At 32.3% G+C, this 72,089-nt stretch overlaps 7 protein-coding genes and 1 pseudogene across 8 annotated transcripts; 5 read left to right on the top strand and 3 right to left on the bottom strand.

Moving 5' to 3' along the window:
• Positions 1–4,220: 4,220 nt before the first annotated feature.
• LOC129304819 (ent-kaurenoic acid oxidase 1-like) lies at positions 4,221–7,714 on the top strand. Its single transcript, XM_054944628.1, has 7 exons — positions 4,221–4,432; positions 4,719–5,196; positions 5,745–6,008; positions 6,778–6,867; positions 6,969–7,047; positions 7,236–7,342; positions 7,589–7,714. Exons 1-7 carry the CDS (start codon positions 4,221–4,223, stop codon positions 7,712–7,714), a joined length of 1,356 nt encoding a protein of 451 aa, XP_054800603.1.
• Positions 7,715–11,145: 3,431 nt separating this feature from the next.
• LOC129304878 (probable folate-biopterin transporter 7) lies at positions 11,146–17,691 on the top strand. Its single transcript, XM_054944707.1, is given in 3 exon segments — positions 11,146–11,605; positions 16,479–16,538; positions 16,541–17,691. Coding segments are annotated over 3 exon segments (1,314 nt in total). The 5' UTR covers positions 11,146–11,325; the 3' UTR covers positions 17,515–17,691.
• A 4,059-nt stretch (positions 17,692–21,750) lies between these two features.
• On the bottom strand, positions 21,751–24,504 carry LOC129304576 (polygalacturonase-like). The gene is made up of 4 exons (XM_054944284.1): positions 23,989–24,504; positions 22,481–22,770; positions 22,163–22,391; positions 21,751–22,074 (listed from the first exon to the last, which is right to left on the bottom strand). The coding sequence occupies exons 1-4, from the start codon at positions 24,460–24,462 to the stop codon at positions 21,856–21,858; spliced, it is 1,212 nt and encodes a 403-aa protein (XP_054800259.1). The 5' UTR covers positions 24,463–24,504; the 3' UTR covers positions 21,751–21,855.
• A 9,108-nt stretch (positions 24,505–33,612) lies between these two features.
• On the bottom strand, positions 33,613–42,754 carry LOC129306685 (cysteine desulfurase 1, chloroplastic-like). Its single transcript, XM_054947390.1, is given in 12 exon segments — positions 33,613–34,159; positions 35,158–35,168; positions 35,171–35,315; positions 36,864–36,963; positions 37,713–37,776; positions 37,932–38,004; positions 38,082–38,227; positions 39,065–39,251; positions 39,596–39,755; positions 39,950–40,083; positions 40,524–40,832; positions 42,553–42,754. Coding segments are annotated over 11 exon segments (1,416 nt in total). The 5' UTR covers positions 40,749–40,832; positions 42,553–42,754; the 3' UTR covers positions 33,613–33,988.
• Positions 42,755–47,937: 5,183 nt separating this feature from the next.
• LOC129307118 (zinc finger BED domain-containing protein RICESLEEPER 2-like) lies at positions 47,938–50,200 on the top strand. The gene is made up of 4 exons (XM_054947986.1): positions 47,938–49,057; positions 49,232–49,413; positions 49,689–50,055; positions 50,163–50,200. The coding sequence occupies exons 1-4, from the start codon at positions 47,938–47,940 to the stop codon at positions 50,198–50,200; spliced, it is 1,707 nt and encodes a 568-aa protein (XP_054803961.1).
• A 1,811-nt stretch (positions 50,201–52,011) lies between these two features.
• LOC129306002 (pentatricopeptide repeat-containing protein At5g46460, mitochondrial-like) lies at positions 52,012–58,967 on the top strand. 2 transcript variants are annotated; one of them, XR_008592093.1, is made up of 4 exons: positions 52,012–52,152; positions 58,117–58,195; positions 58,747–58,816; positions 58,928–58,967. XR_008592093.1 is itself a non-coding variant. In XM_054946284.1 (2 exons), exon 2 carries the CDS (start codon positions 54,415–54,417, stop codon positions 56,563–56,565), a length of 2,151 nt encoding a protein of 716 aa, XP_054802259.1. In that variant the 5' UTR covers positions 52,015–52,152; positions 54,062–54,414; the 3' UTR covers positions 56,566–56,972. The 2 variants fall into 2 exon arrangements, 1 of the variants encoding a protein (XP_054802259.1); XM_054946284.1 differs by lacking the exons at positions 58,117–58,195; positions 58,747–58,816; positions 58,928–58,967 and adding an exon at positions 54,062–56,972 and having other exon boundaries at positions 52,015–52,152.
• Positions 58,968–65,104: 6,137 nt separating this feature from the next.
• Positions 65,105–65,923, bottom strand: LOC129304593 (miraculin-like). The gene has a single exon (XM_054944304.1). The coding sequence runs from the start codon at positions 65,901–65,903 to the stop codon at positions 65,256–65,258; it is 648 nt and encodes a 215-aa protein (XP_054800279.1). The 5' UTR covers positions 65,904–65,923; the 3' UTR covers positions 65,105–65,255.
• Positions 65,924–67,017: 1,094 nt separating this feature from the next.
• On the top strand, positions 67,018–67,813 carry LOC129304758 (miraculin-like; annotated as a pseudogene).
• Positions 67,814–72,089: the final 4,276 nt, after the last annotated feature.

The raw sequence follows: 72,089 nt of genomic DNA, 5'->3' as shown, positions 1-72,089 counted from the left end.
TATTATTAGATATATATATATATATATATATATGACTATTGATAATTATATACTCCCTTCGTTAAAAAAATAAAGCATTTTTAACCGAATCTCACCCCCAATAAAGTGGTTACCTACTTTCAAACTAATCCTATCTTTTCATATTTACCCCTATTAAACACCTTATAATAAATATAAAGTCATTATTAATAAGGACACTTTTGAAAAAAAGATAATGATTACACATCAAAAAACTTAAAATACCTTATATTTTTTAACATTCAATTCCTCAAAGAATACCTAATATTTTTAAACAGAGGGAGTAGTATATACATATAATTATATATTAAAATATTCATAACTATATTTTGTTAGGAAAAAACAATTTTTATTTATATAAGGGTAAAGTTGTCTATATATATTTATTTTTCCTCCCCTCCCTTGTTGAACCAAATAAGGTATAATCCTCCCTTTCATTAAAACCCCTTCCTTCTCCTTCATTAAAATGCCTCCCCTCCTTTCCTTTCAAACCTAACAGACCTTATAAAACGTCAATTAAAAATAAAAAAAATTAATCATTTGATCATTATAATTTTGACTCAGTTGTAACTTAGTTTTTAAACTTTAACTAATTATAATTTAATCCTTAAAATTTTGACTCAATTGTAACTTAATCCCTAAACTTTAACTTTTTCAATTTAGTTCCTATAGTTCCAATCACTTAAATATTGATTCATATATCTTAAAAAATAAAATTATAAAATTATTTTAAAATTTAGTAATAATCTTTTATTTACTAAACCCTTTTAATATTTATAAATATTAAAATATTAAAAATTTTGAAATTATTTTAAAAATTTTATAAAGATTAAAAGGGTTTCGTAAATGAAATATTATTAGTAAATTTTAAAATAATTTTATAATTTTATTTTTTAAAATATAAAAATTAATATTTATATGATTGAAACTATAAGGATTGAATTATAAGAGGCAAAATTCAGGGATTGAGTTTTGATTCAAAATTTAGAGATTAAATTATAACTAAGTTAAAAATACAGAGATTAAATAATTAATTTTTCTTAAAAATATTGAGCAATAATGAAAACTAAAGAGCTCTTAAAATGGTTAATACCAAATTAAGATGTTTTTAAAGATCTGCAGTGTTGAAATATAAGAAAATACGTATTTATTGGGTTTCGAAATTTCAGTTGTGGTGAGATCCTGGCTTAGTATTAACCTTCTCATATGATCTTTATAAATATTAAAAGTGAGGGAATAAAGTTACAAAAATTTATATACTTTATTTATAATTTTTCTTAAAGTGAGAAAGTGCATGTACTTATCCTCACCGTAATATGGCTCAGCCGCTGGGTTCAAGAGTTGATTAGATCTAGATCATATACCTAGGCTAAACAAACATTAATAGATAAGTATTTACAATTTGTCCAAGAACAAAATTTCACGTGAGTTCTTATACAGATCCTACTCTCTCCAACTCTATATATAAAAATATTTTTTAAAAATTTATTTTGTCTCTAAATATAAAAAGTAATAATGATAGTTTTAAATAATTAAATAATTTTATCAATCTTAAAAAAATAAAATAAATTATTAATTATATGTTTTTCATACTAACATCATGATATTAATTATGATATTATTAAGAGTAAAATCAAAAAATTATTGTGTTTTTATGTAAGTTTAATTAAATAATAAATTTTTATTAATATATAAAATTTAGTTAAAAATATTTTATATATACCAACGGAGGGAGTTCATTGCATCCATTCGTGTGGGAACCTCATATTCTAACCGGTTACTGTGTCAGTCTTCCAGCCTCGATCCGGTCTTGTTCACCCCACCATCCATTCATCGTTGCGAAGAGGGTCAAGTATACGTGGAGCTTTGGAAAGTCATGCTATGGACACGTGTCGGTGTTTGAATTGAAGATGGCTTTATCATGGCTCTGCGTGACACTGTATGGAGCTAGAGCTCACGCTCATGAACCGAACCCATTTAACTTTTCAAGAAGAGGTCATTTTCCGTCTTTGGGATTTGAATTACATAGGCACCGTAAAGGAAAAGCAGTCTACTGTTTTGTTCAATAGCTGATTCTGCTTTGGAACCATGAACCCAATTCATGGCGGGTTTTGCATGCCGTTTTGTTCGCTTCTATATGCGTTCGAACCTCGAAAATCACACTGCACAGATTACACCGGTCATCACTAGCATGGGGGAGCATCATATGCACGACAAAACCTAAGCTGCCTATATTCTGCGGAGGCTAGCAATTTTTTTTTATTAGGTCAAAACTCAAAATTAACTTTATCTTAAAAAAAATTTTAGCTAAGGGTGAGGCATAATTATTAGTGAATTTAAAAAAATATCTGAAACTCTAATTCAAGTTAGAATGATTGAAGGGAAAATAATTTTAACAATAAAAAAATTAAAATATTCTTTAATTATTAATTTTGTTTAAAATGCAGAATCATTGGTTATTATTTTTTTTACTTCACTTATTAATTTTTAATATGAGTGAATGGTAAATTGTATGAATTAACCTGTCAATAATTATATAAATTTAATATCATTTGTTCAATCACAAGCAGCTATATCAGTTATTAAATTATTAACTTTACTTGTTAATTTACTAACATCAGTTATAAATTACTACCAGGTCATGTAATTTACAATTGATGTTAGTGAATTAATAAGTAAAGTTAGCAAATTAATAATTGATGTTGCTAGTTATCTGACGAACTGATATAATTTACAAATCGTATTGATAAATTAACAAGAAAAATAAAAAAATTAACAATTAATGATTTCGCAATTTAAACAAAATTAACAAGTTATCGGCATTTTTGTCTTTTCATGTTGAAATTATTTTCACTTCAACCCTCTTGAAATGAAGTGAAGTTTTATATTTTTTATGACCCTCTAGTAATTAAATCATATTCTTGGTCCTTAGTAAAAATGCTCCCTTTATCTTTTACATATACTCTCTCCATCCTTGTATAATTGAATTCTACATACCAATAAAAATTTATTATTTGATAGAAAAAGAAAACTAATTTTAGTTATATTTGTAAGGAACTTCACTATTTTCTACAATCATTTTTATTTTTATATTTTTATTAAATGATAGAAAAAATTATTAAAGATACTCCCTCCGTTTTTATATTTGTTAGAGAAACAGTCACTTTTAATTTTTTAGTATGAAAAATTATATATCTCAATAATCATTTATTATAGATTTTCTAAATTATTTTCATAATTTACATTAATGAAAAACAATTAATATATTCTTATATTGATTAGTACATGGTATTTTAGTTGTTGTGTATGAGATTGAGAATGCCTCGATTCAAGCTTGTGGCTAGACTTGTGAAAATGAAACACTTTCTCAGAGCTCCTAATCTAAGTTTGAGAGTGCATGTTTTTTTTTTTTTTGCAATAAGGGTCATTATTGTCTTTTGACAATTTCTTATTGACTATAAAATAAAAGTATTGCAAGTATTCGTTTCAAATATTATTCTTCACCAAACATACTTTTAAAACTTCAATCCCAACTCTAATTTCAATACTAATTTTAGTTTTAATTTCAATCTCAATCCCTTTAAATTGAGGTTTGCGTATCAAATAGGGCCAAAATCCCTCCCAAGCTATCTCTGTATACACAAAACATATGCTAGAATATGAAACTTTAAAGTGACCTAGGTAAAATGAAGAGAGACAAAGACATTATAATGCCTCCTACATATTTTTGATACATCAGTATGAATATGAAGATGAAGAATATAAGGGTATTTATTGTCTCTTCACATTTTTGGCTTCCTTTTCCCTGCTGAATTTGTTTATACCAAGATTTCATTCATTTTTCATCATACCAAACATACTTTTTTTTAAACATTTTTCAATTCCTTCAGTTTCAATTTTATTTATTCTTTCAATGATCTTGGAGGCCAAAACCAAAAAAACGAAAAAAAAAAAAAAAAGTATGCATGGCTTTCTCAGGGATATTCTGAAACTACTGACCACTCTCTCTCCTATTTCTTTTCTGTTCAGGTACCGTTTGAACCTGGAAATTAAAAGTGATCATGGCTCTGTCAGACTTTTTATTTTTGAAACCAGAAATTAACAAGAAGTTAAAACTTGTAATATAAATGGAGATGTTGGGGCATATAGCTAGACTAGATGAGACAGTGAAAGAAAGAAAGAAAGAGGAAGAAAGAGTAGGTATGGAGATGTGGGTGATGCTGGGGGCCTTATGTGTTGGAATTTCGGTCTTAAGATGGATTCTGAAAAATGTGAATCGCTGGATGTACGAGCCAAAGCATTGTCGCTTGCCTCCTGGAGATCTTGGTTGGCCTTTCCTTGGTAACATGTTCTCCTTCCTCTCTGCCTTCAAATCCACCGATCCTGATTCATTTGTTGATTCTCTTCTCTCCAGGTCATCCTCTCTCTCTGCCCCCGTCTCCCCACTAATATTACATGATAAAGCAAGTTTTTAGGTTAAGATATACTTTTAGTTAATTACTTACCACCAATCACTTAAGAAGCTATATATATGCCTTGTCTGTGTGGAATGAGTTTTCAAAGTGAGTTGATGAAATTAATGCATTTTGAGAAAGTGGATCATATATATATGTATATATATATAAAATCATTCATGCATGCATATTCATGGTGTTGATCTCTGTCTGCATGCATTAAATGGACAGAAATTACTATTGCAGATATGGAGATACGGGAATGTATAAGGCCATGATGTTTGGGGATCCAAGCGTGATCGTGACAACACCGGAAGGATGCCGCAAAGTATTAACCGACGACGAAAACTTCATCAATGGTTGGCCTCTTTCCACCGTGGAGCTCGTGGGAAGGAAGTCCTTCGTCATCATGCCTTATGAAGAACATAAGCGTCTCCGGCGCCTCACGGCGGCTTCGGTCAATGGCTTGGAAGCACTGAGCTTGTACTTGACATACATTGAAGAGAATGTGATAAGCTCATTGGAGAAGTGGACAACAATGGGAGAAATTGAGTTTCTAACTCAGGTCCGTAAGCTTACTTTTAGAGTCATTACTCATATTTTCCTTGGCGCAGCAAGTAACTCTGTTGTGGAAGCTTTGGAGAAAGAGTACACAACGCTTAATCATGGAATTAGATGCATGGCTATCAATATTCCTGGATTTGCATATCATTCATCCCTCAAGGTATGAGAGTGTGCGTGTGTGCACATGCATGAATTGAAATAATAGGCTGTTGCGTGTTAAATTCTTTATATTAAGTATGTTTAAGTACATTTTATTTCACTTAAAATAACTTAAGCTATTTGGTTAAACACATCTCAATAAACTTTATATTTATTAATGATCTATCTTTTAATTTTTTAATTTTTAAATGTGAGATTTCTTTTATTTTTAATAATGTCCCTGCATGTTTGTGTCTTTCTCTCTCTCACACAGTGTAGACGCATATACTTCTTCTAAATCTAAACAAGGCAAGGTAGCTGGAAACTTTGTGGGGGATTTTTTTTCCCCCATATGTATGTCCAATATGTATTTGCCTTCTTTTGATTTACTCATTGAGAAAAGAAGAAAAATTGGGATTCGATCAAACCGAGGAAAATTCAGGAAAATCTTAAAAACAATTATGTCTTGCGACTATAATTTAATTAATTTATACTAAATTTAAATAATTGTATAGGTGTATTTAAAATTAATGGTAGAGTCTGTTGTGAATTTATTATTGAAATTTTCAGGCCAGAAAAAAGCTAGTTGGAGTATTTCAAGCTGTGGTGGATGAGAGAAGAAAGCAAGAGAAGGAAGAGGGATTTAGAAAAACAAAAGACATGATGGATGCTCTGATGAATGTGGAAGATGGAAATGGAGGAAAATTAAGTGATGAGGAAATAATTGATATTATGTTGATGTACTTGAATGCTGGTCACGAATCCTCAGGACATATTTCCATGTGGGCCACAATTTTCTTACAAAATCACCCTGAATTTTTCCAAATGGCCAAGGTAAATCTATGAACTACATATGAAGCATATCTAGCATATCTATCAACTTACTTCCTTATATATATATATATATATATATATATCCATGCTTACACTAAATCAATACATCGACGAATATTAAATATATATATATATATATATATATGAGCTAAATATACAAAACTCTCATTAACTTGGAGATAGTTGGACAGAAATTTTCCGTATTTAAAAGCTTAAAATTAAGCTTTCTATCCTTTTAATTTTGTTATCGTAGACTCATCTATTATTATTTTTTAATTATCTTAATAATAAAAGTTGTCATGTCATATTAAAAAAGATGAGTAGTAGATTATGTGGCATTCAATGCTAATAATAACAAAAAATATGTATAAAATATTTATAAAGTTATGATTAGTTAGCTTGCACTAGATATATGCCACGTAAGCTACTACTAGTCTTTTTTAGTATGACATAATAACTCTTGTAAATAAGATAGCTAAAAAATAATCATAAGGGAGTTTCTAATGAAAAAAAAAAAAAGTCAAGAAAGTTAATTTTAAACTTTTAAAGATGAAAGATGTTTTGTACAACTGTTTTAAAATTTAAAAGAGTTTTGTATAATTTAACGTATATAATATATATATATATATATAATATTAAAATCTATTAGCTAGCATGACCATGAAAAATGCGGCTAACTCAAACTCTATACAATATGCACAGGATAGGTAAATAGATTATTACTACGCATAATCTCAGTAAAATTTGGAACATGTGTAACATTGAGCAGGCTGAACATGAAGAAATCGTCAAGAAAAGGCCACCAACACAGACGAGGTTGTCCATGAAGGAGGTTCGACAGATGGATTTTACTTCAAAGGTACACGTGTACGAGTCTGTCTGTTTTGATGATCTCTATTATTCAATAACTAAACTGCATTAATAAGACCATCTTCTCGTGTTTTGTGTAAGCATATATAGGTTATTGATGAAACATTGCGTTTAATTACATTCTCTTTCACGGTGTTTCGAGAGGCAAAACGCGACGTCAATCTCAACGGTCAGTGTTACTACGTACTATATATTTTCTTAGCTTTCTTTTAATTAATTGCTTGCTCTCGTTTTCTAATGATGTTCTTCATAAGTATATTTGTGTTGGAAATTTCTGAAACACCACACACACACTGTTATGAGGGTACTTGAAGTTTAACTTAACAATATCTTAATGGTTTGATTTGGTTGGTATAGGTTATACCATTCCTAAAGGTTGGAAAGTTCTCACCTGGTTCAGGAGTGTTCATTTTGATCCTGCAATATACCCTAATCCAATGGAATTTTATCCTCTACGCTGGAATGTAAGTTTCGTAACTTTTCATTATTGTTCTTCTTTGTAAATTACAAGCATATGTTTACAATCTCTATGTTAAAAAATATCAAAATATTCTCACTTTCACAGAAAGAAAAATCAAAATATTATATATATTTAGGTCGACGATCTTTTCACTTTGAAAGTGTACTCTCAAATATTTTACCAGATATATCCAGAATTGAATGCATATAAATAGAAGATCTAATTAGTGAAATGATTTTTGCTGATGTAGAATTTCACACCCAAGGCTGGAGAGTTCCTTCCATTTGGAGCAGGAAGCAGAATGTGTCCTGGAAATGATCTCGCCAAATTGGAAATCACAGTCTTTCTTCACCACTTTCTTTTAAATTATCAGTGAGTCCTCCTTCACAAGTTTTCCACTTTTCATCTTTAACCTTCTTTTGTTTTTTTAATCTATCCATTGAAATTATTTCCTTCCGCTGGTGTTTGTTTCTTTAACTATTTTTCTATATTTAGAAGTGCATGGCATTTAGGACTTGGTTTCATTGTGTTTTTTTTAAATGTTATTAAGACAATTTCGTAGAATAATTTTTTTAGAAAATGTTCTGGAAAAAATGAAAAAAAAAATCTCTTTGATTAATTATTTCACAAGTCATATGTAAAGTGATGAAATAAGTAGTGAAAAAAATATTTATTTTTTAAATATAATTCTCATTAATGAAAATGAATTTGATGTTTCTGCCTTTGCTCTTGTTTTACGTAACAAAATATCAAAAAGATGTTTTGGCTTTTCAGTTTTCAGAATAACTTCTAACTTTTTTTGTTTGTTTTTCATAATAGATAACAATACACGTATATTAAAATAGGTTTTCTTTTTTTCTTTTTATGTTTCAGAATAAAAAACTATTCTGGAAATAGGTAAATCAAACATGATATTTAATTTTCCCATCTCAGCTTTGCTTCTAGCTAGATAGAGGCTACAGTCATTGTACAAAAGAAACTAAAATTAGTGCTAAACTTGAAGCATTCGATGTAACAAGGTTTTTTTTTTTTTTTTTTGGCCACAGACTTGAACAGCGTAATCCTAAATGTCCGGTGAGATTCTTGCCACACACGAGGCCTATGGACAATTGCCTGGCAAGAGTCAAGAAAGTTTCAACCTAGCTTGTAATTAATTAAACTTGGTCTTTAATTTGTGGGGTTAATTACGTTGCTTCTCGTGCTAAAGTGTCGAGTGTGCTTTTCTTTAATTTTTAATAAAAATGTATGGTCTTCATGTACTCTCAAACAGGTCATCTATATGTTCTGAGACACCAATATCTCATATATCCTTCTTGAAGGAAATTATAAACAAATAATAATCTGAAAAATAGAGTTGGGCGAGAGTCGTCTTACTAGATCCAAGTATCTGTTATAAAATCAACCTGACTACTCATGCTAGATGAAACTACTTAAATTCTTTCTTAAATACACAACAGAAGCATTGAAGAGAGAGAGAAGAATGAATGTTGAGATGTGATAATCACTCTTAGGTATGTTTTCTCTTTAGCCACCCACAACTATTCATAACGTAGGAAGGTGCCATATAAAACAAGAAATTCCAATTATCATAATTCGTCTTATAATGGAGAGAATTAATGCGGTGAAATACTGGACAATAAAGTGTTTTTTTCATGTATTCTCAAATGGTCATCATATGTTCTTTTAAACACAACACGAACCTAAGCCATAATTTCATCCTTGAGAAAATCGCAAATTGGTTGCTCGAGCTCATGTAGTGTCTCCCTAATCTTAGCAATCAGCTCATCATGAACCTCAGCTCTATATATCATGCGTGCTGGTGGAGTTGCATGTGAAGATGGTTCGAAGTATTATACGAGACCAACCCCTTTTTCTACCCCTCAAACACGCCTGGGGTGATCTTGCCTTTCAATAGCTGCGGTCAAAATGCCTATCCTTCCAATTAGAGTGAAACCACCTTGGGAAGTTTGCTTCTGTAATAAATCTTGTAACATACAAGTAATAAGTAATTAACAATTTATTTCTTAGAAGGCATCATATATATAATCATGATTAAATATAATGAGTTTCAATGCTTACAATCCTTTCAACAACAGCAACAACCTCTGTAGCTTTCTCCATTTGCTTCATTTATGCATTCATAATTTTCTGTATAATTTTTTATATCCCCCATGAAACAACAAATGGGGATATAGAATTTAATTTCTGTATTCCAACGATATGTGTTTTACGAACAGCAAAAATGAGGGAGCCAACAGGCACGAATTTGAAAAGGGCAACGTGTCTACATCAGTTTGATATAAAACCTACGTAGATTCAGTGACATTTGAACTCTATGTTAGTTTCTGCTTAAACTAACTTAGAACTATTCATTAAAGTATTTATGTGTCTGCAACTACCTATTTGGTGTACGTACGTCAATTTTGGATCAACTAGCATGGATGGCGACATAGATACTATAATTTGTAGTAGTGTAGCTTTGAAATGTCTCAGTCTATGAGGTACCGTTGATTAGAATAGGAGCAAACCCTCTGTTGTTTGATTTTCAAATTCCCTAAACTCGCAAGGATCTCCAAAATGTTTAAAAGATAAGTTTTTGATCCATAAGAAGAGGCTACAAACATAGAAAGCCAAGAAGTGATGTCGAGAGATAGCTTTAGATATGTAGAGAAGCAATTTGATCCATCCCTCATGGTTGAGTAATAAAGATACACCACAATAAGTTCTCTTTCTTTTCTTAAAGATAATAAACTGACTTTCCCAACTTAAAAAATGAAAATGAAAGTGAAGGTTGTCAAAAGAAAGTGAAGATCATTCGTCTACGACCCTCTAGTCTATGGCTTTCATTATATTACATCCCGTTATTTCATTTGCATACACCTTTTAGAGTGATATTGCTCATTATAGTATCAAATAACTTATATAGTTGAGGTTATCTTCTCTATATGGAAAGCTTGGTTTCTGTTATATCAAATCAAATAAAAAAGAAGGTAGATGTATTTTAAAGTTTGAACCTTTTAATTCTGAAAAAAATATTTAAATCTCTGTAAGATTTAAGAGAAAAGACCATATGTAGCGATTAGATGTCTGAGGACAGATGGATGATGAGCCACACCATATAGCTCTTGTGTAGTAACAATTGCAAAAAATGTGATATAAAGTCTCTAGTGAATCACAATTAAATGCACACCAAAGTGAAGAATTAAGATGATGCTTACGTAATACATCCCTGTAGGTATTGCCACATGAACTGATTTCCAAATGGAACGGAGGGTTTTGTAGGGCAAATCAAGTTTCCAAAAAAAAAAATACAAATTTCCTCTTTGGCAAGGGAATTATATCAATCAAGAGAGAATGTAGAAAAACTATATCTAACATAATAGGAACCAAAGCCCCGAATAAAACAATCAGCTTAATTGATAAAAGAAATAGAGGTATTTAAAATAGAGTTAGCCACCTCACTGCCATAGAAATTGTTTACGAGGAATACATTTCACTTGATAGCCATCCAAGATATTGGATTAATTCATACCAAAAAGAAAGATATTGGGTTAATGATATTTAAATGCGAGACCTTAGAAGTATTAAAATAGAAGTTTCTAGTTTTGATTAAAAAAATAAAATTCCCCCGACCTTTTATACCTTTGTCGTGGGGCATGATTCATTAAGATAACAATTTATATAAAAAATAAAAATAAAAAAGGCATCAGCGCCCTGTAGGAAGCACGTGTCATCCAATAATAGTTCCCTTATTTACTATTGCGTGTTAACGAACGCACAAGTGTCGCTCTTTAACGTCGTCTTTTTTGGAAGAAAGGAACAGGAGAAGCGGCAATACCTTTACTCCTTGACACAGAGAGGCCTTTGATTTTGTTTATTGACTCCACATTATCTATCTCTCTCGTTAAATTCAAATTTTCCTCTCACGTCAGATTCAAAACTTTTCTTTCTTCTCTTCAATTATTATTGCTCAGAAAACGGAGCATAATGGTCTCTTCGGATACTGGTGGTGTTGCCAGTAGAAATGGTGATGGAAATCCGATTGGGAAGCTTCTGGGTTTGGGATATTGGGTTCAGGGATTCAGGTGCTTCCCATGGCTAATAGTGAACTTCTTCCTCAAGGATGGGTTAAATGTGGATCCTTCCACTCTTCAGGTCCTTCAGAATTCTGCAAATCTTCCCATGGTTGGAAAACCCATCTATGGCCTCGTTTCCGATGCCGTTTATATCTCAGGCCAGCATCGAGTTCCCTATATCGCCCTTGGAGGTAATTCATTTCTGATTTCACCGATAAGTTTTTTTCCGGGTAATTTTTCTTTCGGGAGTTGGGTTCGATGCTTCATGATTCGTTACAGCTAAATGCGAAGTGGCGATGATAGTTTTATTTATCTATTTTTTTTTTTACGCATAAATGTAAATGCTTAGATAGATACCTTTTTGGATGATGGACTGAGACACCTTCTTTATACGTTGGTTTTGGGTTGCTTTGAAGAAGCGTAAAGAAAAATAATATAAAGCAGATGTGAGATTCCGGTATCAATACCTATCTTCTGTGCTTTTGCTGATTCTTATATGATCTCTGGTGTTAAAGTTTGCAACTTTTCTGCTAATAACTTCCGTGGTGCTCTATATGCTTTGTAATACCATCAAGTTAAATCTTATACCATGCAGATTTGAAAAGTTTTGAGTGAATGGTGGGTTAGATATTTTGTATATGCATGATGCCTATGATTTAAGTCCCAACACACAATCCCCCGTTTGGTGCTTCATAGCTCTGGACCAAACTTTAAACATTCCTTCGCAGAGGTCATGATATTGCCGGTATGTGGGCTTAAAGGACATGGGCGCGAGCAGAAGAAAATATGGTGTTGACAACAAAAGCAGATTCTACCCATTAAATAAATAAATAGATAAATAAAATCAATTCCATTTTTGTGTTGTGTAAATATAGAGCCCAACATGGCTTTACTCTGATTTGCATGTTCAGATTAAATTCCTGTATTTCCACTGTGACTTATATAATTTTCTTCTTCTTCTGAGATTCTATAACTGTCATTTATATAATTTTCTTCTTCTTATGAGATTCTATTTGTGTCAAGTTCAACTTCAACATGGATAAAATTTCATTCTATTGTCATTTCTGTCCTCCTTAAAATTTTTAAGCTATTTCATCCCCTCTCTAATTTTGCATTTACGAGCATTATATTCTGTATTGACTCCCCAGTCTTCATGCTACATCTCACTGAGAAAGAGCAACTTTGATGACATTTTCTAATTCAAAACCCGCTGCGATTTTGATAGTCTTTTTTAAGAAGCATTTAGTATTTGGAAAAGTCTTGTAGGTGAAGAAATCAGATTAATTTTTAGGGCGAATTTCAAATAAGGACCTAGGATGTGACTTCATTACTAGTGGATTCTAAAAAATTCTGAAATTTTAGTTCAGTCCAAGAAGATAAAAGTGAAAATAATTTTAAATGTGAAAAGATCAAAGTATCCTTTATTTGTGATGCAGAATCACTAGTTATTGATTTTTTTTTTTTTACTTCACTTGCTAATTTACCAATATCACTTGTAAATTACATTTATTTGTCAGATAAGCAATAACATTAGTTGTTAATTTGCTAACTTTATTTATTAATTTACTAACATCAATTGCTAATTACAAGTTTTGTCAATAATTTACAAGTGACATTAGTAAATTATAGGACCTGTCAGCAATTTACAATTAATATTTGTAAATTAACAAATAAAGTTAGCAATTTAATAATTGATGTCAAGTCTTATATAATTATTAACGTGTTAACTCATGTAATTTGCAACTCATTAGTAAATTAACAAGCAAATTAACAAGTGAAGTAAGAAAATTAACAACTAGTGATTTTGCATCACTAGTGAAGGGTACTTTAGTCTTTTCATAGTTGAAATTATTTTCACTTTTACCCTCCTAGACTGAACTGAAGTTTCAAAATTTTGTAGGGCCCACTAGTAATTAAGTCACATCCTTGGTCCTTATTTGAAGTTCTTCCTAATTACTATCCCGCATGACGAAGGATGTGTACTGCGAAGGCAACAAGTCTGCCTTCTCTACCTGAAAATCTAGGGTAAATCTGTTCAGATCAATTTAATTATGATAATCTCTAATTCTATGAAGAAACTGGATGAGTTTATATTTCTGTTCAGTCCAATAATTTTTATTCTGCAGAGAGGAGGATATATACAGCTAAGGCAACAAGCTTGCCTTCTTTAGCTGAAAATCTAGGGTAGATCTGTTCAGATCAATTTATTTCTGATAATATAAACAGAATCGAATCTAAAATAATATTTACTAATTAAAAATCATTGAAAATACAACTATTGGTCTCTTTAGCTTAAATGTTTTTTGGTATGGGTCCCTATAATGTTTTTTCATTGCTGCAGGTCTGTTGATCTAGTCTATCCCATCTGCAACGTTAGTCCCTCAATAGAGTGAAACATGAAACATGAGATATGAAACATGAAACAGTATGAGTGGACAACGTTGTTAATATACTAAATCATAATTTCACCTCTACATAGATTAACAATGTTAGTTATAGGTCGACATGTTTAACACTGTTAGTGTAATCTCATTGTGTTTCTGGGAATATTTAAAATTAGAGGGACTAATGTTGCAAATGGGATAAACTAGAGGATTTAGAGGAATGAAAAAAACTATAGGGACCCATGCCAAAACTTGTTAAAACTACAGGGGCTCATAGTTATTATCTCCCAAAAAATAAAAACAAATTGCAAATAACAAGTACACAGAAAGAACAGAGATGTCAGAAAAACAGCAGCAAAAAAGATGCAAAGCAATCACACAGGAGGGAAAGAAACAACAAACAACATCATTCCCAAACAGTAGGTTAAGAATAAAGTTATTTGCAGTGTACCCAAGATAAAGGATATAAGTGTCTTTGAGTGTTTATGCTTTTAGTAAAAATACAGTTGTGTGGTTAGTGTTGTACGCACTGTCATTGGATCTCTTGGTATTACATTTTAGCCGGTCTTTTTCTCTTCTCCCTAATTTTTTTGGCTCACCGTTCTCCCAATTGCTTTTGTACCTTAAAGTGAAAGAAGTGGAACCTAGTTCTAAATTAGCATCTGTATCATAGAAAATTTGAAGCGAGAATTACAATCAGATCTCAAATAAGAAGATTGTTTATTTCTTCAGTCCTTTTACGAGTCTACTTCTCTATTTATGTGTTAAACTTCAGAATTTACAAGTTGACGGGGCTTGTAAGTAATTAGTTTCCTTACCTAGGACCAATATGTAATTCTCCCAAAATTTAAAGGCTTATTTGCTGTATCAAATTGACTTAGATGGTAAGGGTATGCGTAGTCTGGACCAAGCTAGGGATTGATTAGTCTAAGAAAGCAGTCCAGCTTACCCTTTAGGCTGCACTTTTGAGCTTGGGACCCAGGCCCAGCCTAGTTGACCTGGTGCTGGAAAGGGCTGGGATGTGTTTGTGGTTGGGCTGAGGGACTTGGTCTTTTCATAGGAAGCATAAATTACTACATGGAGATACTTAAGAATGGATATCACTTCAAACATAAAAATCAATTTACAGGGTATCCAAAAATAGAAGTGGAATCTGTTTCTACATTGGTAACTTTAATTTTAAAAGGTTTAGGGATTATTTGCTGGTAGAAATAATAGATGGGCTGTTCATAATACTAGTTTGAAGATGATCATACACTTGAATAGAGGGAAACTTTCTTCTGTTTGTATGATAGGACTTGCCTAGTTGCCTATTATGGATTACATCCTCCTTCAGATGGTTATAACCCATTTTCTGTCTCAGCGTAACCTAGGTTTATGGTTATTGTTTGAACTGAATATTTTCTTATACTTGATTTCTCACAATGTTAGCTGGTAAGGAAGTTCAACATTATGCTAGTCACAGATCCCATTCATTTCTGTCTAATAAGCTATGCAACCAAATTTCTGTTCTTTGCTAGATTTTATCTGTTGCTGTATATCTTACAAGTCAACTCTGAAACTAACACATTGAGCTGTTTAGACCACAGAAATGGATATATATATATATATATATATATATCAGATAGAGCTCTGTTTTTGGGAACTATTTATATGATAGAGCTAAGAGTGGAAATGAGAACCTATGAAATGGAGGCTTCATTTAGAATTTTGAGTCTTACGGTTGTGGAAGAAAGGAAGGAAGTCGTGCTGGATAATTATATGGTAACAAAGGTGGACTGTTTGAGACAAACATCACTTGTATCTAATACTGTTTTCCCCTTGGGAGTTTCTCCCCATTTTTAAATAACAAAACAAAATATGTACGGCGTGTTGATTTTGGGTCAATTTTATTATCTCTAACTTCAGTACTTGTGTGTAAACATTGCATCCAAGTTGCATAAACTTTAATTAGATAAAGCACTCATATTAAGAAAACTAAATACAGCAAACAGGATACATCTTATCTGAGCTAACTTTTCACTTATAAAAGCCCTATTTCTTTTTATGATAATTAGATTCACATTAAATGGACAAATTATTTTGCAATAAATTTATGAAGTTAACTTGCCAATCCCATGAATTTTTATTTTCTTTTTTATAGAAAAACAGATAAAACACAAGTTTATTTCTTTCATATAATTAATTACAATATATGGAATTCGTTAGATTATCATCTGAAAGTACATACCACTTACGTATAATGACATGCTCTACTTTCTTCATCCAGCTTTTGAGGAGATTTGAGCATCAAAACTTTCTCCCCATAGAAGTTGAGTTTTCATATTTTATTTCAAACATGAATGCTGTGGTACTGGGTTCCTGACTCGTGAAGTTTCTGAACCTTCTTTATTTGTTCTCTCTTTAATATCTTTGAAAGGAGCAGAGGGATTGTTTCCTTAGAAACACTAAATACTTAGCAATCTAGTAATCACTATACCAATATAATTTCTGAAGATTGTCCACTCCCATGTCACGAAGGAGCAGCATCTTTTATCAGTAAGATATGTATCCAAGAAGTTTTGGTGAACCAAAATTTAGAACTGAAAGTTATTCTGAGTTTCCTTAATGTCATTGCATTTCAAATTTCTACAAATGATATTGCCATTGTCTAAAAGATTGTCTCATATCTGATTTGCAGCTTTCTTGCAGGCACTGTCATGGCTAGCCATAGCAATTTCACCAGCAAGCATGTCGATTCTCACTTCTCCATGTTCCTCCTCCTTAGTAACCTTGGTGCTTCTATAGCTGAGGTAGCAAATGATGCAATTGTGGCAGAGATGAGTAAAAAGCCACAAACCTCAACCAAGTCCTCAGGCAGCCTCCAGTCCTTTGTTTGGATTGTTTCCTCTTTAGGAGGAGTCCTTGGAAACCTCCTTGGAGGCATGGCAATTGGCCGGATTTCTTCAAAATCTTTGTTCATGTTTTTCGGCCTTCTCCTTGGCCTTCAATTTTTTCTAACCATTTCTGTTCGTGAGAGCTCTCTTGACCTTCCCAAGAGTCCATCTGTTGGGATGAAAAAACAAATTTCAGAATTATCAGTTGCATTGAGAAAACCTGAGATTGCATTCTCAATATCATGGTTTGCAGCATCTTATGCTGTCATTCCTGCACTTACAGGCACCATGTTCTTTTACCAGACTGAGTATTTGAAAATTCAGTCATCGGTGCTGGGTATATCCAAGTTTTTTGGCCAGGCAGCAATGCTTTTCTGGGGCATCATTTATAACCAACGTCTGAAATCAGTCCCCCCAAGGAAAATCATATCAGCCATTCAAGTTACAATGGCAATCTTCATGTTTTCCGATTTCTTGTTTGTACAAGGCTTTTATCGACAACTGGGTGTGCCTGACTCACTCTACGTCATACTATTCTCAGGACTCTTGGAGGTTTTATTCTTCTTCAAGATTCTGCCATTCATGGTTTTAGTAGCACAGCTCTGTCCACCGGGCTGTGAGGGATCTGTAATGGCGTTTCTCATGTCTGCCGTAGCCCTCTCACTAATAGTGAGTGGATACCTTGGTGTTGCCCTTGCATCTTTCATTAAGGTAACAGCAAGTGACTTCTCAGGACTCCCCCTTGGACTTCTGATTCAAGCTGGTTGCACTTTGTTGCCAGTTTATTGGTCATCCTGCATACCTGATGATGTAAAATCAGTAAGCAAGAAAAATGACTAAAACAAACTTATTTATACAGAAACTTAGTGTTACAAGCAGATAGTAAAAGTGTGTTTTGATTTTGACAAGTTTCATTCCATTTATTTCATTGTTGTATACTTGTATTCATCTGTCAGCTGGCAGATGCAAGCTACAGATGTTTATCTACAGGTATATTGTATGTTTTGGCATCAAATATCCGAGTGATAGCATGCATTGTACAAGTATGATATGAACATGTGATTTTCCATCAAGTATTTAGAAACTTAGGAGGCTTAATATATATATAACATGTAATTGTAGCCACACATGGTGGCTAAGTGAGAATTAGCCTCATAACAGTGCCACAGATGTAACATGTCTGACTCAGCCAAGAGCCAAAGCTGTTCGAAAACGAAGCCATTCATAGAGGGAACATTGAAATCTTTGACCTCCAAATAAATCCAAACCCATTTTTATTTCAATGCATGAATTTCAGATGTTAACCTGATCAAATGTATTTCTGTTATCTTATTTATAAATTATTTTTAATATATTTCACCAATATTAAAAAAAACTTTAAAATTTATTAACTTTATTTAAAAATTTAATATGTTTCCAACTTTATCTATATTAAACATACATACTTTAATAATGTGCTTTCACTCACCAACATTTAATGTAGAGTATAAGAGAAATTTTTGATAAAAATTCAATGATTTAACTTATAAATAAAATTATAAAAAATCTTTTTTCTACCGTGCAAATAGAACTAGTGGGAGTATTTTTTAAAATATGTCTCATTAGTAAACTCTATGAAAAATATATTTTTAAAATTTAATATTGTACTATCATAATTTTAAAGTATAGAAAAAAGAAAAGGTGAGAATGGGAAATTATGTCTATAATTAATGCAAGGTGATTCCATTGGCTGAAATTGGTCTACCTTCCAAAATTGTTTGCCTCTTACAAGCCGTAACTTAGTCATATAACTGTCGAGATAGGTGGTTTTATGATAAAAGTGAGATATTTGGGTGCTTGGGTCTATCTTTTCATCATAAAAGGCACATATGGCATGTTGGCAAGGTATTCCAATGAGATCCTAAATCCTACATATGCACTTTTTACTATTGAGAAATATCACATGCCTATCAAGACCCTCTATAACTTTATAACCATGGTCACCATCTATACTTCACTGCTATATCCCTTTTTGTATCAAATAACTTTAAACACCTAGGCTGAAATCCCCAATCTACTTTTGTACATTCTTTTCAGCGTTAGCCTATTTGCCTATCATTTTAATCCTAATTCCATCTAACATTCTAATTACAGGAAAATAACTAAAGTCATCTATCCATGAATTCATACTTTCACTAACATTGTTGTCAACATTCCAAGATAAACATCTTGTACTAAAGTATGCTCTTACCCAACTCTTAGGAGGATAAGTGATCACTACCTCTGCTGCTTGCTTGCTTAGGCTTTCCATTGCTTTCAAATTATCTTTAAACTTCTCCTTAAATGTACTCCATCACAAGTCCAGAACTTCTTCCTCAACTCATTGCCTCTCCATCTCTTGCTCCAATTGGCATAAATATGCCTAACACAAAATCTATGCTCGGTCGCTGGTAGTATGTTTTGCACAGTATCCATCAAGCCCTACATTTAATAATCTCCTACCATTCTGAAAAAATTTAAAGAAGTGTAAAATGACTAACCTTTTGCATGGCAGACATTATAGTGACCTTAGAGTCATCCCCAAGGTCTAATGACTTTTGAAGCCATTGCATGAACCAAGTCCAAATTCATGGTATTCTCTTTTTGAGTTAAGCTGAATGCTATAGGAAATAAACCATAATCAGCATCAATCCCAGTAGTAGTAAGTAAAATCCCTCAAGCATGTCCTTTAGAAATGTGCCATCAAGCCCAATAATAGGTCTACACCTTACCTTCCAACCAACCTGGTAAATAAAAATATAAATACTAATTAGATCTGATAAATAACTACTTCAAAACATAAACAACCATTGAAAATAACATCTTACCTTAGAAGCATTCAAGCACATATAGAGTCTGTTGAACACCTTTTCGCCATTCTCTAGAGCTTCTTTACTCACTTCCATGCTCAGATCAGAACCCAAGTTTAACGATCTCACCTTATTACAATAAGCTTCTACATCACTGAACTCATCCTTGTAACTCCCTTCCATTTCTTGCATGATTATCTTCTTAGCACGCTTGCACTTGTGCAAGCTCACATAAAGTTTCAAGTCATCCTTTATATCCTTCTTCATATCTAATATCTTGTACTATGGTCTCTCTTGCACTTTGTTCTTGAAGCAGGAAGCTAACCACTTAGCAAAAACCCTTAGGTTCTTATAAACCCTGCTATATATATGCTCCAAACATTGTGTCTTCACCTTCATTCTTGGGTCTTCTCTATCTATTGCGTCCCAATTAGTACCTTCATTATCCCCATTAAAGGTCATCTTAGATAGTTTAGTACTAAGAGGAAAAAACACAAAGAGACAGAGGTTAGATGGACTTACACTGTGCAAATGAAAAGCAAAATCACTAAGATGGTTAGATTACTTACCTATAAAAGCCGATGATTTACTATGATGTACTATTTATGAAGCCCTAAAGATTCGATTCTTGACTTACGCAACTCTTCGAACCCCAACTCGAATCCTCAAGGCAAGAAACCAAGATTGAAACCTTCTTCGACTCTCGACTCATGCACCTCAGAGTCAAATGGCTCGACTCAAACCCTCTTCTAACCTTGACTCGAACCTTAGCTCGTACAAGATGACTCGACTCAAACACTTAAACCTTCTCGTGTCCTCTCCTCTTTGAACCCCACTCAGACCAGATGGCTTGAATACAACTCCCCAGCTCGGACCATGCAATGAATTAGCAAGGAAAAATTACAATTAAAAAGCCACGTGTAAATTCTCAAGTCAAACTTTTAATTTAACAATCAACATCCATCAGATTTAACGTCAGGGCAACATTGCACCATTTGTTGAAACTTTCAGGGCAACATTACTCTTAAAAAAAGTTTAGGATATCAGGTGCCCTTAGAGAAAAAGTTCCAGGACATTTTTGCCCTTTTGCCCAAAAAAATGCTTTGAAATGTATTTTTTTCTTGGAGTGTGAGGATTAATAAGATTGATAGAGCAAACTCTAAGGACTACTTTCTAACTTCTTTAATTATAGGGACTTGATCAAAAAAGGCTTGAAACTCTAGGGACTAAGGGATTAATTTTTTTTGTAATTAATTAGTTGTAATTTAACATATGATCAAAATTGATAAAAATTTACTTTTGGTTCTCTAATTTTACATAAAATTCTAGTTTATTCTCTTAATTTTATGAAGTAGTTTTTTTTGTTTTTTTCACAATAATATCATTAATCTTAAATGATGATGATATTTTGTGCCAATCATTATTATTTAAAAAATAAATTTAATGTGTTGACATTTGATATAATGTTTTGTAAATATTTAAAAGTTCAATGTCAACATTTTATGTTTGTAAATTAATAGTGCTAAAGGTGTATGACTGAAAAAGTACTTTATAAAATTATGTAATTAAATTAAAATCTTATATAAAGTTAAATGACTAAGCATATATTTTTGTCTTCAAAATATAATTTGAAAGGTATTTTATAAATTTGATAATATAAGAATGATAAAATTCCATGCCAACAACCCTTCTTCATTTGTATTATTATTGTCCCCAACAAAGCACTACATAAGTCACCAAGCTTCTTTCAAAGTGATAGAAGAATCACATTGAATGAGCGGATCAGCCCTCCTCTCATACTCAATAACCTTCATGATCTTATTATGATCCTGAAGACTCATTTCCCAATATAAAAGGCTCCCAACATATATTGGTTCCAAATTGTAATTTTCTTGGCATAAATAGTAACAACTCATATTTCCACGAAATTTCTTCTTTTTTGACCTTTGATTACGTAAAATCTGGGATTTTTATAGGAAAATGAACTTACTGAGGGAATGTGCTTGGTTTGCATCTATCGACACATTTCTTAGGATTTTTGGTACTATCTGGTCCGGTTTCTGGGTCTATCAAACACATATTTTTTCATGTCTAAAACATGTATTTAATGTCTATCAATCGCATCAAGTACACTCACACGATATATTGTGAAATGAGATTGTGGAACGCAAAGGCAGTCGTAATACGTAAGTGGTTTCACATTGAAAATCATCTATCAACGTCACGATTTTAGCTACAAGCTGCAGATGATAACTACTAGACTAATTCTATCAAAACCATGATCTGTTGTAGTCATCAAGGCGAAACCAAATACATTAATTGATTAATTACTAAGCTAATTAAATTGAGCTAATTATAAGCAACTTTCAGGTTGAACTAAACCCTGAGAGGTGCCTCCAGCATTCCGACAAGAAGCCTGAGCGATTTGGTTGTTGTAAGTGAGCCTCACGTCCTCCAATGCGATGCCACTGCATGGATTCTCAGAACTGCAATCAAACTTCACTGCCACCTCTGTCGCCGATGATCCATGAATGTCTTGGTACTTCACGTCGCTTATTTTCACCCCAGACGCCTGCTTTCATTTCAATTTTGTTAATTCAACAATTAACCAAATGGGCTCAATTTGAAGGCTTGGAGGCCCAAGAGGCCCAAGAACTAACCTGTTGAGGGCAGCCGTCGTGATCGGGGCAGTAGTTTTGGTCAATGACGATGGGGTTTTTGACGTCAACCATGACGGCGTGTTGAAAAACGACGTCTCTCACAAAAGCATTGCATGGCTTTCCCCATGTCTTGATCCTCACGCCATTTTCAGTTCCCGTGAATTTAACCGTTTTAACTGTCACGTTTCGTACGCCTTCTTCATTCTCGTCCTTCCCTAAACTTCCAATACTGCCAAATAAATAAATAGCATCTATTATCAGCATCGGAATTAAATTAATAGTACTACATGAACGGAAATTTATAAAATTTCAAAATACCTGATTCCATGGCCAGGGCCGCATGCAATATTTTCAACCCACAAGTTAGTGGTGCCGGGGCCGACGGAGACGCAATCGTCCCCAGTTCTGATGTTGGAGTTGAGTATGGTGACGTCGTCTGAACCTCCGATGTGAATGCCGTCGGTGTTAGGGCTGTCACCGGGAGCCGCCACCTTCACGCCTTGCAGTTTCACGTGTTGGCTTTCATGGATCACTATGTGAAACATTTGGCTGTTGACTGAGGTCAACCCTGTGACCTTGATGTTCTTGCAGTTGATAAATTTTAAGCTCTACGCACAAACACAACAAACATTAAAACATATATATTCTTTAAAAGAAAAAAAAACAGAGATTTTTCAAAATATTGTAATATTTAACAATGGAATTCTGATCTAGAAAAAACAAAATAATGATAATAATAGTATTCTAGTAAAATATTTAGGTTATTTAAGATTTCTAAATGACCATTTCTTTTTTGACCCAAAGGAGTAATTGAAAAAATTATACTCCCTATTTTTCCATAATATATAAATAATGATCACTTAATGAGCTAGTGGAATGTGAAAGAACAAAACGGATGTCCTTAGTTAACTGACATAGCAAGTTATGAAAAATTATATAATCAATTATTATTACTAAGGTTTAACCATTGAGATTCTAACTTGTTGTTTCAACTTTAGAAGAAATCCCACGAGATGTGTTTTTCATAAATTAATTAATTGATAATTGATTAGGCCAAAGACTATGCAAGTACGTATCCTCTCCTTGAGCCACGGCGAAACAGTTTCCAGTTTCCCAGCTGAAAACCAACTTAACAGATTCAACTTTTTCGGCCCCGTTTGGCCTCCCCCAAAATTAATTAATGAGAGAATCACTATGAGGGACCTGGGTGTATAATATTGCTTATGGGTTACATTTATAGGAAGAAATTTACACATAATTCTTTTAAAAATTTCACCTGCCCCCTCTTAAAAATTTCATTTTGGCCCCAAACCCAAAAAAAATGTATGTTTGACACCATTTGTTAAATCATAGCTTTAAATAATTTTCTATTTGACTTACAGTAATATTATCAGTATCAAATCATAGCTTTAAATAATTTTCTAGCAGCTGCAAATTTACTGCTATAGTAAATTTTTCAAATTTTAATAGTAGAATATTATAATTTTTTGAACGAATTTGATATTGTATTTACCGTAGCATTGGCACCGATAATTAAGGGCCAACCATATGTGCATGTCCTAATCCAATGGCAATGAAGTTCCCACACAAAAATGATTTAAAAAAAAATAATTAAGTAATTAGGCCTATCAAAATCTAATAGATTATCAATTTTAAGCATACTATTAACTTTTCGTCCGATGTAGTAAAAACAAAGTCAACCAATCGACCATTGTGTCATGTGTAATTATAGAAATTGTTCATATCTAATTAATAAAATTAATAAAAATAACAAGAAATTAAACTGAGAAAAAAAAAATTTAATTCAAAGCTTTACGTAACCGTACCGTGGCTCCAGAAGGGCAATTTCCGCCGGAGTTCTTGCAAGCCCACAAAGCAGTGCCTTTGCCATCAAGCATGCCACCTCGAATCGAGACTCCATCGACATTGTGGAACACGATCCAGTCGTCGTCATTGCCGCCGGTGACATGGTAATTGGAGGGAGCCAGCAAGGTGCCGTCGATGGTAATGGAGATAGCCTTATTATTACACTCACCGGTAAACTCAGCTTTTCCGAGCAAGAACTTGCCCCTCGGCACGTAAATGGCTGCAGGTTCAGCCGAGCCGCATGCTTTCTCCCATGCACTGAGGAAGGCCTTGGTGCAGTCCGTTTCTCCGTCGGGCTTGGCTCCGAAACTGACGACATTGTAGTTCGCTACTGATGCAGAGGCTGAGTTGAAGGAAGAGCACTGGAGGAAGATCATCAAGAGGACTATGAGCGCTACTCGAGGAAGAAGAAGATGAAAGATTGAGATCGTCATTCTGGGAATTTCAGTTTCAGAATCGAAATGTGTGAGAGAGAGAGAGTGTGTGTGTGTGTGCGTTAGTGGAGAAGAAGGTGGTGATGGGGAAGTTAGAGCGGTTTGTGGGGGTATTTATATTATGAGATTTTGGGTTCAATGTTGACTCAGGTTGATTAGCTTAATTAATTCGCATGAAATGCACAATGAGCATGCACTGAATTTGATTTTGGTTCATGTAGAAGATCTGCTCTGATATATTTTTCGGGAAATCTGACCATGGAATAACAGAGCAAAGTTTGATCTTTTTCTGGAAAATAAAATATTTCTCGATTGTTTGTGTTTAATTTTTTTTTAATATATTTGTTATCTGCTCTGATTTAAAAAAAAAGTATAATTACACCTAAACCAAATTTAAAAAAAAAAATAGATAAAACGCAGAGAAGTAGAACTTAGAACTTGGAAGTGTAACCTCTAACTTCAAACAGAAGAATGCGGCCTTCATGTGCTGCTTAAATATTTAATTATTTTCAATGTTTTGGTTAATAATAATGTTAAATGTTTCCTTGCACGAATATTTTATTAATTTTCGGTTACGTAAAAAGATTTTTTTTGAACCAACTAATATTAAATTTATTTGTTTTCTTTTAAATTTGTGTATTATTTCTTTTTTGGGTGGGACACTTATTAGAGTGTTATCCACCGGCAATAAAAGCAAGCACAAATTGGTACTTCTTTTATCCTATTTATAGAGTAAAAAAAAATATTTTTTTATCCTATTTATTAGTTCACTTTAATAATTATTGTGTTCATCTTTAATATTTTGTTTATATTAAATGTTATAATATTTTATTTTAAAAATATGTACATATTTAATAGAAATAAAGTTAAAAACCTATTGAATTTTAACCAAAGTCAATACGAGATTTAAGATTTTTTTTAATTTTAGTAAAAATACTTATAAATATAAATAGTACAGGAGGGAGTGGGCTATATTTTTAATTAGGTTTGCTCGAGCTTTTCAATTTTTTTATTAACTATGTATTATATATGAAATAACTCAACGCGTGGTTTGAAATGATTTGTAATTTAGAAAAATTATTTTTTAAAAATAAAAAATTAAATATATCTAATTGTCACTAATGTATCATATTTTGAAAGTAAAATCAATAATTATAACAATAAAATTTACTATACAAATGTAAAAATTTTAACAGATTACTATTGTGAATTTTTGTTTTTTTTAAAAAAAGAGGAATATATCCACCTATGATCCGAAATCCATGGAATTTATGTGTAATAAACCTTCTAATAATGATATTTAAAACTAATTTGTTATTTATATGGAAAATACCATTGACTTTGTCTTTTTTGCAGTACATGAAATATCATTGACTTTAAGCCTTAATTAGCTAGCCGTAAATAATAATGATTTTCGCCATGTTAGTGGTAGCTCCGAAAGAGGACATTAGTTCATTGAGATATGCACTAATCTTGGGATGAGGCTAATTGATGTCTTTCAGAAACTTAATACCAAAATAAGAAATGGCATGTAGGTTTGATGGTTTGTTTGAGGAATTAGAACGAGACAATTAGCGTAAGCGGTAAAATAAAACCAATAATTTCTCTCGCTGATTCTCGTTATCATACTGAAGAGGAGGGCTCGATTCTAGTTCTCTGCGTTCCATGAAACCTGATTCGATTTGTTCGTCAAATTGCAAGAAAATTATATACTCTTTTCGGTCAATAGTATAAAGCATTTTCATCCGAATCATATTCTCTGAATTATTAGTTAATCATCTTTAAATTATATATTTTTTATATTTATTCATATTCTCTGAATTATTAGTTAATCATCTTTAAATTATATATTTTTTATATTTATTCTTATTTAATAGAATATCACAATGAGAAAACCTCCATAATTAGTAATTACAAATGTACTTAAGAGTACTTTTGGAAAAAAATTTATTATTAAAAATTAATAAGTATTGCGGACTCTAAACTATTACCTAAATAATATCATGAACTATCAACTTTTGAAATGTGCAAAATCTTTTCTCAATTTCTAATTTTATCTTTAATTTCTTATTTTTTATTTAAAAAAATTATTTATAATGAAATAAACGATTGTGGAGATAATATATTTATTCTGATAAAGTACTAATTTTTATCTGTACTAAAAAAGTGCTTATTTTTATTTCAACCTTAAATCTTAAATTTAAAAATTAAAGTAAAAAGAGATCGAGGAAGTTGTAAAATACCCAACTATGGAGAGCCAGATGCGGACTAGGGGTGTTTTCATTTTTTCTCCTCCTTTTCCCTCCACTTCTCCCATCCCTACCATTCAAATTTTTTTATTAAATAATTTTTTTAAATGATAAAATTAATAAATGATGGGAATGAGAATACTGAAGAGAAATGAAAAAAAAAAAATGAAAAGTCCCCACTTTCGCCAGATGCGCCACTAGGCCCATCCTTTTATAAGGAAGGCCCTCACATTGGTGACAATTTATGTGCGGGGGCGGGGGCATGAATGAAAGGTATAAAATAATATATTGAGAGCTATTTTCAATTAAATCTGTGAATATTTGAAGGGAGAATTTCGTTCGAGGCCACCAAAATGAACTTGTTTGCTGTTAGGGCACAAAACATTCTAAAAATGCACTACAAGTGTAAGGTCCTTCAATGTATTTAAATTTTTAGATTTTAATTGCCAAAATGCCCTTGCCACTATTTTTTTTTTTAAAAAAAAAAGGTGTTCTTGTTGCCAGAGCTTCGGTGCTGGAAACTACGATCAAACCTAGTAAAATGTGCCAAAGGGATTTGAACCCTTAACCCCTTAGTTGTTCAAAAGGAATATCACCACTAAACGATGCACAGAATATCTTTAGTTATATATTACAAAATATAATATAATCTATATATATATTATGTAATTTGTTTTCAAGCATTTATGTGAGTTGTTGTTAATTATAGATATATTTTTGTTCATATTCAAATAATCACTTGTAAATATTGAAACATGACTTATTCATATATAAAAAAAAAGTTATCAATTTTTAAAACTCAACTTGTTCAAATTTTTTAACAATTTATTCCTTTTATCAATATTTTTTAACAACTTGTTCAAACATTTTCATCAGCTTTATTTAATCATGAATCCATTGTTGTTCGTATCCGAACAATTACTTGTAAATATACATAAAAAAGTTGTAAACTTTTAAAAATCCAACTTGTTCAATGTACAACTTGTCATAACTTTTTTTTATGTATAAACAATTTATGTTTGAATATTTACAAATAATTATTTAGACATGAATACTAACAATGAAGCCATGGAAATGTATGAAAAAATAAATTTATAATATATTTGTTTTATTTAGCATAATATTAATAACTTGTCAATATTAAATAAATAAGTTATTAAAAAAATTGAATAAGTTGAGTTTTAAGTTATTGTTGAGATATGAACAATAATACATTCATAATTAACAACCACTCATATAGATACTTGAAAACAAGTTATAATATATTTTGTAATGTATATTAACTAAGGGTTGTTGGTGGTTCACTGATGATAGGCTTTTTAAACAATCAAGGGATCAAGGGTTCAAATGTCCCCTAGCACATTTGACCATGTTTAACTATTGAAGTTTTAGTTGCTAGCGGTAGCGGTCTGGCCACCAGTGGTGGAAGCCTCCCCGGCAGTGACGGATCTCTGGCAACCGGCACTAAAAAAAGATTCAGATGCATTTGTGTCATTTCACTAAGAAGCTGTTAATTGCAATTAAGACCCTTGAGCTTGTAGAATAATTTCATATTATATTGGACTCTCTCTGTGAATATATTAGTTTTGATGCCCTTTAATGAGAATCTCCGTCATTTAAATTTGACCCTATAGTATTATTAAATAGTTGCATCTCATAAAATGATTACCACACTTTAAGAATACATGCATCCTTTATATGCTTGTGTTGGATTATTCACTAATAGTAGATCAAGTTTAGAAATAAGCCCACGTTAAAGCATATGGCCTTATGAAAATATTGAGAAAGTCCGCGTCATTATGTGCTATAAAGTTAGGCCTCTTGAATGTAATATTTCGTCACTTGATTTTGAATCTTGGGAGGGAATAGTTATCATCATGCAGGTTCGGAACTATGCCACACGCATGGGAGTGGAAAAGCATATGGGGTGCATGAAACTCCTTCATCTCTGCGTATTTACTGTGAACCAAGAACTGAATTCATGTAACTCCGTTCATCTGCTTAAATATAACCCACAGGTATGTTCCTCTATAACATACATGTGAACGTATTTTTTTGGAGTCAAATCGAACTTTGTTGTTTAATGAAATGTGGTTTTGATATCCCGGCTTTTTTATTTTTTTTGAAAGAAAAATGTTTCCGTAACGCGATGCACGCAATTGTGTGTCTTGTAAACATCCTATCCGGCCAAAATTAATCCTCAAATTAAGCCACTAATTAATTGCTTAATTTTCGGAGCTTATATTGTTTTATATATACATATGAACACGTCAGTTTTCATTGCTTTAAGCATAAGATAAATGCGTTCATAATACTAGGATTAATATTTAAAATTCAATGGGCTAAGATGGACAAGAATTCGTAAAATTAATTTTAGAGTTACTTAAATAATTCAAATCTAGGTCAAGATAATATAATGTAATATTATAGAATATATAAAAAATGCTATGAACATAGTTCGGGAAAAATATTGAAAAAAGCCCATGAGGGAAAGTGGCTTTAGCTTTTTTCTACTTCCATCGATCCATTTTTCATTTAACATTTTAAGATAGTATAATTTAACTTCTATTTTGAAAATAAATAAAAATTATTATTATGCACTCCACCATACTAAGCAATTAGAATTTGACCGACCGCAATCAAAAACTATTGTGGTGAACCCACTGCTCTAGTAGCGGTTTGTAAAAAACCACAGGCAAAATCTCTCATATGGCTATAATTAATTTACTAATTAAATGTGAGAGATAAGAAAACTTTTAGTCCTTTAAATTTGTCTAACTTATTGACTTAGTCCCTCAAGATAAATTTGTATTAATTTAACCTCTTATATTTTCTTAAATTATATCACATTAGTCTTTTAAGCTTTTTTTATAACAAGGGAAATATTACATAACAGAACTGATGTCATGCTACAAAATAAAAAGTAAAGCCTGAGGAGGCGATAATAAGGGGAAAAAACCAGCAACACAAGACAACGCTTGCTTAGCGAGCACATCAACGGCTTTAAATAAATTCTAAAATTAATCTAGTGTACAAGTTAGTCTAAAATTAGTTTATAAATCTTTATCAATATAATATCTTACATTGTGTTTTGTTCTTTTTTATTTTTCAAAATTTCTCAGTATGTTTTTCTTGCTTACATAATTACATATCTTTTCATTAATTTACATAATTGTCATCAATAATTCATTATTTATGTCAATATATTTTAACAGTGTTACCTTTTCTTTAAATAAGGATCAAATTGATACACCTGCGATAAACTTAAGAGATCAAATCAATAAAAATTTAAAAGACTAAAAATTTATTACCTTCTAGGTGTAATTCTGGTTAAAGTTTGCTGCCGTACATGGTTTTGGAATCTTAATAACAGCTAGTTAAGCCACTGCTCTGAGTACTCATGTTTATTGTGTGGTGTTATAATTAACTGCTTAAATTGACCAAAGTGGCACGAAACTTGGCACACATGCTGTTGTTAGTAATGATTGGATACTGTTATGGCTAATTTGACGGAGCCTCAATTATCATGTGATTCATTAGATCATTTTTTTCCTATAAGATTTTTTAGGAAATAATTAAATATAAAAATTCGATGGGTTTAATGATCTCTCACATACTTTTTTTTTCTCCTCTAGTGCAATTATATATTTTTTAATTAAAGGGGCAGTCACTAATGACTTAAAGTTACAAGCAGGATCAAACTTATGACCTTTTACTTATAAGGGAGCTCCTATGCTACTAGGCTACAAGGCTATTGGCTAATGCAATTATATTTAATAATAGGCAATAGATTTTTCTCCTTAATTTATCTTAAGTCTTAATGCTCAAACTGGATTGATATATATATGTATATATAAAATTAAATTGAGAATAAAGCATTTACTTAAAACATCATTCAAGAATTTCAGTGGGCTTTAATTTATTTAGTTTTGATGAAAAGTCAAAGGGCTTTTAGGTGTTTTCTATTTTAACCACCGCGCACAGGTTTCGAAAATCATTCCCCAAAAAGTCAAATAAATTGATTGTCAAAAACTCAAAATTTTGGAAAAGCTCTTAATTACGAAACCCATAACAGTAGTATAAACAATAAATGCACCATCAAAGTAAAAAGGTAGGTTTGATATATAAAGCAAAGAATATCATGTGCGTCAAGAACAGAGAACTTATATACTCAAAAGAGATATGACTTAAATTAAAAGCGAGAATATTGGTATGTAAGAATATTCAAGGTAACTACGTATAAGGTTAATTGGTCGAGGTTCATGCATTTTGATTAATGTTTGACGTGTCGAAGATGGATTAGGTCAAATGTAGGATAACGAGTTGAACGTGGGAAGCAATAACAAGAAGCACATGTTTAATGATTGAATTTCTTTGAACCTATGGAAACTTGATCAACAAAATCCATATTGCTCTTTTATTTTCTTGCAAGGTAAGCATGGGATTGGATTTGGATTCACAATGAGTCATTTTAGTCATTCATTTCGTTCGCATTGTGAGTTGCAAATATATATAATAACTGAGACATGTTATCATTTTTTTTTTTCCTTGAATCAACTAATTAATAATAATTCAAAATTAAATTTGGATATGATCACTATGTGAAACTTGAGAAGATGCAATTCTTGAATCGGTCACTCTTCTCTTGATTGAATGAGTCGGTTACTCTAAATGCCCATGTGTGACTAACGCTTATTTTTCTTGTTTTCTCTTAAAGGATAATCAAACTTTTAATCTCTAAAATTTGTATTAGTTATTAATTTAATTTTTATTGATAATTAGGTTTATTAAATATGTTTCAATTATCAATTTAATTTTTGTTATATTAAAAGGAGGTGACACTATTAAAATTTATTGATATGGATAATAGAATATTAATAGTATAACACTGCTAAAAAAAGAATATATTAAAACTGTCTAATATATGGCTATCATATATTTGTAAAACAAATATTAGATGATTATAAGAATCTTTCAATATTTGGAACTCAATATTGGTCGATTCTTAACTTTAACAACATCGCAACATCCAAATATGGGATGCAATGAATGTGGATGTTGGAGGGGAGGCCATATTGTTGATTAATGAAAAAAGTGATTATTTAGATGAGGTAAAAAAGGCTCAAGAATTTTGAAAAGCAACAAAAATCAATGCAATCTAATGGATTATATTAATAAAAATCAAGCTAATAATTTAATGACTACTTTATTTTCATTTAAACTATATTTATATATATACACACCTTTGGCCAAAAAGAACTATATGTGTGTGTCAAGTCATCAGCGTACTTTTCAAATTACATTACTTTGAGAGTTAATTCATGTTTTAATAATTAAAGAATTAACATAGATAATTTGAAAGAGGATTAAATAGCTATTTAACTCCTAAACTGTAGGTTTGGGACTATCTGGAACTCTAAACTCATTTTCTGTGTAATGTTATTCTTTAACTTTTAAAATAATGTAATATAACATTTACCATTAATAAAAGTTAATTTTGACTATTAATTGACCCTAAAATAACATAAAATATAGAGCTAAGAGAGAAAAAAAAATTAGTTTTATTTATAGGGCACTTGCCATTTTTTCAATGCTTATGTTTTTATTTTTGCCCTCATTAAATGCTTTGAATAAAAATATCAATAATAAAATTTAAAAATATTTATTAGAAGTAAAGATGGAAACTTGTTAAATTTTAGAGTTAATAAGCAACTAGGATCTTAAACCCTTGCTTAAAAATCACCCTGAACTCTTAAAATATATAAAATAAATCCTAAACTTTTAAATTTATAACAATTACTGTTCATGTGAGTACTGTAATAGTCAGGGTTCAATTTGTAGGAAAATAAACCCTAAATAATACTTGCTTGAACAGTAACGATGTTAAAATATTAACAGTTAGGGTTTATTTTATTATGAATTTAAAAATTTAGGGTTTGTTTTGCATATTTTAAGATTTCAGGGTCCATGACAATTTTTAAGCAAGAGTTCAGGATCCTATTTGCTAATTAACCCTAAATTTTAAGACAAAGTTAATGAGATTTAAGAGTTTCCTGAGTTCTAGTGAAACATGCTAAAAATAACTTATAAATAGAATCGAGAAGAAAGAGAAACATAAAGGTTAGTGTGAAATTTATTTAGTCTATTAAGGTTTGAAATCTAGAATTGATTGTGCACTATTTTGAGCCTCAAAGTAATTAAAGTAACTCTTCTAATCTCATTTCTAATGACCATTGTTTTAAAAAATGAGTCAGACAATCAAAACATCAATTGAAGCTATTAACAATTCAATTTAAACTAAAAATTATTTTCACGAATGAGCTAAGTTACACCAAAACGGAGCTGCTTTTGAGCTGGGAACTAGAACAATTTTCAGAAAATAAGACAAGTCTAAATATAATATAAAAAATGCTAATTTTTTTAAATAAGATAGGAAAATTTGAAAATTAATCCCTCCTAAAGGCTAACTTCAATTTTGGAATATATAATACAATTTGAAACCATTTTCTAAGGAGACATTAACAATTATAGATACAAAAGCAAATACTTTTAAATATACTATGACTTGATTTAACCAAAATCCATCTATATTTGATAAATTATAAAATTATAATATTATTAATTTAAAATCATGTTATGTTATTTGATACACAATGTGAATTTATATACATATATATATTAATATTATATGCATTTAATATTATCTTCTATTTAATTTTGATTCAGTTACTATATCACCAATTCAACTGTTGCTCTAACTAGTTGGACTCCAAAAATCAAGACCTGCTAATTTTTCCCAGTTCACACGCGCGCACCCCCACACACCAGAGCTCATCTAGTAGAGTGTAAGTTAGAAACAAAAAAGGTAATGAACATCAACATATTAAAAGTGAGAGAAGAATAAAACCGCAAAGATTGCTTGTTTACATCTATATCAGAATCAAGAGGGTAGTTTCAACGGCTTTCAAATTCAAATTTGAGAAGGATTATAAATTTGTGAATGCTATGTTCGGCACCATCAGACTAGTTGGTCAGAGTATGACCCGTTAAAGATCAACCATAAATAATAAACAAGATGGATATCAAATTGACTCAAATAGTTCACATGCGTTTCCCAGCTTCATCCAGGCCAACCCTTGTCACTCGACTCTGGCTGGTGAGCCAACAAATCACAATCATGCTTTGGTCCAATCCATAACCACAGAATAAGGCTCTGTTGATTTCTGCTCGATTACACTATACATTTGATGATTCCCATCTTGATAAGAGGAGAAAGTTTACTTGAATGAATTGAAGAAGCTGACTGTGTCCTTGAGGGCATGAATGAAGCTGTCGATATCTTCCTTCGTGTTGTAGAAGTAGAGACTAGCACGTGCACTCGCATTGACTCCGAGATAACGATGGAGAGGTTGGGCACAATGGTGACCTGACCGGATAGCCACTCCATGCTGGAATGAAATGACATGTCAGTTCAACAAACGATATTTTCCAAATCGTATTAAAAAAACTATCACAATTTTATCTGCCTAGTTCATATCATGATAATTCAATATATAGCTCTATCTTGTTCCCTCCCTTGACATAGAACACTGAATTACATTTTTCACAAATCTTTCAAGTTAGTCCTTCAACATTAAAATGCTTTAAATATTACCTATCCACCAACGCCAGGCCAAATAAGTTGCCAGCATAGAAATTTATGGTTGGTACTGTTAACTCACCAAAGATTGATAGTTTTTTTTTTTTTTTTGGGAAATTAATCCATAGGTCCATATATTTTATTTTAAATTTTGAATTAAGTCCCATAATTTATTTTGATTTAATTAAGCCCATATATTTTGATTGATTAAATATGTTAATCTCTAAAAACTAAAATTTTTAAAATTTTCCTTTAAAAAAAAAGAAATTAAGAACTTTTATATTTTCATTAAAAGATTATATAAATTTAGAATTAATTACACAATTTTTATAACTCACAATCTATATAATTAGGTTATGACTTCTAGCTAATTCTTCTATGTATGAATTGTCATAAAAAAATTTAATAAAAATGTAACAATTGTATTAATCAAATTCTCTTTCCTTTTTCAGGCCAAAAGTATTAAATCAATTTTTTTATAAATTTTAAAAGTATTTTTATTTTGAAAAAATTAATATTTATTAATAATTATAACCTTTGAGGGATTAACATATTTAATTGATCAAACTATAAGGACTTGATTAAAATAAAATAAACTATAAAGACCTAATTCAAAATTAACAAAAACTAAAAAGAAAGATGGGAAACACACCCCAAGAAGCATTCTAAAAATTGAGAGACCAAATTGAAAGAAATTACCGGTGGGGGACATAATAGGAATTCCCACACAGATTATGAACAAAATCTGTGCTGTTATACAAACAGTAGGTTATATATAAATCATGGAGTTAGTCATCTATTGCTTACCTGTTGATCCAAAATGTTGCAAGGTCAGTAGGATGTATATTCTCAACATTGAAAGAACAGAGAGCAGCTCTTTGGTATTCATCCGAAGGTGCTGGTCCATAGATGCGAATATTTGGCACAGAAAGCAGGCTTTGGTACAGATATCCACCGAGCTCCATCTATGTAACCAAAGACTATAAACAAAATTTATTGCTGTGCAAATTTTTTTTTTTTTTTAAATGTCATCTTGAACTATATTTTTATTAAACTTGTAATCATAGAGTTGAAGCAAATTTTCTCCAGAATTAATACATTAGGTCATTTTTCTTATTTCTTTTTACAGAAAACGGAACTTTTGATCGTCAAAGTTTTATCCAATTTACAATGTGGCCCTTGTGTTTTAATTGGTATTAATAATTTGCAATTGTGTTTATTTGAAATGTCAAATAAACAGTCCTCATGCTGTTGTAAATGTCAAATAAAACTTCATCTAAAATTGATTATTCTCACGCTGATACTAATTATGGTATTGGATTTATTTAATTTTTGCTATTTAATTGACATATCAAAGCAAGAGGACCATTTATTTACATTTTGAAACTCTGGTGGGATGAGATTAATACCAATTAAAAGAAAACAGGGACCAAGTTGCAAAATACGTGAAACTTTAAGGACTAAAGTTATGTTTCCCATTTTATTTAAAATAAACGTAAGTTTTTGACATACAAACATTTTCTACAATCATCATCACCCATAGTAAAGTTTCAAACTGTAAAATTTTGCAATGTTAAACATTAAAATATAGAAAACCTCCAGATTCTACTATAAAATTCATTTAGTAATGTAGAAGGTTACTTTAAACATCCTGATTCTAAAATGTATCAAGTTTATCATAATTTGAAAGTCTAAACTAGCATGGGAAGTGAAAATCTGAACAATTCAAATTTAATAATTTTATTTTTATTTTTTATATTTATTGAAATAAAATATATAAAAATTATAAAAAATTAATAAATATGCCCATCAATCTAACAGTCCAAATTTAACACTAAAAATTTAAATTGACTATCTAAATATACTCTGAACAGTGAAGATATGCTATGGACAGAGCAATCAACTTATTAAAAAATTTTAATATTAAATTTAGATCATTTATATTAAATCTAGACTGTTTAAATTGGAAAGCAGATTTATTAAAATTTTTATATATTTTTTATTTTAATAAATATAAAATTAAAATAAAACTAAAAAAACATGAAATCTGAACTGTCCAGATTCAATGAGAGAGGTGCGGAGGAGGCTTCCCTCTGCAACTCCAAAATAGAAGGCAACCCTGTCCTCACCACTTCTCTTGTCAGTCCCTTTCATCCTTACAGAAATTTTTTTGCTAGATTGTTTCTTATGATGCTATAGTTTTTTATTGAAAATTATTTAAAGCTTTCATTTAACAAGGATAAAGACAAATGTCCTGAAATATAGAAAAACAAATATACCATTTTGCATAACTCTGCATTTCATCTAATTGACATATATGCAATAACAAGATCTAATAATTAAACACCATGCACCAGAAGCTTAAATCAAGATAGAAAATTTGTCAGCATTGACATCGCACTTGCACGCAATTCTTTAAAAAAAAAAAAAAAAAAAAGCGGGGACTCCCGCTCATTTCTTACTTCTAAGGAATAATAAAATTGCATTACAAATCAGACTAAACATTGACTAACCTCATAATCATGAATCCTTTGCATACCAACCCCAGATAAGTAATCAATTGCTGCTCCAAACCCAATGGCTTCACCAATTGCTGGAGTTCCAGCCTCAAATCTAACGACCAGAATGGCCAAATTAATGAAATACAGATAGCAATGCAACCATTATAAATAAGAATCATCAAAATAGAGAAGGGGAAAGCCCATTGAGCAATATCCAAGAAACCACATCCGTCATGAAACCAAACAATAATGCAGTTCAAAGTTCAGTGCTAGTTGGACCGTTGAACTAGATTCAAAAACAAAAACCTCTCCAGAATCAACAATCCCAAAAGAAAAAATGTTAATTTGGCAAAGATGCCATGGCAGCAATAAGTGTAGACTGCCCAAGTTTCTAGCCTTATACAGTTTTAGTGCCCCCAGCACCCTATTCTCTTCTGTTGGCATTCTAAGGTACAGTTACAAACTTAGATGACGCACGACAGGAATTTGGCATCTAATCTCACATGGCAACTTCTGGAATTCAATGCCTTTGGAGGCAACTGCGCAGAATTTTCTGAAAACTTAATTATTAATAATTTTACTATATGAGAGTTTAAATGTAATTAGTGATGCCTTCTAAAATACAAATTCTCATTAAGGTCATCCACTATAACTAACATCGAGATGATTCTTTTGTTACAAAAAGGGACATAATGTCTCACGCACAGCTTAGGATTTCATAACTCAATCCTCACCCTGTTGAAGGTAAGACTTACAGGTCTCACGCAAAGCAATAAGCATAGCTACCAGCTCTGTTCATAGCCGTGCGTTATACATAAGCATAAGATAAACTGAATCAATAGGGGGAAGAAGTTCAAAAACCTGGATGGAGGATCAGCATAAGTCGAATGACTGAGAAATACATCAGAAATCATTTCTCCACCACCTAAAGAAATTAAAGAGGTAGCAATGGTAAAATTACCTTCAAAATGAATAGTCTCACTGACCTGGTATCTAAAGCAAAAATAATTCATTTTCTTCCTATTTAAATTTGTTATTAATTCCTGAAACAGAAGATGTATGGAAATTATATTGACTTACCCAAAAATGGAGGCATGGTAGACAATATATCACTTTTACCATACAAGAATCCAATGCCTGTAGGCCCACACATCTGAAATATGTTTTGATCATCCAATTATTACATTCATCCTGATGTTTTTTTTTTTTTTTAAATCTAAGAAATCATACCTTGTGTGAAGAAGCAACAAGAAAATCAACATTGAGGTTCTGAACATCAACCACCATGTGTGGAACACTTTGACAGGCATCTACGAGCACTCTGGCTCCAACATCATGTGCCCAATGTGCAATTTCTTCAATTGGAAGGACAGAAGCTACAGAGAAGCAGATAACAAACTAATGAATATTCATCCATATCGGCCCTTCTTTCCAAGAATCAGCAACAGGTAGTACTATTGTGCAAATAAAAATTGATGCAGGCCTCAACTCACCAGCATCAAAGGAGAGCCTATTTATGTGGATGTCATGTTTACGTTATAGTAATGATCATGCCTTGGAACTTATTTAGCAAGCTTGCATTCTTATTGATAGCATCATGATATCAAACCCAAGGTGCGTAACCTAAAGAAAACTATAGCAAAGCCTTGATAGAGCACCAGGGTCATTTTTTTCATTCTCAAAACCTTTTTTTTTCCATTATACTACCCTTTCCATTTCATTCCATTCTATATACTGAACAAGCTAAATAGAATTAAGTTTTTTTTAGCTTTAGAATTGTGAAACAATCAATTTACAACATTTGGTAAAGTAAATTTACTTTGCAAACTTTATTGCCGGAATGGGGGGAAATCCTTCTGGCTCTGCCAAAAAGGATGTTGGATACAATCCTAAAGCAAGTATTTAATTACAAACAAGACATTGATCCTTCAAAAAACAAAATAGTTAATAATAAAGGTTGAAATGAAACTTCAAAACCTTCAGCATAAATTCAGCTTGAACATAAGTACTACTTCAGCATGCCCAAATATTCAATGCTCCAGTTTAGCAAGAGAATTTATTAGATACAACACAAGAGCACAAGATATAGTGGGCATTAAACCACATACCTTTTGGGGAGATATTAAGTTATTTAATTAATGAAACAGGGGAGTTAATAAGCAGCAAAGAAGTGTGTGTGTGTGTGTGTGTGAGAATCAAAATGAAAAACCTACCAAGCACATTTGAAACATGATGGACAACTATTAGTTTCGTCCTCCTCGAGATCATTTCTTTTAACTTATCAATATCAGGAGCTTCATCTTGGTTTAGATCAACAAATTTCAAAACAGCCCCAACTCTTTGAGATACAAGTTGCCAAGGTACAATGGCACTATGATGTTCAGCAACTGTCAGTATGATCTGTGAGAATGGCATACATGATGTCAGATCAAGAATACATTACAAAAGAGAAAATAGATTTATGATTCACTCCCCAAGGTGAACCATGAAGCCAGATGAAAGTATTTATATCTAAAACATATGCTAGTGCAAGGAGAATATTAAGAAAGTCTTTCATGGATGAAGAGAGGGAATAAAATTGGAGGGGGGAAAAAGAATTCTGAATAAATCCAATATGCTCTGCATTCAACACGAGAGAAAAGATTATGCTCTCTCAAAATATTAAGAAAAATTTTCAAGTTATAATTGAACAATGAAATGAGCTGAGATTTTCACTTTCAAAATTGTAATCAAGCATGACAAACCTCATCTTCTGGCTTTAAATTTGACAAGCCCCAAGAATATGATACTAGATTGATAGCTTCAGTAGCATTTCTAGTAAATATAATCTCTCTTGAATCTGAAGCATTGACAAATGCTGCAACCTTCTTTCTAGCCAATTCATACTCATCTGTGGCTTTTGCACTATATCCATGAGAAATAATAATGCATCATAAAGCAAGTGATCATAATATAATAATAAAAAAAAACCACATTTTGAAAGATGCTACAAGTTTATTTTTCCACCGTAAATTCATGTCAAAAGGAGGAAAGGAACTGAATTTAAATGTTGCCTTAGAAAGTGCATGTGTGTATCAGTTTCTAACAAGAAAAAGCACCTTAAGAAATGAATGCCACGGTGCACATTTGAATTATAAGCTTCGTAATAATTTTGCAAGGTCCTTAAGACACTAGTGGGCTTCTGAGAAGTTGCCCCATTATCCAAGTAAACAAGTTTTGAGCCATTCACTTCCTATACATTGAATTAAAGTATTAGAACTTCATAAGATGTACAAGAACAACACACTCAATTTTTTTTCTCAATGAAAGGAAACATAAGCAGTCAAAACCATAATATACCGCAAATATGCAAAATAGTAATTAAGACCCAAAAAAAAAAATACATAGAAAATTATAAAGTAAAAAGGTACAGCCAATCCATAAAAAGATAAGGGACTTACAAAGTTCTCAGCAATTTTGCAGACTGATTAAGGCTAAGCTAATGCCAATATAGATTGATAATGAATTTTAGCATTCAGAAATGTAACTTTGTTTATAGGGCTAATTTAAAAAAAAAAAAAAAACAGGAGTAATGAGATAAACTCGTATCATCGCATGATAATTAAACATCGTATCATCAGATATAGACTGCACTTAGGAAAAAACAAAAATTAATCATAAGAAATTACCTACCTGGTGGAGAATGGGGAAGTCAGGTCTGGTAGAGTGACCCAGAGAAGAAGAGCCAAGAGCAGGTTTGGCCACTTCTTCATTAACTGTGGATGCACAAACAGAAGGAGAAGAAGACAAACGACGAAATCTAAATCCAATAACTGATGATCTTCCACTATTGATAGAGCAGCAGCAAACGGGGCTTGAAATTTTGAAAGATGGAAGCTTTGGAGCCAAAACTTCCATTAGTGAACTCCCAACAAGAAAGTGAACTATTTTGCCCAACTAATATATATTGAGCTCGTGGGAGCCCAAATGCTGTTTTTATATCTGGGGAACAAGTAAAAGTTAGCATTACAAAGGATTTGAAGCATGCACTTGGAAGATCAACCACATCTAAATATTTTACACAGGCAAGCTCCATAGAGTGAGAGAAATAGAGGATTTGGAAGCTGATGCAAAACAATGCTGGGACTAACCTGCCACCACATAACAGGAAGAAGATGCCAAAGTAGAGGGAACACATCAATCTGCTCCTATGGTCATTTTATATTCAATTTCTCTTTTCAATCAACTCAACACACTGACAACTTTAAACTAGATCCAGTCATAGCCTTTCCCTATCTTACTGGATATCCTCCTTTGTCCAAGTTCTCCCACAGTTACAGCCACGCAATTTGGTTAGAGACCATGTCGGTAAAGAACTACAAATATTTAATCTATACTACAGTCTAGACATGATAAAAAAGATAAAAGTTTCCAGACACCAAATACTTCACTGCCTCTCTTTTAATTGCTATCTGCTATTGACCTAGAAAGCATAGATACGAATGCAGTCAACCTGAGAATATTAAAAGCGGCAATGTATAATTTACATTATCATGCCATGCCTGATAAAGAATGTCAAGCGTGCGTTGGCCACAAACTTCTCATTTTTTAAGTGTCAAGCTTGTATAATTTTTTAAGTGGCCACAAACATTGCTTATTCACAGTAGTCAGCTTATCTTTCCATGATTTGTATCATGGGGTAGGTCCAACATTTTGTTATTGGAAAGACATAAGCCCGATAAAAAGCATTAACTTAATTAGTACAAGAGGAAACCAAAAAAGAAGAAACCATAGCCTATCTTTCATCATTCACTGCCTCAAACAAAAGGTGGGGAATGACCAAAGATGCACTAGTGGATTAACATATATATATATATATATATATATTACAAAGCCACTCATGTTCGTTTGTTCAAAACAATTCAAATATCTATGCCTTCACCAGTCAGAAAGGAACTAGTAAGTTAGCATCATGTTAACGCACACTGGTGACGGATTTAAAGGTAAAAGAACTGCAGAAAACTACAGAGCTATCTCAAATTGTTCCAGTATTATATTTAACATGTGGTGATGATATTTGTTGCCTGCTTAACCATTTACAGAATGAAGATAAACTGTTCTCTCACATTCAGAATCTAGACCATCAGTTGCACGAGGAAAGGAACATATTTCTCGATCATATTCAGAAAATTTATATCAATCCATAAAGATCCACAATTTTTTCCAGCATGTAGACCGATAGAAGCTATACATGCATTATCAGGAAGACCAATTTTTCTCCCAATTGCGTGCTGATATGAATCATCGCCACCTGACGATATTTTTACTAGAGCTGGAAGAGAGTAGAAGAGAGATTGACAAGAGAAAGGAGTTGCATTGAATAGATACAATATGCAGCAACAGAGAACAACAAACCCGATATGGTGACTTTTAAAAAGACGTATGAATCGAAATCAAGACCTTTCACGAAGGAAAAAAAAAAGGTAAAATAAAATAAACAAGATATGCTTCCTCAAGTTTGTAATGAGAGATGGAACGAAACACCCAAATGAGGATATCTTATCCTCTGTCGAGCTCTATTGTCCCTCTCTCTCTACTGAAATTTCTAAATGTGCTAAAACAATGAAACTTCCATCAACCCACAGAAAACATTCACAGCTTCGCAATTCCCATCAATATAGGTGATAGAGAACGACACAGGTGATAGAGAAAAAAGTCACACCTGTGGCAATGGTGACAGCAACTAGAGCGGCCACGGCACCGTGGACGGCGACGGCGGAAAAGGCTGGAGGTCAACTCTGGCGCGACAGGAACGAAAGTGTGGAGGAGAGCTGCTTCACGAATGATGCGAGGTTTAATCTGGGAAGGGGTATTTTGGTTTATCATATTGTAGCATCGGCGGATTAGTACCGCTGCATTTTTGGTTTGGCTTCTCACCCTTTCCTTTCACCCCACTTTCCTTTTGGAAGGAATTTCAGTTAAGGGTTACGAGACTTAATTATTAGGTGAATAACTTTACTTATTAATTTATTAATTATAAATTATAACAATGTATAGTAATTTACAATTATTGTTGATAAATTATAAAACCTATTAATAATTTATAACTTATATTAATAAATTAATAAGTAAAATTATCAATTTAACAACTAATGATGTTACTACTTATGGTTAAATAACTGACGTCAAGTTTTATATAATTATTGATATATCAACTCATATAATTTATAATTTATAATAATAAATTAATAAATGAAGTAAGAAAATTAATAATTAGTAATTTTGCATAACAAATAAAAAGTATTTTGATTTTTTTATTATTGAAATTATTTTGACATCTATTTTCTTGATTAAACTAAAATTTTAAAATTTTTTAATACCCACCAATACTTAAGTCTTTTTCATGGTTTTTAATTAAAATTCTCCCTTCTTTTTACTTTCCATCTCAATCCTTAAACCCATGTTCATTCCTCAAATTCATTTTTGAAAGTTGAACACAATAATGTTTGATAAAATTAATTATTTATTTTTTAATTATAATCCTAAATTTTGAATTGTAATTTAGATAAAAGGGTAAAAAATATAAATTTAGCCTTAAACTATTTTTTAAGAGTCATCGATGTAACATCTTAGATTTTCAAATTAGTAATTATTAGTATTTCTAAGAGTATTTTGATTAATTTAGATAAATTATTAATTAAAGACGTTTATAGGAAACTAATATAGTTTTTGAATTCTTTGACAGCATTAGGAGAATGCTAGGTTAATATTTGAGTGAGCCATGACACAGAAAAGAGTTTAAATTTTGGTGGGACTCTTCGTATCCATGTGCAACGACAAGCGTATCCATACGTCGCAGCGCACGTGCAAAATAAGTACTTGTTAAACACAAAAAATAGATCAAAAATTAGAAAACGAAAGAGAGATATTGTGAGAGGGTGATAGAAACCGACCAGGGTTTGCTAGGGCATGATTCTTAGGCCACATTAGAAGCATTTGGAGCTTGAATCATCATTGGATAAGTTCTAAATTCTTTCTTCTCCCTCTTTATGCAAAACTTTGGACTGGTGGGGTGATGAAGGTTTAATTTCAGTTTTCTTAGGTTTAAACCAAACTCATTAATTTATTTAAAGTATTAGGGGGTTAAATCAAGTCCTTAATCTTAGGTTTATGAGTTTTATGGTAATTTTGAATTTTTGTTGAGGGTTTCAACGAACCCTAAACATAATCTGAAGGTTTTGAGATAATGTGAGAACTTGGCTAGTAATTTTGGTGTATTGAGATGTTTAATAGGATGGTTAGAGTGTTTGAAAATGGTTGATGTAGTTAAATAAGGAATTTGGGTGTTATAGGTATTTAGAACCTCGTGAATTTGGGGTTATCTAGAGTGATAATTAATAAATGTCACTTGATTGTATAAACTGAGTGTTGCTCGAGCTTATCATGCATATAGAACGTGTGAAGCTAACGTTGAGCCACGTTAATCCTTTTGTGTGACAAAGGGTTAAGGTAATGGAATAATTTACTCTATTTGATTATATTGCTTAACTGTTTGTAAGTAAATATGTTAAATTTATTACTTGAGAATTGAAAACCTTGCATATTACGAAATGTGGTTTATGCATGAAAAACTATTTACAAATGATGAGAATGGTAAAAATTTATATAGACTAATTGAAAAATTTGAAATGTATATGTGTTTATATATGAGTGTGAACATAATAATGTTAGGGGTGAGAATTCACCTGTAAGAAAGAATAGTGAAAGTTCATATGGTATGTATTTCTTTAGTGCCTAGTGAGGCACGGTGTTGGAGATTTTCTCCTTAATATCCATGCGGGATACCGCGTTGGAGAGTAACGCTCCTTAGCATCAATAATGTGGCATTAAAGTAACGACACCTTGATTCGTGTGTGATATGGAGAAACTATAGTTTAAAAATGGGATAAGACGCCTTTAGCCAAATGATTTTACCACCGAAGGTAAGCTTAGACCATTGTGGATGTGCACTTGATTCAAAAGCCTATAGTTTTGATCAAGGTGATATAGAGGATTGGATGATAGAATGATTATGTTAGTGATAAATTATTTGTATTCATAGAAAAGAGTATGTTATAATATGCTAAAAGTACATTTTGGAGTTTAATAGCTTTACTCTCTTATAGTTGTGCATGTTAATTAATAGTAGTGAATTATTCTATTACTAATATGTTTATCTCACACCGTGATTACATTTTACAAGTGAAGGCTTCGATAGGGGAAGGGGAAAGGAAAGGGTGATTGAATAGTGAAGAGCATTATTGTATAGCTCTTCTCTTTTTTCTTTTGGGTTTGTAATGAATATTGTTATAATATTATGTCAACCTAAGATCATGATATTATTTTGATTATCACTTGTATGAATTTATCATAAGTGTGCGTATCTTGATCCAAGGTTGATGTTGTAGATTAAGTGTATGCTTGGCCAAGTTACAATTATAAGTGATGTATTTGAAGTGATTTATGTATAAAAATGACTAAATTAATATGCATGCTAAGTTATATCCACCCCTTTGTGTTGTTGTCAAATGGAGGTTTGGTGGTCATTTTGAGTATGAATACTTAATTATGTGATATGATTGATTTTTCATGTTGTGTATGGTCTATTTAAGGTGGTCAAAGTGTTTCTAGGGCTAATGGCATTTAGCATTGTGAGTTGAACACCTTTGTACGCGCTTTAAGGTAAAAATGAATTATTTTAGGTTCAGGTGTCCATCTTTTCAATGAATAATTATTTCAGTGTGAAACCAATGCCATTAGCTAAAAGGTTCGAAGAGATTCATGTAAACACTTGAACCACTCAAATTGGACATTGGATGGCAAAATAGCATGCTCTTGAAGTTCGTAGTACTGTCATGACAGCAGATGTGCGCGCCACGGAGCATGGTAGTCATGCCGTGGTGCAAATGCCTTCTGAGGGATTTGTCCCTCTGTGCCATCCACCACGACGAGTGTGGCTTGCGTCGCAGCAGATAGACCAGACTTTTGAAAAAATGACTTGTTTTAGCTGTTTTGAAGTGCTGTTTGATTTTTATATTTCCATATTTGTATTTAACTGATTTTCAATTATGATTCGAGCTTAAACAATATTTTAACAAAAGTTTTTTTGGAATTCTATTGTTTTAAACTAATTATCTTTTAAACCCTTAGGTTATGATAATTTTTACATTAGGATTTCATTTAATATTGATTATTATAACAGCATGTAAAAGTGCTGTTTTGATGATATCAAGATAAACATTATAACCGATAACCTATATGATAAAGTGGTATAAAAAAATTATCAACTATACAAAAATTGTGCATAAAAAACCTCTCATTTACTTTTTACAAATGGCCGTTTATTTTCACTCTTCCTCTTTCTAGATTTCATCTTCTCTCTTTAAATTCAATCTCAGTTTTTCAACCTCTGTGATTCCACCATATTTGGCCTCATCTTCTTGTCCATTCACTTATCCTCAATTTCGTCTTCTTTGTGCATCATAGACTAGGAGTGTTCAAGATGTACCCGGCCCGACTGACCCGTACCGGCCTGTGCTCGTCCCGATCATATTGGGACGGGTCTATCTCGGCCCGAAAAAATTCGGGACGGGACTTTTTTGGGATAGGGACAAAATAGGGACGGGACGGGACGAGACACGGCCCGTTTATTCAGTATATATAAATGTATATATTTTTAAATTTAACTATTATTTATTTATTTTAATTAAATTGATTATTTGATTTTTAATATTATTTTTAGCTTTTCTGAGACAGACACGCGGCACGAGCGCACGGCAGCAGAGAGACCATTTTTGATTTTTGAAGTTCCTTTTCCCTTTCCAGTTTCCACTTTCCAGATCCAAATCCAGATCCCTCCGCCTCCGCCATTCCAAAGCTCAGTTCGGTTTCCATCTTTCCCTTTCATTCCAAAGCTCCAAGCCTCCAACTCCAACTCCAAAGATCCTTCCGCCGCAGATCAGTCGCCCAGCCACAGAGACAAAGCAGAGTAGCAGACCTTCGGTCCTTCGGTTACATCATCTTTCTACTCGAGTTTCGACACACAAAGACTAGAGCTGACGCCTCTGCCTTCGCGACCTGGACCACACCTTTATCTCCACCTCCACGCCTCCGTCTCGAGCTGTAATGCAAGGTATTTGTTGCCTCAACCCAGATCTCTACCCAAATCTCCGTCCCAGGCTCCCAGCGTTGCCTCATATTTCCGTCAGCTGCACCGTCAAGTTCGTGGTTTTGGTCCTTCCCTGCCTCACATTGCTGAAGTTTCATCTTTCTCCTCCGTTTGAGCAGCTACAAGGGTGCGCCGGTAATCTCTTCCTCCCATGAAATGAATCACCGTCTTTCAAAGACGTAGGAGTCTCCATCAAACACCCAACTCATTCCTTTGATGCTACACTTCACCATTGTCTCCTTCCCCTGCTTTTCGACGCTGTTCTGTTTGAGGGAGTTCCAAATTTTTCTACTTGCTTCATCGTGATTAGTTGGAGGTAAGGATTCGTAATTCTCTTCTAGATATGGCATTGCATCTGATTGTGAGACTCATTTGTTCTTTATTGTTCTTGGAACACCGTAATGTTGTGGGTGAGGGGAGGAAATTTCACTTCTATTGTGCAGTTGGATGTTTAAAGAGGGTAAAGGAAATTGGGCTTCCTTTATGGTTGAGAACTTGAGATTGATATGTTTGAGCAGTATGAAAATGGCACCTCTTAGTGGTTTAAATAGTTACTTGTATGACTTTTCAGTTTTTAAAATATTTTTTTAATTAACAAAGGTTAATCTCAATGAAAAGGACATGAGATTTCAAGGAAGGTGATATTTTAATTCTGCTTTTGTTATGCTTGCTGAAAATAGTGCTGCAACAATATATTAATTGCTTACTTTTTTTTTTGTCTGCTGTGAGATTTAATGGATTATATCTCTCTACCAATTTGTTGAAAGTTTTGATGATTTATCGTGCTTACTATGTCAGACTGGTCTCTTTCAAATCTATTTGAATATTTAATATGAGGTTTTAATCAGTTAAGGGTTGTTGTTGCTGCTGTTATTGGCTAAATCTACATTGCAAAGAAAAATGGCCACTACACCCACCCTTCAAGAAAATGTTAAAACAATAGAAGGAGATCCTGAAAATGCTTTATCACCTGATACTGAAGAGGAAAATGAGGGAAGTGAGTCAAAGAATGAAGGAGACAGTGGAAGAAAGAGACATAAATCAGCTGCTTGGGTGCATTTTGAAAGGTTGCCATTGGACAAAACTAATGGAGAACCCCGTGCTAAGTGCAAGTATTGCCCAACAACAATTGGTTGTGACTCTACAAGACATGGTACAAATGGAATGAGAAAACATGTAAAAAGATGTCCCAGAAATCCGAACAAAGCAAACAAGTTGGCACAATCTTTGCTATCGGGCTCTCAATTAGGGTCATCTAAAACTTTGAGTCATCATCTATTTAATCAACTTGATTGCAGACAAGCCATTGCTATATTTGTGATATTGGATGAGATGCCTTTTAATGTTATGGAAGGTGATAGTTTTAAAGAGATGATGAGAAGGTTAGAACCTCGCTTTCAAGTCCCTTCAAGAGCGACAGTTACTAGAGATTGCTACAAGTTGTACCTTGAAGAAGCTAGAAAGTTGAAAAGGTATTTTAAAAAATCTCAAATCCATATTTCACTCACTACTGATACTTGGACTTCTAATCAAAATGCCAATTATATGTGCTTAACTGCTCACTGGGTTGATGAGCATTGGACATATCAAAAGCAAATCTTGAATTTTTGTGTAGTTGAAAATCATAAGGGAGAAACAATTGCTCAAGAAATTGAGAAATGCTTGCTGTTTTGGAGCATTGATAAGGTGTTTACAATCACAGTTGATAATGCTTCTTCTAATGACACTGCTTTGGCATCTTTAAAGGGGGTCTTGAGGTATTGGAATGGTTTAGTTTGTGATGGGGAGTTCTTGCACTTGCGTTGTTGTGCGCATATCTTAAATTTGATTGTTTCTGATGGTGTGAAGGATATGCACAAGTGTATTGAAGGCATTCGAAATGCCATTAAATATGTGAGATCTTCTCCATCAAGGTTTCATAAATTTAAGGAGCTTGTGGAAAAAATGAAAATTGATTCAAAGAGGCTACTAAGCATGGATTGTCCAACTAGATGGAATTCAACTTACATCATGTTAGAGAGTGCAATTAAATTTTGCAGCGTTTTTGAGAGGATGGAGCAGCAAGATAATGATTAAAGAAACTTCTTCTTGGATAAAAATTTAATTGGTCCCCCTAATGAAAATGATTGGAAGGATGCAAAAGATTTTGTGATCTTTTTGAAGGTGTTCTATGATATTACTTTGCAATTTTCAGGATCACTTTATGTGACCTCAAATGTTTGCTTTCAACAGATAGTTGATGTCTTTGAAATTTTATATGAAAATGCAAACAATCATGATTCCTTGCTTTGTGATATGGCTAAGAGCATGTTGACCAAGTATAATAAGTATTGGGGGAACTTAGAGAAACTTAATCTTTTGCTTGTGGTAGCAGTGGTACTTGACCTAAGGTATAAAATGAAATATTTGCAGTTTGCTTTTGAGGATATGTTTCCTGAGACTACACAACGTGAAGCTATGACAAAAAAAGTCTCAGATGTCTTGTATCGTTTATATGATCATTATTCAAGTGGGGTTGACACATCTCAGACTCAAAGTCAGAGTTAAAGTCAGACACAAGGAGCAAGTAAAAGTAGTTTGACTCAATCACTTGGATCAGATCGTAGGCCTTTAACTTTCTTAAGTTCTAGGTCTAGGGCTTCATTTCAAAGGTTTCTTGCCCAAAAGAGATTGAGGTTCAAGCAGATAAGTACGCAGAGGTGGACAAGTATTTGCACGAAGAGTTAGCTGAAGCACTTGATCCAAATTTTGACATTTTAACATGGTGGAAATTGAATTCGGCTAAATATAAAGTCCTTTCATTGATTGCATGTGATGTATTGGCCATGCCTGTTTTCACTGTGTCTTCAGAATCTGCATTTAGCACAGGAGGTCGTGTAATTGATGATTTTAGGAGCTCCCTATCTCCAAAGATGGTTGAGGCACTAATTTGTGCCCAAAACTGGCTATCTCCATCAACTGCAAAACTGAAAGGTGTTGATGTTGATAATTTTAATGATACAGAGCAAGCTGTGGAAGGTAATATCATTTTTTATATTTGATTATTTCTTTTAATATGATTTAACTTTTTGTTTATATATATTTAATAATTTTTGTTTATATTGTGTTTATTGTTTTATTTTCAGAAGAATCATTAGCTTCAAATATCTCAGTTGAAGAGTAAGAGCAATGAGTTGAAGTTGAAGTTGAAGTTGTACTTGGGGCTTAAATTGTTGATTCTTGACTTGTTGTTGCACTTATTACTTAGAAGTTACTTGTCTTTGTTGAGCTGTATTTGTTGAATTGTTGTTGTTATTTGTCTTTTGAATGTTGCTGCTGCCTGTTGAAATGTTCTTTGTAGACTTGATTTAATTTGATTTTTTGTTACTGCTTTTTTTCCTTTAGTAGGAAATCTTGATATTTCCAAAATCTTGGTATTTCCAAAATCTTGATATTTCTAAAATTTTGATATTTAAGATGATGGCATCACTAGTTGAGACTACATTACATGACGAAGGTCGAGAAAAAGTAGCAGGTTTAGTACCTTGATAGTTGACATAGTATAGCTTTGCTTGCAAAGCATGCAGTCAATTTGTGTCTTCTAATTTGTCCTCTAATTTGTTTCTTTCTTTGCCATAGCAATTTTTAAGTATTAGGGTTATGATGTGAAAGAGCTTCCTGAAGAGTACAGTGAACCACTTATAAATTGCAGGGGCACGCTAAAAATAGGTTCTTTCTCAAAACTTTAATGTGTTTTTACAGTAATTTCAATTCTACAATTAATGATAAATTAATTATAGGAATACTTCAGGTGAACAGCAAGACTGAATTTTTTATTTCAATATGATTTTGCAGGGAAGGAATTTGAAGTGATCGAGAATTTGGGAAGAATTCAAGTGCCGTTCAAATGGAAGCAATATGAAGTAATTTTTTTCTCTCCAAATCTCCTATAAAATTAGGACATTGTTGAGAAATATTTTCAAAGAAAAAGATCTGGGTGTTGAGTTGCGAAAAAAATTTAATTTATATGGTTGAGTTGTGAACAAAAAGATCTGGATGCTTTTTCTTGTCAAGTAATAAGTTGAAAGATTGTAATAATCTCGTTGATCCAGGACGTCCCGGTCCCGTCCCGACTCTTTTTGGGACAAGACAGCTTCCGGGACGGGACGGGACACGAGATAAATTTTTAGTTCTGATCATTTTTCGGGACGGGCCACGGGACAGGGGTGTCCCGATCCCGTCCTGTCCCGTGAACACCCCTATCATAGACTATGACCTACCGACTTTCATCCTCGTACTCCTTGGCACTATTCGAAAGGACATCAAAATGTGTCTTTTAGTCTTGAGTTTCCATCTAACAAAAATTCATTTAAAATATGCAACTATTTATTAAATTTAATAAAAGTACATTTTAAATATTATTTGAATGTGTTTTGAAAGGTTATCCAAACAGGTCAGAAGTCACCCTTGAATTTGCACGCTTACCGTAATTAATTATATTTTAAATTTATTTATTTATTTTCCAAGTTAAGCTTCGTTCAGTTCAGTCTATAGCCTGTCGTTCTTCGCCCACTCGCCCAGCCAGACCCATGCTTCGTTCAAACTTCATAATCTGATTGAGAACCCACGAACTCATATCGGATTTGAGATTCGCTCCGGCTTTATTCATTTTCTTCATTTGCCATCATTCTAGTACGCAAGCCCTCAGATAGTCAGATCCCCGTTTCCTTTGCCTTCGTTCTTCTTCATCTCTAGAGTTCAGATTAGGTGTGTACTTTATTTTAATCATATTTGTCTTCAATTTTATCTGAAGTTGTAAATGAAATCTGCTGCTGAAATATTTTGTTCATTTCGTGCTCCTTTTTTTAGCTTCTCTGATATGTTGAAAATGAAATTTGCTACTGAAATATTTGTTCATTTCGTGCATCTGCTGCTACTGAAATAACTAAATAAAACCTTCCCAGGCCAGGAGTCTCCCTCTTGCATCACTCGGCGCAAATGCCTTCAGCTGCGCCTTCATTCTCTGGCCCAACCAACATAACGAGGGGCGCTGCTGATCCCAAAGTTGGTATTTTAAGGGAACTGAAGAGTCACGAAATCGCCGTGGATGAGCTCAACAGTCTTCCATCTTCTAGGGTATCTCCTTTTTTCGCTTCCTTTTTCTTTGTTCAATTCCTGATACTCGTTTCCTAGATTTTTTGCTCCGAAGCAGAGAATTTAGTTGATTTAGCCAACGGAAATTACAAACATTAGGCTGTTAGGTTAAGGTAAAGTTATGAAGAACTAACTTTTACAGTTTTGATAGTTACGAGTCCAATGGAAGAACTGGCTGTTAAATCAATTTGGAACCTGAACGGGGTCAGGCTTAGGTAAAGTTTGAAAGAACTAACTTTTAAGCCAATTTGGAAAGGTCATGGAATGTAAAATTTTACAGTTTTTCCTTTCAGTTACGCATAACTTGTGCATAGTTCTTTTTGGTGGTTTAGGTTTAATCATATAATGCTGAGTTGTAAGCAGAAAATTTCACTTTACAGAAAATGATAATGATAATGCCACTATATTCTTGCCTCTATCTATTGTTGAAGCCAGGGATCTTGCCATGCCATAATATAGCTAAACCATTGAAGATATTTAGGGCTGTGGTGAGAACTACGAAACTTTCTTATTGCCCTGAATTTCCTGTGTTGTCATATGTAAGCCATGAACCAAATGACTTATTCCTCAAATTTTGTGAAGTAACAGGAGAAACATGTCTGGGCAAGCTGTGTCTCAGTTTTCCTGCATCTTTTCTTTCTCTCCTTTTTTTCCTCCCTTTGTCCCAAATTTGAGTGTTCTTCATGTGATGATGGAGAAAATAATGGATGCTATCTTTTTTGAGAGACTGATCCCCCCTCCCTGAGGGGGAGTGTAGATTTGTGATGGACACTGCTGCTGACTTGGAGCTTTTGAAGCTTTCAGTTCTTGTGAAATATGCCTATATCCAGTACAATAAAACAACAACAACAAGCCTTATCCCACTGGATGGGTTGGTTATATAGACTGCACGATGCCATTGTGCAATCTTTGCTATGCCCATACCTAGTAGTTAGGTAATTTTATCTTTCAGCTGTAGCCTAGGCCTGGGGTAGATTCATTTATTTCTTTCTTAATTTCAGAACCCTCATCCTTGTTTGCCATTTCTAGAAGCCAAAATGTAGCCTGTTAAATAGGGCCAGTCCATGTGGCTTTGCTGTAACCTCAAAAGATGATGAAAGTGTAAGAGAAATGAATTTCTTTTTTGTGTCATAACTGAACATTGCATATAATTTGGTTCTTCAACTCTTCTCACATGACTCTTTACTGATGATGGTATATGTTCGTACGGTTTTGTTGTGTGGATGTATTTTAGAGGATTGGATCTTGTAGCACTTACCAGTGGGGCCGTATTGCATGCTAAAAAAGATCTATTTTAATCAGAACAAGATAACGAGATATGGAATATAGATAACTACGGTTGAAGAAATATTTTTTTTCTACTTTTAACTCATGTCAATGGCATTCCCTCATGAGATAAGGGAAATGAACTAATGGTGATGGGATTGAAATTTTTTGGACAAATTTATGGGAGAATATCATGAAAGGACACCATAAGGAACATAATTGCATGAAAGGATCAAATGATTTTGAAATATCATGAAAGGACCAAGGGACTAACTTGTAATTAAGTTCTATTGGTCAATTACCAAGATGCCCTTCCATTATCGAAAAAAATATTATTGGTTAAACTACTGAGGATATTAAGGGATTTGGTGGGAACTACAAAACTTTCTGTTTCCCTGCATTTCTTTTGCTGTCTTATATAAGGTTATTTAGGTACATGGAACTATTGACTTGGAGTTTTCATTTTTTTTTTTTGATGGAAATTTTTCAAAGTTTTAGTGCTTGTGAAATATGCCTGTATTTAGTAATAAGGTTAATTTATCTTTCAGTTGCAGTCTGTACTTTGAGTTGGTTAATTTCTTTCTTTCTCAATTCTAGAACTCTCATCCCTGTTTGCCTTTTGTAGAAGTGAAATATGTAGTCTGCCAAATTGGGCCAGTCGCTATAACTTTGTTGCAAGCTCAAATTTTCGTGTAAGAACACAATGGATTAGAGGTGTGTGGTGTTTTTGATGGGATAGAATGGGAGAAAAGAAGGAAAATGGGGGAAAAATGGTTTTCTGAAATGAGTTTGTCATATGACATGATATGGAGTGTTAATTCACCAATGTCTGAGATTAGAAGTCAGGAGATGCACACCCTGCACATCTTCCTTGACGTGCAGAGGATTTGAATGTCTAGTGTTGGGTATGGAAGGATTCAAATTTCTTTGATTTCAGAGTGAATTCAAAGAGTTTATTTTAGGAATTAGACGACAGTCATGACAAAGCGATGGATGGCCATGAGAGCAGTGTGCACTGCTTTTGTAAAGTTCATATATATACCCACATCAATTTCATTTGCCGTTATTAGAAATTGTACCACTTCAGCCACAGCAAATTCTTTAAGTGGCTTCAAGTGTGTCACGAGTAACAGCAAATCAAGTTCTTATAAGCATTTACTCTCTCATCACCTGAAGAATCAGAGTTTAGATGAAGCTCGCATTGTCTTTGACAAAATCCCAACCCCTAGTGTTGCCCTGTATACTATGATGGTGATGGGTTATGCACAAAATCATAGACTTAGTGAGGCTCTGAATCTTTTTGAAGAAATGCCCTATAGGGATGTGGTTTCCTGGAATTCAATGATCAAAGGGTGTTTGGATTGTGGAGATTTCATTATGGCCAAGAAACTTTTTGATGAAATGCCTAAGAAGAATGTTATCTCCTGGACCACCATTATGAATGGGCTTTTGCAGTTGGGAAGAGTTAAGGACGCTGAAAGATTTTTCCATAAAATGCCTTATAGGGATGTAGCAACGTGGAATGCAATGATTCATGGGTATTGCTGCAATGGCAGAATTGAAGAGGCATTGCTTCTATTTGAGGGCATGCCTACCCGCAATGTGATTTCTTGGACTTCAATGATTAGTGGGCTTGACCAGAATGGAAAGAGTGATGAAGCTTTGCTTCTTTATCAGAAGATGGTCAGTTTGGGCATGCATCCCACGTCTACTACTTTAGTTTGTGGGTTGAGTGCTGCTTCTAAGATATCAGCTTTGCATGCAGGGCTTCAGATTCAATGTCATATATTTAAGCTAGGCTATTGCCTTGATGAATATGTATACGCTTCACTTGTGACATTTTATGCAAATTGCAAGCAAATGAAGGTGGCTCACAAGGTTTTTCATGATATATTGCATGAGAATGTTGTTGTATGGACTGCTCTTTTATCAGGATATGCTTTGAACAATGAGCATGAACATGCAATTAAGGTCTTCAGAGAAATGATGAAACAGACTGTCTTTCCAAATGAATTTTCTCTAACAAGTGCTTTGAATTCATGTTGTGGATTGGAGGATATGGAAAAGGGGAGGGAGATCCATGTGATAGCAACTAAACTAGGTTTGGTGACTAACACATATGTGGGTAACTCTCTTGTTGTCATGTATAGCAAATGTGGATATATCAATGATGGGATAATTGCATTTAAGAAGATTAGTGAGAAAAATATTGTGTCATGGAACTCAGCCATTGTAGGCTGTGCACAGCATGGGTGTGGCATGTGGGCTTTAATAGTCTTCAAGCAAATGCTATGTGAAAGAGTAGATCCAGATGAAATCACACTAACTGGTTTACTTTCAGCATGTAGTCACTCAGGGATGTTGCAAAAGGCAAGGTGCTTTTTCAAATATTTTGAGCAGAAATTAAGTGAGCTGACAGTCGAGCACTACACATGTATGGTGGATGTACTTGGCCGTTGTGGGGAGTTGGATGAAGCAGAAGCACTAGCAAGAAGCCTACCTATGAAAGCAAATTCCATGGTATGGCTGGTTTTACTGGGTGCTTGCAGGATGCATTCTAATTTGGATGTAGCTGAGCGGGCTGCAAAAGAAATTTTTGAACTGGAACCTGATTCTAGTGCAGCTTATGTTTTATTATCTAATTTGTATGCTTCTGCAAGCAGATGGAGCGAAGTAGCTAGGATACGGAAAATGATGAAACATAAAGGAGTTTCAAAACAACCAGGGTCCAGCTGGGTATCACTGAAAGGTTGGAGGCATGAATTTCTTACTGGAGATAGGTCCCACCCTCTTAGTGAGAAAATTTACCAAAAGCTAGACTGGTTAGGGGTAAAGCTAAAGGAATTAGGTTATGTTCCTGATCAACAATTTGCTTTACATGATGTTGAAACTGAACAGAGGGAAGAGATGTTGTCTTATCATAGTGAAAGGCTTGCAATCGCATTTGGGCTGCTTAACACTATGGAAGGCAGTACAATAACAGTGATGAAAAATCTTCGCACATGTGGGGATTGTCATAATGCAATAAAGCTAATAGCAAAGATTGTTGATCGTGAGATCATAGTAAGAGATTCCAGCCGCTTTCATCACTTCAAGGATGGCACTTGTTCTTGTGGGGATTATTGGTAATATACAATTTTGTCCCCATAATGAGTACTGCAAATCCACTGTCAAGGCATTTTATATAATGCTGGAAAGAGCGGACATTTATGGTGCTTTCATCATTTAATCATGTAATGCTGAGTTGGAAACAGAAAATTTCAGTTTAGAGAAAATGATATTGCCACTATATTCCTCAAACTTTGTGAAGTAATAGGGGATGTCTAGGTGAGCTGTGTCTCAGTTTTCCTACATCTTTTCCTTCTTTCCTTTTTTTCCTCCCTTTGTCCTAAATTTGAGTGTTCTTGTGATGATGGCGAAAATTATGGATGCTATGTTGTTTGAGAGACTGATCCCCCATCACTGAGGGGGAGTATAGATTTGTATTGGACACTGCTACTGACTCAGACCTTTTGAAGCTTTCAGTGCTTGTGAAATATGCCTATATCCAGTAGTTAGGTAATTTTATCTTTCAGCAGTAGTGTAGGCCTGGGGTATATTCATTTATTTCTTTGTCAATTCTAGAGCTCTCGCCCTTGTTTGCCATATCTAGAAGCCAAAATGTAGTCTGTCAAATAGGGCAAGTCCCTGTCGCTTTGCTGCAACCTCAAAAGATGATGAAAGTGAAAGAGAAATGAAGTTCTTGTTTGTGTCATAACTGAACATTACATGTTCTTCAACCCTTCTCACATGACTATTTTCTGATGATGGTGTCTGTTGTGCGCTTGTGCGTATGTATTTTAGAGGATTGGATCTTGTAGCAATTACCAATGGGGCCATACTGCATGCTAACAAAGAAATCTTTAAATCAGAACAAGATGACAGGAGAGGATATATATATAACTATGGCTGAAGAGATAATTTTTATCTACTTGTAACTCATGTCAATGACATTCCCACATGAGATCAGGGGAAAGAACTTTTTAGGACAATTTTATGAGAGAATATCATTGAAGGACCCCATAAAGAACATAATTGCATAAAAGGACCAAATGATTCTGAAATATGAAAAGACCCAGGGACTAAATTGCAATATTTATTGGTCAATTGCCAAGATGCCCTTCCTTTATTAAAAAATTTATTATTGGTTAAGCTACTGAAGATATTAAGGGATGTGGACACTACAAAACTTTCTGTTTCCCTGAATTTCTTGTGTTGTCTTATACAAGGTTACTTAGGTTATTTAGGCACATGGTACTGTTGACTTGGAGTTTTTGAAGTTTTAGTGCTCGTGAAATATGCCTATATTTAGCAATAAGGTTAATTTATCTTTCAGTCGCAGGCTATACTTCGAGGTGGTTTAGTTATTTATTTCTCAATTCTAAAACTCTCATCCGTGTTTGTCTTTTGTAGAAGTCAAACACGTAGTCTGTCAAATTGGGCCAGTCCCTGTAGCTTTGTTGCAAGCTCAAAAGATGATGAAAGTAAACGGGAAATGAAGTTCTTGACTTCTTGTTTGAGTCATAACTGAACATTAGATGTAATTTGGTTCTTCGACTCTTCTCACATGATTATTTACTAGTGATTGTGTATGAGCATGCGTCCACTTGTATGTGTATTTAAGAGGGTTGAATCTTGTAGCACTTACCAATGAAGCCTTATTGCTTACCGGAAAAGCCTATTTAATCAGGACAAGATGATGACAAGATGCAGAATATAGGTAACTATTGTCAATTTACGTCATGTTTGGTTATTAGAAAGAAATGAAATAGAATGGATTGAAAAAATCAACACAAAAATGAACTAAATCATCCTTTCTCCTCATGGTAAGGATGATAAAATTCATTAATATTTACTATAAATATGAAAATCATCACACTTTCCAAAATTTCAAAAATTATGATTCTCAATCCCATGAACTAAATTGTCCTCTTCTTTTATGAATGTGGCTCACTATTCCTTTTAATCATCTCATTTTTACTTTTATTTTTTTAATCTATTCCATTCATTCCTTTTTAGTAAACCAAAGTGACCTTAATTCCCATATCATAAAGATGGCCTGTCACTTTCTTTGTCTGTTTTTCTGTTGGTCACTTCTTACCTGTGATGAATAAGATAGTTGTTTTGTTCCACAGTCTCTTCTTATTAGTTATTACTTTCTCTTCTGCTTCTTCTCTCTCCCCCTCATGTCACGGAAACATGCACTTTATGGTAAGTGAGTGGGTTTGAGAAGATATAAAGAACTTTTGGACTTCATTTTTCTTAATGTAGGCTGTCTACCAGAGAAATGGCAACTTGTTTTTCCGCACAACTATTGAAAAAGCAACAGCAATGGAGCAGAGTAAGAAGTCCTTACCATTTGACTGTTATTTTCTTAAACAAAACCAAATGTCTTTAAGTTGCCAAAAAAGCCCTGATAATGTTCTCTCTCTAAACCTTTGTTGGGCTGCAGAAGAAATTGATTCAGCCAAAGTCAAACTGAAGGTTCTGGATTCTTCCTTATAGCCACAGTGCTTACCCTTTTTCTAAGTGGTGATGGTAAGGCATTGGAGATACTCTCTTAGTCATATTTATATGGTAGAGAGATAGAGAGTATTTGTTGTGATCATATTTATAAGGTACTTTGATGATTATCATGTAAATTTTTATCCTTTTGTTTCTATTAAATGTTGGAAAAGTTATTAAATGCTTGAGTACTGTATTTTTGAAGCATGTATATTTAATAAGGATAAAGTTGAAAACTTGTTGAATTTTTAGACAATTAATGAAGTTTAAGATTTTTCTTGATTCTAGAAAAAAATGTTGTATGTGGCTTATAAATCTAATATAAATATAATATAAGAGTATCCTTTTGTTCAAGAGCGGTGATGTACTAGTAAAAAATTCTCACTTCAATGATTTAATTCTAGACTACATGATGAATGTGTTGTGACTTGTGAATATAGGAAGGATAGAAAGAGATTTCCTTTTTTGATTTGAAATGTCTATTGTATTTTATAATAGTTACTTAATAGTTTTTACCTCTTATTACTTTTTTTTTTAAATGGGTGCATGAAGATCATCTTTGGTCTTTAAATATTTTTTATTCTATATTTTGCTTTATTCATTTGTCTTCCGTGTACTTAAAAATAAAGGCATTTTTTTATGGTTATTTTAAAATAAATGTCAAATGAACAATAGAAAAAGTAAAAACAAAATATGATAACTTATATTTGATGTTTATCTTTAAATAACCATAAAACATACTTGAACTAGCAAGTAAGGTTTTTTTTTTTTTTTAAATATGAAATCTGGATACTTGAAGCTTAAAAAGCATCAAATAAAACTTAAAAAAAAAAAACTGTGAAGTATGGGTTTTTCTTTTTTCTGTTTTTTTTTTAAATAATAGTTTGTGCCATGTCTATTATTATTGTTTTCCCACACTACATATAGATAGATATTCAAAGAAATTTGTGTAAGAATTTCCTATTAATTTTAATTGATTCTTAAAATTTAAATTGAGATATTATATTTCATGCCCAACTTTTCAAGGGATGGCCCTTTAATGTTTAGCTTGGCTACATTATTCTGCATGATCCATTGCGTTAGGCATGGTTTGGTCCATTTAGAAATGCTTCCCACATGAATCCTCGATGATAGGCAAGATGATCATTTGCAAACTGGAAAGTTAGTTCAATCCAGTTTGACTGAACACGGTTGGTAAGATAGTTCGCCGCCCCTAAAGCTTTCGGAAAGTTTGTGGCAGCCAACGAAGAGGACGAGCTTGAATCAATTGAAGGTATGCTTGGTGGCATATTTTAAGACCTGACCATTTCATCAGACCTGGTTGCACCTTCGATACTATGATAAAATTCAAAGAGTGATGATAAATATTAACGATGCTTTAGGCTTGATTTGGTTAAAGAGAAAAGTGAGAGAAACTAGGGAAGAGTAAAAACTCAAAACATAAATTTCTAAAATAGTTTTTTTTTATGCTATTTTAAAAGTTCTCTCTTCTACTTTTTTATCCATCTTATTTTCTTCTTGCTCAAATGAAGGTTATACTATTACATTTCCTTAAAGTCCTGTTTGATATGTTGGAGTTGTGCCTTTGGAATTGAAAATGAAAATGGAATTCAAAAAAAAGATAGTTTGATATGGCAAAAATTAATTCCATATGGAAAGCAATTCCACTTAAATTGGTGGAATTGAATTTCATCAAAAAATTCAATTTTGAAATTTCATCATCCTTTTTTCTTTTTTTCCCCTTCCTCTCTCTCTCTCTCTCTCTCTCTCTTCCCCCTACTCAACCTTCCATCGATTTCTCAACCCCTAGCAACTAGTCAACGACCTTGAACTTTGTCAACAGTGACTTCTAGCTTTGAGATAGCGACCTCCGGTGGTAGCAAGCTCCATTAATGGCAAAAATTGACGATGACTGGTCCTCTTCCAATAACAGCAACCTTTGATTTTACAGCTAAAACTTAAAGGTGACTTCAAACCCAACCTTCGATTTGCTGAAACTAAGACTTAGAACAAAAGAGAGGTTGAGATGCTTTGATCTGGGTTAAATTTGGATCTTCATCTCCCTCGCGATCTTCCTCTCCTCTCATTCTTTGCCTTTGATTTCTTGATTGTTGTAGAGCAAAAGTGTTGAATTTGGATCTCCCTTTCCCTCTCAAACTTTATCTTCAATTTCTTGAATATAAATTTGTTGTTTAAATGCTAGTTTTTGTTGATTGTTGATGATTGAATCTGGATTGTTGATCGTTGATTGTTCTTTGGTGGTGGTTCTTTTAGTAGTAATGTGGAGAAAGGTGGCTATGTTGGTATAGGGTTTTTTTTAGTGAGAGTATTTTGGTCTTTTAATATTATGAATATATATTTTTGATAAAAATTTTATCAGGATTTCATAAACATACCAAATATATCTTTAAACCCCATATCCATTTCCATCTCTATCTCTATTTTTATTTCTATTAAAATTATTTTCGTCGTACCAATGAGGCATAAATAGGTAGGGCACAATGCCATAGGTTATGTTCCACATATAAAGAATGAGTGGATATAATGTTATCAAAAAAATTAAAAAATGACAATTAAGGGCCCATAAAAACACTAATAATAACTATTAATTTTAAATCATTGAAATACGAACAAGAGACCATGGTCTTTTTTTTTTTGGGCACAAACAAGAGATCATAGTTTTTATTTATAAAAAAATATCTTTTATTGATTAGTTTGAGGTTTTCAAATATCTTTTGTTGATTTCTTAAACGATAAAAAAAAAAATCATGTGATTGGTTTGCAATTTATAATTAACTTTATTAAATTTTTAATTGACGTTATAAATAATTTTAAGTGTATTTGTAGATTTTTTTAAATGATTTATTTATATATTAATAGTAAAAAAATTACAAGTGATAGGTTTATGATTCACAATGTAAATTTTTAACTAATATTACAAATAATCTTAAGTGTATTTTCTTGATTTTCAAATGGTTTATTTGTACACAACACCAACAAGCCCTATTTTATTAAGTGGGTGTTATATGAATTGTTCAATATCATTGTGCTTATTGATAACAAAAAATTGATATTTACAACTTTCATAAATTCTCCAATTGACAGTCTGACATTACAAATAATTTTAAGTATATTTTGTTGATTTTTCAGCTGACTGTTCATATTTTTTTAATTACAAGTGAGAACGATGGTTTGTTATTGAAATTTTAATAATTCAAGATTTTTCATTGTTATTAATATTTTTATGAGATCCTTAATTGTTATTTTTCTAAAAGAAATAAGTGGATATAACAAATGTGTACATTAGAAATATTACAAACATGAGAGGATAACAACTTGGGCCAGGGCGGAGCCAAACAATTTTGTTAGGGAGAATTGAAATAACAAAGCATGTATAATAATAAAAAAATATGCATGTATTACTGACATAACATAACATAAATATATTTACATTCAATTTTACATACATACATACATACATACATACATACATACATACATATATATATATATAACAAAAATAAATATATGCCTTTATTTTTAAGTTTTTCTCATTAATTCTTCATGATATAAGAATAATTAATTATCATGTTTACAATAATTTTAAAAAATTTCTTCTTAATATAAACTATCATTACATTGGCAAATATTTTATTTTTTTCATAAGCATTAAATAATTTAAATGCATCCTTGTTATCTAAAGTTCTATTCAATATGAAAAAACTTTATTACTTGCTTATTGAGTTTGTTATTTAATTCTTTCAATTGATATATTCTTCACTTAATATATCTTGGGGGTTTTTGTTCCAATACTTTATAAAGTTTATTAGTAATAATTATTATAATTTCTTTCATCAAATATAAAATAAAAGTAAAATTAAATGATATCAATACTTTTAAAGCAACTATAATGTTATCTTCTTGAAAATAAGTTGATTCTATGATAACTATATCTTGAAGTTACTACAACAGTTGAACTATATATACATAAAATATTACTATAGAATTGAAATAAAAATTTCATCTAGTGTCTCAATACTTTTATAATGTGCTAACTTAGGAGGTTAAAAATATATAATCCCTATATTTTACTAAAAAAAAAAAAAGTTAGGAGAGGCCGTGACCCTTATTAGTCCCCCGGTCTCCACCCTTGATTTGGGCTTTCTATTTTAAGGGGATAAGATTTGTATTGGGCTTTGGGCTTTCCCTTAATTAATGTCTTAATCAACAGGGATAACTGCAGGTCTTTTCTTTGGTTGAGTGAACATAATAAAATACTCTGCTTTAAACTTCTTAAATATTAAACACCACGTCAATAGAATTCTTTTCATATCACTGATAAGAATCTTTAAAATCAAGACATTAGTTAACCACTACGGTTTGGTCAAATATGATTATGTATGTTAATAATATACTTCTTTGATTTTATTTATAGGTAGAAAGACAATTTTTTTTGTCCTATTTATATATTACACCATTAAATTTTTCTCACAAATTATTTTTTTTATTTTTGATTGAATGTTGAAAAGAGAAAATATATTATTAAAGATTATATATTTTAATAGGAATAAAGTTAAAAACTTTTTAAATTTTTAAATAAAATTAAGGAGTTTTAAAGTTTGACTTAATTTTGGTAAAATATGTTAAAAATAATTTATAAATAGGATCAGATAAGTATTGATTATGATTGGCATTGTTTTGAGATTGTGCAGGATAAATTATCTAGCAAAGAATCATGCAAGGATGTTAAGTTTTCCTTGATGACTTGCCAAAGTAATGAAGTTGCTATATTTTCTTTGTTCGGGTTTTTGGCTGCCGATTTGTAGGTTGGTAGTTGTTCTGAATCTATTCATATTAGCTCTCCTCAGAATAAACAGGACATTGGTTAATTTGTGGTTGAATTTTCTTGTTTACTGTTTTGGTTTTTTGTTATTGACTTAGTTTATTGCTTCTCTTTTCCATTTTTTTAATCGGGTAAGTTGTGTGTTACATTATATATATTTTTTTAAAGTATTTGTTGGGTTCGATTATGTGTACTGAACTTCTTTTTATGATTGATAAAATCAACTCTTTTTATAAGCCAAAACAAAATAAGAAAAACTAGGACCAGAGGAGTAAATCATTTGAAATTATCAATACTGGAGGAATTATTAAAATAAGAGATTAGAGATGACGATGTGACATACCGAAGCATTAATCAACCCTATTTACAGATAATGTAACAAACTATCAAATGGAGATCAGAGTCTTCTTTATCTAAAATATGCTTTTAATTCATTAATTATATATATAATTTTATTTTAATTTTCAATTTTATAAAGTATTTTTTAATTTTTTTAACCTTAATATCATTATTTTCATAAAAAATTATATTAAATTTTTAAATATTAACAAAATATTCTAAAATGTTAACATATTAAATTTATTTTTTTAAAAAAACAATGATTGGAAAAAAATAATTGTTTGAAACAAAAGATGTTAGAATTAGAGGAATGAAAATCTATTTTATAAAAATGAAAAATCAAATTAAAACTTTCTTTTCCTGTGCTAGCTCAATCCATGGAAAATAACAATTTGCTACTTTTTTAATGGTTTTTTTGGTACCACACTTCTTCGTGGCTTGTAGAATCAGTATTAGAAGCATTCATAAAAGTGAAAAATTTAAGAGCTTAAATATGTAACAAACTAAGATGTACGTCTACAATTTTTAATATATAACATAAATAAAGTAATGTTGATATAAACTTTCTGTAATTTATAAAAAGAAAAGAAAAACCATTTGTAAGTCCAAATGAACACACATGATGATAATATATATGTATATTTGAATGTTTATGAATAAGCATTGGGGTTAGTAAAAAGAACTAGTCTTTCATAATATAACAAATCAAAATTTAAATTTTTGTTTGGAAAAATGCCCATATTTAATACCTGTTGATAATGTTTTAAATAAAATTGCCTCCAGTAAAATAATATCTATAGGTACTATAAGTTCCCTTTATCAAAAAATTAACTCTCACTTTCATTCCTGTATAAGGAAAGTTGTTATGTCAGACAAAATTAAATAACATGACCATAACTATACTGTAAATATGAAAAAAAAGGGAAGAAAAACCATGGCAAATTTGAAATAAAACACGAGGATAATATTATTATAGTTTTATTCACATGATTATTGGAACATTTGTGTAGTGGTAACCAGTAAGTACAGTATGTCTGTATTACTTCATATATACTACACTTATTCGTAGAGGAAGCTTGAAGCTTGCACTTGATCAAGCCTTCTGGAACTTGACTTTGTAAGGAGCATCAGTGAGTGCCACACGTCTGTTACCATTCTGATCCACAAACATTCCAACGTTTCTGCACAAATGCTTGCAAGATTTGCACACACTTGGGCAATAAACAAGCTTATAATCTCCATCACACTCTTCGATCTTGAACCAATTGTTAATAGTTTCCCATCCTGGCTTCCCCACAATGCCACCAGTCGTCACAAACCATTGCTTCGATGAATAATCAAAGCGGTCAAGCTTCCACACTGTGGACTGAGGACACTTACTGTACCCACAGAACTGAATGTTTAGATCGGTAGAGATACGAATCACACCTTTCTTAGGGTTGATAGGTGTAAACGTGACTGGCTGGGCTTGATATCTCTCTACCACCACCACATCAAGTGGGCAATATTCGCCGACGCTGGCGAGCGAGAAGCCGGCTTGTTGAATCCGGCACCGGCCATTGGGTACTCTGCATCTGGTAATAGGAACAGCAGGAAGGATGTAGTAATTGGTTCCAGCTCGGAGAATCTTGCCGGATGTGTCAACCACTTCCTTAGGTGAAGAATCAGCTGCTACAAGTAGTGGTTGAATGCTTATGCTCAATGTATAGAGCAGCACGAATGCTAACATTAGGGTTTTCATTTCTCTGTACGCTTTCGTATTTGAACTTGTGATGGATGCTAATAATAGAGATCAAGAGCGTAGATTTATAGTGTTACTACTTTGGTTCTAATCTATGGATCCTTCTGTACTTTTTTTATTCCCCCAGTCTACGGTAGATTAAATCGCATTCAGTGGGCATTTGTTAAATGTATTAAATATTAGGGTCCCATTATTAATTATTGAGTCCATATGCATTAGAAAAATAAAAATTACGAAAGTCCTGAAGTAGTATGGTTTGTGTATGAATTCTCCCGACACTGTATTGTACGGCACTAATATATGTTTTCGACAGGCAGCCACCTGGTTTTTGATTATTCACGTGTCCATCTGGATTATACAATTCATTTTTATAAAATTTTTATTTTGTCAAGATTAAAATATATCTAGCAGTCTGGGCAATATAATAATTAGTTAATATTTTCTTTGATTGTTAGAGTTTGGAGGAGTAAGTTTAATGAACATTTCAACACAAATTATAGCTTCAATAAAAAGACAATAATATTCATCAAATGTTAATAAAAATGTAGTACTATCAAATAAATACTATAAATTATAAGCTATTTCGTTAATTATATGAAGCATTACTCTGATTAGGTGACAAATAAGAAGAGTACCATACATTTAGCCTAGCCTATTGAAATGTTCATTAAACAAACTCCCTCCAAACTATGACGACACTAAAAATAAATTACTACATTTTCCACGCTATATTATATATTCCAATATTATAACAGTTTTGGCCAAATTAAAAAAAAAAATCTTCATAACTGTCCTAATTAGAATGACTTCTATAATACAGCTGAACTCATGAATAATAACAAAACAGGAGACTACATTGCCAGTTGTTGAAAATTCATGCAAGATCCGTACTACTACGGTCTTGAGAACAATTTTACAAGAGAATTATGAATATTGGAACTCTAATATCCATGTATCTGTATATTAATCAAATGCCCCTTGTATGTAAATCAGTCTATCCGAGACATTAATTGAAACTTACACCAAGAATCCACAGATTGGATCCGAACAAGCACTATAAATTCACGCTTCTAATCTCCATCACTTCCACAAAATCATAAACCCAAAGGTTTAATTTGCAAGAGAACAATGAAAACTTCACTTGTCGCATTATTTGTGCTGCTCTATGCCTTGAGCATGGGCCTTCAATCACTGCTTGTAGCAGCTGATGATGCTTCCCCAAGGCAAGTGGTTGACACAACAGGCAAGGTTCTCCGAGCTGGCTCCAATTACTACATTCTTCCTGTTTGCTCCCATTATCAAATGTGCACCTCATGGCCGATGTTGGAGTCGCGATGCCGGCTTCTCACTCGCCGGCATCGGAAAATATTGCCCGCTTGATGTGGTGGTGGGGGATAGATATCGTGCCTTACCAGTCACATTCACACCTTTGAACCCCAAGAAGGGCGTGATTCCTGTCTATAGTGATCTAAACATTCAGTTCTCTGGGTACAATAAGTGTCCTCAGTCCACAGTGTGGAAGCTTGATCGGTTTGATGCTTCATCAAATCATTGGTTCGTGACAACTGGTGGCATTCTGGGGGAACCAGGATGGAAGATTGAAGAGTATGGAGGAGATTATAAGCTTGTTTATTGTCCAAGTGGGTGCAAATCTTGCAGACGTCTGTGCAAAAATGTCGGAGTTTTTGTAGATGAGAAAGGTAACAACCGCGTGGCACTCACTGATGCTCCTTACAAAGTCAAGTTCCAGAAGGCATGATCAAGATCAAGTACAAGGCTTCAAGCTTTTTCCAATTGTTAAGACTACTTTGAATAATTTTCAGTCTAGCATTGCTGCTGTTTGTAATAACTACACACAGATGTTCAAATAATTATTATATGAATAAATTGAACTCATATTATCCTCTTGAGTACTGTTTTCATTTTAGCTAATTATATACCAGCTGGTCTAACTTTCTCTTCTTTTTCATCATTTTTAGAAATTTTATGTATGATCATTTTAGTCTGAGGCAACAATTTTGTTTGCTTCTATAGATTCTATGATGTTCATAAACCCATGAACTATTGTGATCCTATTATGTTCATATTATCTCAACTCAAAATAATTACACAGCTATAGTTGTTTTATTTGAATATATATAATTTTGATTGATAATTGTGAAATTTAATAATTTCTTTCAACAAATCAAGAAATATATTTGATAACATTTATAAAATTGTTTTCCTTTTTTATTTTTATTCACTTTATAAGATATACTACATTACCGATTCAATTAAGTATATTCACCAATCATCAATATCAATCAAACAAAAACATAATATAAAAATGGTAGAATATGCACTGTTCATGTTTGCAGATGGTTTATTTGGGAGTATATTCAAATGCATGATAAATCGTGTTAATTTGTATTGTAATATCTGGATTTCCTATGATAATTAAAGAAGTCTTCTTAATCATATTCTTGTGGAGTGAATAGGGATAGCTTCCTGGGCTTGCATTGGGCTTCCCAGTCTCTCTCGTGCGGTTTTTAGGCCTCGCCTTCTCTGCCTCGGTCTCTTTCGGGCTACAGGGCGAAATCAAATGTTCTAACTTAATTCCTCCTGTCGGACCCCTCCATCGTCATCCCCAGAAAAAAAAAAAAAACTTGGTATCATCATTGAAGATCCCTCCCTGTTTTGATCGCAGCCGCATGCGCCAATTTTAATTCCCTATGGTACGAGATTTGGTACTTTCTTCAATCACTTCTTCATTCTGAGCTGCTTGTTTTAGATATCAACACCTTCCATAGCCTGTTTGTTCATTTCATGCATCTTCCATTAGATTGCCACTACCCACTTCTTCTGCGTCCAGAGGTTTGTTCTGAAGATCTCTCCCTCTTTCATTCTATTCAAGCTGTGTGAACCTCTTTTATTCTCTACTATATCTCCTATTACTTCATAAAACTTCTTCTTCTTCTATGTTAAGCTATTAATTATAGAAAAACTTATCAAATTCATTTTTTTAATTGAATCTGCAAGATATATACTGTGTTATAAGACCTTGGCTTTCTAATCAGTTTTTTTTTTTTTTTTTTTTCCATTCTACAGCGTCTTGATGGCCATACCAGAAGCTTAGCTTCTCTATTTTAGCACCAGACTTCCGTCATCTCAATTAACTGGAATAATTTTGGCAAGACTATTCAAATATTATCGTTGATCAACATAACTAAACAATCAGGGACACACACACACACAAACACGCACACGCACACGCACATGGAATAATTTTGGCAAGACTATTCAAATATATTATCATTATAATAACACGAAAAATACATAATCATTTGTTCAAAATAAATTAAAGAGATGTGAAGATAGTAAAAATCTGATGATAGATAATAGATTCTAACCTAGTCTTCTGCTTTTAGAAATAAAGATTCCTCTCAATATCTAATGTCTTCTTTATAGTGTTCCTAGGAAAAATAGAGAGAGATAACAAAGCTTTGCGATGAAGAAAAGCACTGGCAATTTTATATTTAGAGGAAAAAAAGGAATGATTTAGAGAAAAAAAAAGAAAAGATTCAGTCAGTTAAGGATTAGTTATATTAGATACATTGTGTTTCAATAATAAATTTAATCTGAAGATAAAAAAGTAAAATTAATTTTATAATGAGCCATGTTTTAAAAATTTAAAAATTTCATCCATAATTTATGAGAATTATATTTTTTAATGCCATTAAGCTAATTTTTTCTTCTTTTTTCAAAATATACTCCCCCCCCCCTTTTACGCAGCTTAAGCCTCATTTATTTTCATTTAATTCTTTGTTCTTTTTTCAGTTGAAACCTTGTCTATTCCTCCTCCTCTTCTTTTTCTATGTTCGTTCTTTCTTTCTTTCTTTCTTTGTTTTTTTTTATTTTTGACCTTTTCTTCATTCTTAACTTCCGCCTTGTCTTTTCTCCTTGTTTTTTTTTGGAGATCTATCAAAGATCTTTAAAAAATTATTCACAAGATCAATAACAAGTATATCAAAAAAAAAATCATATTTTTATTTTAACAATAATTTATTTTGTATTAATTCTTATTTGCAAATTGTCTTCCCAGATCCTTAATATAATTCTCCCTTTCTTGTTCCTTTTATGATTTTTTTGCTTTCCTCTTTTCTCTCCTTTACAATTTTTCCTGTAAAATATATAAAAAGGAAGGATTTGAGTAAATTTTGTATCAAAATTCCTAAGTATAGAGAAAAATATATATAAAATTTTTATTAAATAAGTATACAATATTAACATATTATAAACCAAAATCTTTACCTATTTAACTATAAAATATACTCTTATCGATGGACATGCACCATTACTTTTGATTAAATAGTATATGATGCATAGTACTCTTTTTAAACTATAATATAGAGAATTGATTATTAATTTATGATTCTTGAAAAAGTTGTTAAAACCTTAATTTTTTTTAAATTTACATCTTTCTAATTGTACCATCAATAAATATACTATATATTGATAATAATAATTGAATTTCAATATATCATCTTTCAAAAAGAGTAATAAATAAAGTAGGAATATATTTAAAAAATATTTTTAAAATTTATTGATTATCCTATATTTTGGACCAAACAAGTGTTCTAGAAGTTACCCTATATTGTGGTATAGAGGAAGTACTACCTTCGTTCTAAATTATAAGACACTTTTAAAGGAGATTTGGAGTTTCAAATATAAAATACTTCAACAAAAATAAAGTTTCATTAATTATGTTTTTCAATATTACCCTTCTCATCTATTCTCTCTTTTTAATATTTTTTCTAAAAATAAAGTATTAAATGAATGAGGAACATTTATATTTTTATCTTAAAAAAATAAAGTTATAAAGTGTACTTATTTATTTAATGAATTTTATTAGTATATATGATTTTGTTTGAAAATATTTTATAATTTGAGATGGAGGAGCGAGTATTATATTGTAATCTTCTTAACCTTTTTAGAATGAATTCTATAATAGTCCTATAGTGAAATTAGAGCTGGAAAACGAGCGGGCTCAACCTTTATGAGCCCGGCCTACAAGGACCTGAGCTCTTAAGCTTGGTTTTTTATTTTTCATCACTTTTCTAAGGCCCGGCCTTTATTTGAATGGCTCAGGGCTGGCTTGCAAGCCCTATTCTAAAAAAATTTTAAAAAAAAAATAAAATTAAGTACTATAAATTAATTAAAATATTCTAAAATTTTAAAAAAATGAAAATTCTCATAATTTTTAGAAATTAAACAACACACATTTAGAAGTTAGTAATAAAATTTATATCTTGGTTAAAAAACAGTTCATTTTTAATAAATACACAAACATAATAATTATAAAAAAATAAAAAATATTAGAAATTTTATATTGTACACTGATATTTATTAAATTATATTAAATAAATTTTAAAATAAAATAAAATTAATAATAATATAACATGTATAGAATCAAGGTTTCAGGTGAGTAGGTTTTTCTTGGCTTCAAACACATATTTTATCAAGAAAAAAAAATTAATAATAATATAAAACTTGAAAGACTACCTGGGCCCAAGCTTTTTTTTTTTACAGGACTTATTAAAACTAAACCCTCAAACTTAATTATTTTAAAACAATTTAAATTTTAAAATTCAAACTTTTATTTAAATAGAGTTTTCAACTTCAGTTCTTATTCTGGACATGCATTGTCTTTGACAGGCATCGTCCCTCAAGCACTTCTTGAATAATCACGAACAAGGAGAGACAATGCCTGTCAAAACAGTGGATGTCCCAAACAACGTTGGGAAGTCAAAGTCAAATTCATAGACGCTGTCTACTAGCTCAGGGAAATCAATTAGCTATAGGCATTGAAAACCAAATTACAACAACTAATGCATGATTCATTCTGCTTTACTCTTTAGATAAATAGTTACTCTTAGATAAATAGATAATCCAAGCAGTTTTTCTATCTTTTGCCATTCATTTCTTTAACGTAATTAATGGAATCCAATAAAACAATACTTTCAAATAAGAATTCTATTCAAATAAAAACATTAAAAAAAAAAGAAAAACTTGTGAGAAACCTTTCTACTTCTAAGGGAAACGCGAAACAAACAGCGCCATAAAAGGGTTATCCCCTGTTTAGGATAAAGTGTCATCAAACAAGAAGACCATAAGAGCCAGTGGCCTTTTTATTAAAATGCGCTTCAA

The sequence above is a fragment of the Prosopis cineraria genome, unplaced genomic scaffold (genome assembly GCF_029017545.1).
Source record: "Prosopis cineraria cultivar Desert tree isolate PC_DT_omini unplaced genomic scaffold, ASM2901754v1 PC3, whole genome shotgun sequence".
NCBI classification, from domain to species: domain Eukaryota; kingdom Viridiplantae; phylum Streptophyta; class Magnoliopsida; order Fabales; family Fabaceae; genus Prosopis; species Prosopis cineraria.
This window is presented reverse-complemented; position numbering and strand designations above follow the sequence as displayed.

Bases quoted from the DNA above. Each gene is read 5' to 3' on its own strand.
- LOC129304576 (XM_054944284.1), bottom strand. From the start codon at position 24,462: ATGACGATCTCAATCTTTCATCTTCTTCTTCCTCGAGTAGCGCTCATA. The intron at 22,771-23,988 runs GTACGGTTACGT...GTTTGTGCGTAG, and splicing joins ATTGCCCTTCTGGAGCCACG to AGCTTAAAATTTATCAACTG. The intron at 22,075-22,162 runs GTTAGTTCTTGG...AAATGAAAGCAG, and splicing joins ACGACGGCTGCCCTCAACAG to GCGTCTGGGGTGAAAATAAG.
- LOC129304593 (XM_054944304.1), bottom strand. From the start codon at position 65,903: ATGAAAACCCTAATGTTAGCATTCGTGCTGCTCTATACATTGAGCATA.
- LOC129304819 (XM_054944628.1), top strand. From the start codon at position 4,221: ATGGAGATGTGGGTGATGCTGGGGGCCTTATGTGTTGGAATTTCGGTC. The intron at 4,433-4,718 runs GTCATCCTCTCT...TTACTATTGCAG, and splicing joins GTTGATTCTCTTCTCTCCAG to ATATGGAGATACGGGAATGT. The intron at 7,343-7,588 runs GTAAGTTTCGTA...TTGCTGATGTAG, and splicing joins TTTATCCTCTACGCTGGAAT to AATTTCACACCCAAGGCTGG.
- LOC129306002 (XM_054946284.1), top strand. From the start codon at position 54,415: ATGACAAAGCGATGGATGGCCATGAGAGCAGTGTGCACTGCTTTTGTA.
- LOC129307118 (XM_054947986.1), top strand. From the start codon at position 47,938: ATGGCCACTACACCCACCCTTCAAGAAAATGTTAAAACAATAGAAGGA. The intron at 49,058-49,231 runs GTGCAATTAAAT...TGCAATTTTCAG, and splicing joins AACTTACATCATGTTAGAGA to GATCACTTTATGTGACCTCA. The intron at 49,414-49,688 runs GTACTTGACCTA...TTCATTTCAAAG, and splicing joins TTTTGCTTGTGGTAGCAGTG to GTTTCTTGCCCAAAAGAGAT.